This window comes from Delphinapterus leucas, chromosome 3 (assembly GCF_059928025.1).
Source record: "Delphinapterus leucas isolate spDelLeu-1000000601 "Yukka" chromosome 3, BTC_Dleu_Yukka2, whole genome shotgun sequence".
In the NCBI taxonomy this organism is placed as follows: Eukaryota; Metazoa; Chordata; class Mammalia; order Artiodactyla; family Monodontidae; genus Delphinapterus; species Delphinapterus leucas.
The window spans coordinates 162,942,533-162,999,460 of NC_143131.1; the positions used below are offsets into that span (position 1 = coordinate 162,942,533).

Genomic DNA, 56,928 nt, shown 5'->3' on the forward strand with positions numbered 1-56,928 from the left:
TATTACATAAGCCCTAGTGCAGCCATTACTCAAACAATGTGGTTAAAAATCATTAAAGGAATTACATGTTACAGTAGAAAATATCTACTTACTATAAAAGGAAAATGGAGGAACAATAACAAAAAAGCAAAAACATGAGACATGTAGAAAACCAAAGGTAAAATGATAGACATAAATAAATCCTACCATATCAATAATAAAAACTAAATGTAAATGAATTAAACAATACAATCAAAAGGCAGATATTGTCGAACTGGGTATTAAAAGATGTTTTCTATAGCAGGCACTGCTTGGATTCAAAAGTCTAATGTGTACCAAGTAAAAGGATGAAAAAATATACATCATGCAAATGGCAACCGTAAGCATTGCTGAAGTGGCTATACTAATACCAGAAAAAATAGACTTTAAAACAAACAAAAAAGTTACTAGATATGAAAAGGGACATTTTATGATAAAGAAAGGGAAGATACAAAAATCTTTAACATATTTGCCCTGAATAAGGTAAAACCAAAGTACATGAAGAAGAAAATACCAAAATCCATGAAGAATTGAAGGAAGAAATAGATAATTGCACAACATTAGGTAGAGGCTTCAGTACTCCACAGTCAATAATGGATAGAACAGTTAGGCAGAAGGTCAACAAAGATATAGAAGACTTGGACGAGACTATGAATTAACAAGACCTAATAAATGTTTACAGAACACTCAACCAAACAGTAAAATACTCATCCTGCTCAACTACATGTGAAACGTTTTCCAGCATAGATGACATGCTAGGCTGTAAGAGAAGAGATTGAAACCCACATACATTGCTGGTGGGAATGTAAAATGGTGCGGCCATTTTACAAAACAGCTTGAGAGTTCCTGCAAGTGTTAAACATAGAGTTACCCTGTGACCCAGCAGTTCCACTACTAAATATATACCTAAGAGAAATAAAAACTTATGTCTGCACAAAAGCTTCTACGTGAATGTTCATAGAAGCATATTTCTAAAAACAAAAGGTGGAAATAATTCGAATGACAACCGGATAAATGAATAAACAAAATGTGGAATATCCATACAATAGAATAGCATTCAGCTATAGAAAGGAATGATCTATTGATCCATGTTACAACATGGATGAACCATGAAAGCATTATGTAAAGTAAAAGCAGCCACTCACAAAAGATCACATATTGTACGGTCCCATTTATATGAAATGCCCAGAATAGCAAATCTGTAGAGACAGGAAGTAGATGAGTGGTTGCCTAGGGCTGAGAGGGTTGAGGAGATTGAAGAAAGCTTGTTAATGTGTAATGGTTTTTTTGTGGGGGGACAGAAATCTAAAATTGGATTCTGGTGATGCTTACACAAGTCTTTTAGTGGTTACACTGAGAACCACTGAATTGTATACATTAATGTGTTGAAATTATGGTATGTAAATTACATCCCAATAAAGCTGTTAAAATTATGATAATTTTATATTTATAAATTTGAAAATTCATCGAAAATGACAAATTCATTAAAAATGCAAGCTAACAAGACTAACCCAAGAAAGAAAAAATATCTAAAAACCCTATATCTACTGCAAAAGTTGTTTGTATAATTAAGTACCTTTACAGAAGATGATTTCCAGGGATAAATGGCTTTCCAAGTAAATTCTTCCAAATATTTAGGGAAGAAATATTGGTAATCTTACATAAAAATCTTCCAGGAAACAGAAAAGTATATATTGCTCAAAATGTTTATAAGGCCAACATAAGCTTCAGATCAAAACTAAAAGGAATATTACAAGAATAGAATCACAGGCCAATTTCTCTTTTGAACATGCATGCAAAATGTGTAAACAGAAGCACAAACTGTATCCATGGTATGTAAAACAATCATATATCACAATCAAAGTAGCTTTATTCTAGTAATGCAAGGTTGGTTTAATGTTCAAACATGAAACTGATCCCAGGAATGAATTAGAGTGGGAAAAAAAGTCATTTAAAACAGAAGTCTTGGGACTTCCCTGGTGGTCCAGTGGTTAGAACTTGGCGTTTTCACTGCTGGGGCCCTGGGGTCCAATTCCCGGTCAGGGAACTAAGATCCTGCAAGCCATGAGGCAGGGCCCCCCCCCAAAAAAAAAAGGAAAAAAAGAAGACTTAACCAGGAGAAGCACAAGATCGAATAAACATAACAGATAACACCTTATGAAAAGTAGGTGAAGATTATGGAATATTCTAAAATTTTAAAACAAAAAGAAACGTTTAAAGATTCAAGAGGATGTGACAAATATTGTACATAGGCAAAAAATAAAATAAAATATACGGATGATGGGAGCCCAAAAATCCAGATGCCCATGTCCTGTCTCTGAAGATTCTCATTCAATGGGTTATGGATTTCCTCTATGTTTAAAAACCTACAGGTGTTATAAAGCAGAAACTAACACACCATTGTAAAGCAATTATACTCCAATAAATATGTTAAAACACAACAAAACAAACCTACAGGTGATTCTGATATGATTCACAGACAATGTAAAGCTTCTGCTTTACAGGAAATAATACCAGATTATTTTGTTATTTTATAGTTATAGTAACAGGTTGTACTATTGACCGGTAAGTCTGATGTCAAAATGCACTCCCCACTAGGGATATAAAAGGAACTAATAGTCTGTACGGCTACTTGGTGGCAGCATGCATGTATTGCAAGGGCAATTATTGTAGGAATCCAAATGAGTGGAACATTTTAGAATTGGAAGACTACATACAGATCATCTAGTCAAGCTTCCAACTATTATAGTTGTGAAAACTAAGGCCCATATAAAAGAAATGATTTCTCTCCAAAGAGCGTTAGTGAAAGAGTATGAAATTAAAAATATCTCTGAACTTTTAATTTAGTGCTGTTTTTATTAATCTCATGTATTAGCTTAAACTTCAGTGTGACAGATTTGGGATTGAATTCTTGCTCAAGTTTACTGATTGCGTGCCTTTCAGGAAGTTACTAAAACACTTTTTTTTTTAAAAAATAGATTTATTTTTGGCTGCGTTGGCTCTTCCTTGCTATGCGCGGGCTTTCTCTAGTTGCGGTGAGCGGGGGCTACTCTTTGTTACGGTGTGCGGGCTTCTCAATGTGGTGGCTTCTCTTTGTTGCTGAGCGCGGGGTCTAGGTGTGTGGGCTTCAGTAGTTGTGGTTCACGGGCTCTAGAGTGCAGGCTCAGTAGTTGTGGCACATGCTCTTAGTTGCTCCGTGGCATGTGGGAGCTTCCCGGACCAGGGCTCAAACCCGCGTCCCCTGCACTGGCAGGCAGATTCTTAACCACTGCGCCACCAGGGAAGCCCTACTAAAACACTTTTAACTTCGCTTTTCACATATGTAAAATGGTGAGCCTTGGCTGATCTAGAATATGAGATAACCTAGCACTGTTCTTAACACATACACGTAGTTAACATTTTTTGGCTCTCATCCCTCTTAAACAGCCTCTATCCTCTTAACAATGAAAGTGTGTTTCAGCTAGCAAAGCACCCCAGAGCTGACCACATTCTGGCAAGAGATATAGGATTCTTTTTCTTGCTGGTGGTTCTTTATACCTGATATTTGAACTGCACTGAAACATGAACATCTCTTGTTTATACTGTATTAATGGATTGATGAATTTGATAATTTGATAGATGAATTTTAAAAAGTAATATGCAGGAAAAAGAAAAGTAATATGCAGGAATTGAGCTGCCTTACTCTCAAGAAATATAATTCGATAGTGGTGGCTAAAACGATAAACAGTGTTTGGACAGGGAGTCCATATTGGATGTGAACTACCTGTACTCCCATTCGTCTATTAAGAATAAATAGAATCCTTTCAAAATCTGTTTTAAAGGGCAGTTATTTCCTTCTGACTCATTTAAGTTACCTGCAAGAAAAAGACAATCTCCTGAATCCTTGCTTAAAAGGCTTTTAATATAAAGCAGATAATTTTTTGCAACATTTCCCAAACTTTTCATTATCAAATTGGCTGAGGCTTCTCAACGATTATCATTTCACAACAATATCTCCATTTTCACCTTTTTTAAAAGAATTGGCCTCGTAGATGTGCCCTTAAAACAGAGCTTCACTCTCAACTTATTTTAAATTTTGTATTCAAACAGTATGAAGAAAACAGGATCAGGGAATTCAGCCATAAAAGTGAATGGATTACTGATACATGCTACATCATGGATGCAACTAAGTGAAAGAAGTCAGGCACGAAAGGCTCTATATTGTATGGTTCCATATTTATGAAATATCCAGCAGTGGCAAATCCATACACACGGAAAATATTATACATTAGTGGTTTCCAGGGGTTTGGAAGAGAGGGAAATAGGGAATGACTCCTCAAAATGGGTGTGTGTTTCCTCTTGGGGTGGTGAAAATGTTTTGTAGTTGGACAGTGGTGATAGTTGCACAACACTGTGACAGTAGTAAATTCCACGGAATGGTACAGTGAATTGTAAAATGATCAAAATGGTGGATTTTGTGTTATGTTCATTTTACTACAATAAAAAGGAGAAGGAATTAGGGAAAGACTTAGAGTTTGGGGAACTAAGGTGAACTGGTCAAGAAAAAGACAGCTGTACCGTTCAGTGTTCTCTCAGCTCTCCCAGTGCATTAATCCTCAGCAAAAAGTAGCCTGAACTTGTCGATGACAGTCATTCGACACAGTCCAGGGAAAAGTAAATAAGATAAAACCCAACTCTTCTTCTTTAGCACATCTGTGAAAGGTTAGCTTGCTGCTCAGCCACGTGGACATTCATGAAGACGTTTCACTTTAGGTGTCCTCTACTTCAGTACTTTACTCACAGCTCATTCACACATGTAGGCAACAGCATTCCTTAATTGGATGGAATCTGCAGTGCTGGTTGTGATCGGTCTCATGAAAAGAAAAGGGAAGGAGGAAAAAGCCTCCACATTGACTTGGTGGTCTTGACGAAATGGATGCAGAAGACAGCTTGAGTGTCAAACTGGAAACTGTTATTTTCCTTTTCCTTTTCTTTTTATCTTTGCTATCAGGTCTTCTGCCCACTTCCCACCCCCTTCTTTCAAACAGGAAAGACACTAATTAGCTGCTTTTTTGTGTTTTTGGTAAAACACCTATTGTTTTGTGTTTCTTGTTGTTCGGTGAACATTATTGTTTTTACTGCGAAATGAGCTTCAGTGGTTGATGTAGGGGGTCTCTTGGGAACTTAACTTCTTCCAGTTTAAGTGGAAAAGCTTTTTTGTTTGAATTGGCTTTTACTGGGTGCTTCAAGGTTTGCTCTTGGCTCTTTGAAGGGGGACTGAATAGCACTGTGTTTCCTTTGAGGTTCCAATGAATAAAGGATCCTATGTCCTGGGCACTTTTTGTTGATTTTGCTGTGTGTCCTCTCTAGTAGCCAGATGCAGATTCCAGGAAAATGACATTTAAATGAATATAAGTAATCTAATATTTTTACAATTTGCTTTGGCCATACTCCTGGTCTTATTCTACTTGTAGCAGATGGCTTTAAAGAGCATTAGCTCTGTATATATTAAAAATAATATAAATATACCAATATTAAATATTATATTGATGTATAATTGTAATATACTAATATTTAGTGTATAACAATTATGTATTATATTAATATATATTTTTGCCTAGCATATATTATATACAAAATATATGAGTAATGAAATGTATTTCTATGGTTAATATGTTCATAATATTAATATGATATATCCTGTAATATTGATTATAAAACAATTATATCATAATATATAAATATATATTATTATCTGATATAATACACTATAGTTAATATATTCTATATAACACAATATATAATGTATTAGTATAATTGTATTATATAATATAAATATAATACATATATAAAACTATATATCTTTTAGTTATACATTACACATACGAGTATGTATAGCTATTTATAATTTTATTTACATAGGAATCTGGTCATCATAACAATTGATGTAAAAATATGCAATATTTTCAATCAAATGGGCCTTAACCTCACTACCTACACATAACTACTTTTAAAATCTTGAACCCTGTCTAACTCATGCTTCCACATCTCTCAACCGGCTTTTCTACACATGCACGTAGACACACATTTATACACGATATACATGTATAGTACCAGTTTTCAGTTCAATGTATATAAATATGTAATATATTCCTGTGTATGTATACAAATATAAATCAAAGGTATGTGTATAGGTATGTATTTCATATGTTTATATAAATATATCATACAAACAATGTATGTGTATATCAATACATGACTGTATACATACATACACAGAAATATACTTATTTAAACAAAAGGGACCTAAATAAACATAGTTCTCTAAGAATAAAAAGTTATGTCTCACTGTTTCAATAACAGTTTATAGTTTTCTACTGTATGTGCTTCTATAATTGTTATGAACATTTCCCATTTTTGTTGAATGTTAAGTTGTTTTAATTTTTTGCCTTTTTTTGTTTTATGTTTGTTTTTTTTTTGGTACGTAGGCCTCTCACTGTTGCGGCCTCTCCCGTTGCGGAGCACAGGCTCCGGACGCACAGGCTCAGCGGCCATGGCTCACGGGCCCAGCCGCTCCGCGGCATGTGAGATCTTCCCAGACCGGGGCACGAACCCGTGTCCCCTGCATCGGCAGGCGGACTCTCAACCACTGCGCCACCAGGTAAGCCCAGCCTTTTGCCATTATTAATGAAGTTCTGAAGAATACGGTGGGCAAGATTACTTGAAAAACTCTCCTAAAAGAAATGGGTTAGGTATGCTAGATTAAATGTACACAACTTATTTTTAAGTGCGTGGTTGATTTTGGAAGTGTGCAGTCGAAATTTCCAGGACCCATGAAGGAAGGGTGGTACATGTGTAAGAGTTATAGCTCTGTTAAGAGTGGATTGAAGATCTTGATAGCTTAGAACAGAAGCTGGAAATCCTGTTTTTATGGAGCCAAATGGCAAATATTTTAGGCTTTGTAGACCAAAGAGGCAAAATTGAGGATATTATTTAGGTACTTAGGTAACCATTTAAAATGTTACCAGTTAAAACGTGAAAATTATTCCTAGCTCATAGGCCATAAAAAATAGGCAGCTGTCTGGATTTGGAATACAGGCCGTAGTTGAATGACACACCTGGTATAGAGACTTGTTTTTAAATGGCCATGACCACATGGGAGGCAGGAGGTAAGACTCCATCCCTACTAGATGGGAAGTTAGAACTAAACCTATCTATCCCTAGCTTCACCTTTAATGAAAGGGTGTGCCAGGAGAAAAAAATATCTGCTGGCAAAGGGAGACTAAGAGCAAATTCTCTTGGCCTCTGCTCTGGGTAGGAAACAGGTAGGAAATCTTGAGAATTCTGAACCGCCGATCTGTGTTCACAGTGTTTGGGTTGCAAATTTATTTGCGGTCTTGCAAACAGAAGCCAAGAAATTAACTTAAAATGCTCCCAAATCGGTGGTATTCCAAACACAAAACTAAACCCTTTCTGGAGAGGTAGACCCTCAACACAGGCCTATAGCGTTCCCACAGATAAAGTTTAGCTAAACGTGAGCTCATGATCTAAATTTACACAATAATGAAGAAATCAGCTCCAAGTGGAGAGAATCAGCAAAAACAATCAATACCAGAATGAAATTCCCAAGGCCATCCATCAGATGTTGGAATAATCAGGTGCCAGGCAGAACATATACATAAAACTAGAACTGAAACAAGGAGCAAGGATGTTTTAAAAGACTGGGTAGGATCTTTCAAACATTTTTAAAATACATGTCATTGATAAAGCTAAAAACTCGAAGGTCGTGTAATACAGCAGATTAATCGTGGAGAAGAGTGAAATGATGCTGCTTTTTAAAATATGGCAGATCAGATTTCCTGCCTAATTATATAAGTTGATTTATCTTAAAAAATACACAGTATTTTAAAGACTTATTGGCTGTAAAATAAGTTGAGGGTATTTCAAAGGGCTTCTCTGCAAAGAAAAGTGAGAAGTAGCAAAACACAGAAAGTCGAGGGGAAAAAATGTCAATATATACATTGCTATAGGGTGAACTAAGCCTTAGGCCAGCAACTATGAGGAGGAGCTGACCCTTAGATACGTACAACTAAGCTGGAACCTTCAAAAAGTTCAACTATTTATAAGTAAAAAGATTTATTAAAATGAATAACCAAGTGTTTTAATTGACATCAGAAGAGTAAAACAATAAACCCTGAGAACATAGAAAAATAGACAATAAAGATATGAGCAGAACTTAATAAAACAGAAAAAAGTATAAAATTGAGGTGATTTAGTAAGTCAAAAGAATATTCTTTGAAAAGATTTAAAAAAACAAAACTTTGATTAAGCAAAACAAAAACGTAAGTAAATAATATACAGAAAGAATCAGGACAATGTTATAGCAGAGAGTACAAACAGAGAATATATGAAATGCCAGTAAATTTGAACATTTCTGTAAAGTGGACAATTTCCTAGCTCCTAAAGTTTACCAAAAGTGACACAAGAGGAAATTTGTAGCTGGAGTTCTTGCACCAGTAAAGGAATTAAGTCAATAGTTTACAGTCTTTCACCAAGAAAATACCAGACCCGGCCAGATCATTTGGGAGGTGAATTCTATCAAACTTCTGTTAAACAGATAACATCAGTATTAACAAAGAAAAACTTCTAGAGAGTAGCAAAGGAAGAATGCGCCTTTATTCATCTTATGAAGTCTATATAATCCTAATACTGAAAACAGATTAGGACTGTAAGGGAAAAGAAATTTACAGGTCAAATTTACTTGTAACTATAAAAGGAAAAATTTAAAACTATGATATTAGCTACCCAAGTTCACTAGAGTAAGAAAAAGCATGAGCAAGTTAGGTCATCCAATGAATGAAAAGGTAGTTTAATGTCAAGAATATATATCAATAGATTGAAATCACCACATTTTATTTCTTTCATCTGTCTCTTTAAAAAATTGGTAAGTACTTATATTGATCTCTCTTGTAGTAGGCACTGTGCCAAGTCACTTACATATTTACTCCTTTAAACCTTCTATCATCCCTGGGGGAAAGTTCTATTTTGCTTCCATTTCTTAGCTAAGACTCTAACCCCCAGGAAAGTAAAGCAACATTTGTAAGTTTTTGTGGATGGTCAGTGACGGGACCAGTACAGGAACATCCAAAGTCTGTGCTTGGAAACAGTGCCCCATGTTGACACTCACATTACAGATGAAAGGAAAGGAACCATGCACTTACCATATAGATTAAATCTCACATTACAGGTTAAAGGAAAGGAACCATGCACTTACATTATAGATTAATACCCACATAACAGGTTAAAGGAAAAAGAAACATGTGCTTCTCTCAAAAGTTGTAAAGAAGGCATATCCATTTCTAAATATATTTCCCAATTTCTTTGGCTTGTTTTCTGACCTTTGTAGTGCATTTTGCCATGAGGAGAATTTTAATTCTTATATAATTAAATGTATCCTTTTTTCTTTGTATCTTAGAAAGGTATTCCTCATGAATAATTTATTTCAAGTCTCCCAGGTTTCTGATACTTTTACACTTTCATTATTTTTTAACTTTTAACTCGTTGCTCTATCTAGAATTTACTAATTCTATGATAGCTATATTTTCCCACTTTTGTTGAATAATTTTTGCTGATCCAAAACGTGAATTTTATTTTCATCTCAATTCCCTTATGCTCTTGCATCTAATTTTAAGATGCTTCCTATTCCACTGGTTGTTTTGTCTATCTAAAACAAAATGCTACCTTAAAAATAATGTAATTATAATATAATAAATGTCATTAGTAAACAGAATACAGTATATGATAAATAACATAATATAAAATAACAAAATATAATTTACCATATAACAAGGTCAAAGGAGAGCAAAACTATACAATCACTTGAAATATCCCCCAAAAGATATTTTATAAAATTCAATATTCATTTGTAATTTAAAAGAAAGAGTAAAATAGGGATTGATGAATGCTTCCAAAATAAGAAGAAATTATATGTCTAAAAGAGAAAGAGGTAAGTGGTAGACTTTAGTGACACTGGCAATAAATGCAGGACAAGAGGAGGATGCCTGATATAATGTTAAAGAAAAAGTATTATGTAACATTGTTTTTGCAGCACTGATGAGTTCAGTGAAAAGAGAATCTCATAGAAAAGAGTATCTCGTTCTTCTTAATGTATGTGCACTTGTCCATTGCATGAACATAACAGCTTATTTAACCAATATGTTACTGATCTGCATCTGGAGTTCTAGGTTTTCATGGAATTTTATTATGCACAGTTGTTTCAAACACTAGGACTTCCTCTTATGTTTATATCTTTTGAAAGAAACAATATCTCCACAGATGATTTATCCGTGCTGGCTGCTAGCTGACTTTGGGTACTTCTCAGTTCTTCCCTTTACCTTCCTAGTCAATATGAAAAGGGAAGGCAAGAAGGTCTCCTGTTTAGAGACTGTAAAGATAGGTCTTGGTGATAAAGTCTTGGTGGTAAAGGCTAAAAGTATTAACCCAGAACAAATGTTTTTCCAGCTGTAACTGTGTGTGATTCCCTTGGCTTGATTCCGTAGAGGATGTAAGACAAGACTGTAGAATCTGCCCTCAAAGTGCTTCCAGTGGGACGAGCTAAGTCAAGTATGGTGGCATATCTAATTCAAGACAAAATATAACGTCTCCTTTTCTCCCCTGGCAAAACTTGGTGGAGTGAATGTAGAAGTCACTGTATGCTTTAAATTAAAGCAACACAATAAATCTTGTATTGGAAGGTGCTTATTCTGGTCTCTTTGTGGAGACGAATTGGAAATTGTCTAGAAGAAGGAAAATTAGGTTAACCAAAGTTAAACTCATAAATAATTGAGCATTAATTAAATATCTGTGGTCTATGTTTCTCTTTGATCATAATTTCTGCCAATTTATAGACCTCTTTGATACCTGATTAATCCTTGTCAAAGATGCAGTTAACAATGATTATTACTGTGTATTAGGTTTTGCCTGGGCCCTGAAGAAACTATCCTAAATCACCAGCTATGATTGTCACTTGATTTCCTCACAGAGAACAATCAGAACTCCTTGTCTTAAGTGGCTTGGGATGAGAAACTAGTTAGTCTCTTAGATACTGTTAGAGGACCCTACAGAGCCCATTGGTGAAAGTTTGGAAAACACTGGGCTTCTTAAAATTGATTCTTGTAGTGCTTCAGGAAAGATCACTGAACCAAAAGGATAACGGTGTTTCTGGTTCTGTTGTTAGTGCTCTCCATGGAAACATTGCTGAAGCTTCTGGACTCAATTTCCTTCCCCATGTGTGAATGTCACTGAAAATATCCAAGTCCATTCTATCCCCATATAACTTCAGAAACTAAGCAAAATGAAGACTCAAAATTCATTTCAAATAATGAAATGAATATATAATGTAGAATGGAACTGGGAAAATACCTGGTTTAAATTCTGGAAAGTACCAACTCTACAATTCTGGATAAGTTGCTTAATCTTGCTTAGTCTAATTTAATGCCCATCTCACAGGATGTTATGATGATTAATTTAATATCTTTGTATAACATACAGTGTTACATAATTTCTTCTTGTTTTTCTTGAGTAAATTCATATCCTTAAGCAACTCACTGTAAACAACAGTTACTTACTTGCTTAAATTACTCTTATCTTCTATTATCAGCTGAATTGTGTCCTGCTCAAGTTAATATGTGGAAGTCTTAACCCCCAATACCTCGTAATATGACTGTATTTGGAGATAAGGCCCTTACATAGGTAATTGAGGTCAAATGAGGTCAAATGGGTGGGCTCTAATCCAATATGACTGGTGTCCTTATAAAAAGAAAATATTAGGACACAGACATGCACAGAGAGAAGACCATGTGAAGACAAAAGGAAAACATGGCATGTACAAACCAAGAAGAGATACTTGAGAAGAAATCAATCCTGCTGACACCTTATCTCAGATTTCTAGCCTCTAGACCTGTGAGTGAGTAAATTTCTGTTGTTTAACCTCCTCAGTCCCTGGTACTTTGTCATGGCAGCTCTAGGAAACTAATACAACTTTTTGTGGCCTCCTTGTCTCAAGTTGAAAGTTCAATATTTGGCATCATAGCTAGGAAACAAAAATATCATCTACATTCCTTGTTGTAGTCTTTCTTCCCCATTCTCATTGCTAGTAATTTCCATATTTGGGTCTGTTTTCTGTGCCTTGTAAACAGAGCGTTACGCTCATTTCTGGTCTTACTGCTAATATACAGTAAATGTACAGATACTGAATAGATTTTGGAGAAGTGCAACATATAGTTGGCACATGTGTGTATGTGTGTGTATTCATATAATTTATACTTTTTCTCTCTTTTTTTCCTTTGGTGTGAGCTAAGATTCTCTGCTTTTGTGACGAGTACTCCTGAATACTAATCCCTGAATTTAATTCACCAAAAATTGCCAAAAATAATAATAATATGGGGAAAGAGAGAGTGATAGAGGGAGAAGAACAAACAATCAGGCAAGGGCAGTACTGTGAATTATTAGGGTCTTATTAATAAGATTATGTTAGTCTAGAGGAAATGACCGTAAATATCATCAGTGAGCCCAGTTGGTCTTTACTGACTGCTAGACACATCCCTGAGTTCTGTTCTTAGTCTCCAACTGTATGATTACTGCTGTCTGGAAGTATTATTTGAACAACTAAAGTCACTTAATGGAAAAGGAATATATCTTTAGAGAATCAACAGTAATTTTTCTATCTGATTAAAAAGGACTGTTGACTGTCTGGAAACCTCAGTCATATTTGTAAGCAGGAAAGCATTGGCTATTAAAAGTGGATGATGTAAAGAGATGAGCAGAAACTTTGGCGATAGGTATACCTGGATTTAATTCTCACTTCTACCACTTGGCAGCTGGATAGCCTTAGGCAAGTTTCATACCTCCCTGAAATTCACTTAATTCAGTCTGTAAAATGGCATAATAACTTATTATAGCATCCTTTTAGGAATTTTAAATCAGTTCTTGAAATAAAAGTACACAATATATAGACAAGTATGGATTCCTCAATAGGTGTTTGACCTTTCATTTCTCCAGTATCCCACCCGCATCAAATAAAGAAAAATACTTTTTAAAATTGACGAATATTTCATTGTTCTAAAGGTAAAGCCATAAAAATAGAAATAATCAAATGGCCTACTATCATACCATTAGAAGAAAAAAAAAAATGGTGTTCATGAGAGTTCCATATTAGAATACAAGTTTTCCTTAGGTACCTGTTTATGTATGCTATTCTGCTCTTTACAATAAATAATTATATTTAAAAGACTTAATTCCTCACTTTTAAGACCTTATTAGTTTACAAATTACATATTGACCTATGCTAAATTTTATACCAACCCATGCTAATGAATTCAGTACAGAAAACAAAAAACACTGCACTCAAGCAAACTATATATATATATATATATATATAACTTAAATGCATTTATATCCTACCGTGTCTCATAAAGCATTGTGGTATCTCAGCGGAATACAGACAATCAAATATAATGGCAAAAGCACTTAATATAAACAGGGCCAAGGAAACATAGACAGAAGATGAAGAAAAGATGAGGGAAATGTGAACAGGAGGACGTGTAGTTAATCGAGTTGTATGTTTTGACCTTAAGATTCTCTGTGTGGGGACTTCCCTGGTGGCACAGTGGTTGGGAATCCGCCTGCCAGTTCAGGGGACATGGGTTCGAGCCCTGGTCTGGGAGGATCCCACATGCCGCGGAGCAACTAAGCCCGTGCGCCACAACTACTGAGCCTGTGCTCTAGGGCCAATGAGCCACAACTACTGAAGCCCGCGTGCCACAACTACTGAAACCCCAGCGCCTAGAGCCCGTGCTCTGCAACGAGAGAAGCCACAGCAATGAGGAGCCCGCATACCACAATGTAGAGTAGCCCCCACTCGCCCCAACTGGAGAAAGCCCATGTGCAGCAACAAAGACCTAACACAGCCAAAAATAAATAATAAATAAATTTATTTTTAAAAAAAAGATTGTGAATAAAACAACATGTAAATAATTGGTTACAAAGCCACGTTATTTGAAGGTGCCAGACTGCACATTAACAGTCTGACACAAAGGGACAGCACAGGAAAACTATTCAAACATAAAGAGTTTTAAATCTTTGCAGTTTGAAACCTTTTAGAGCAAGTATAATGAGCTCGACACACATTTCAACACTCAACATGTTAATCACATGTTCAAAGTATGTCTCAAAGTCATTGGAAATAGTTGCTGTCTCTGTCTCTGATATGTAAAACAGATCTGTGATGTGTAAAACTCAGGAGGTATTGATACCCACTTTTTGGCATCTGAACAGGAAACAAAGTTGTTTCGCAGTGATAATAAAGAATGAAGTAAGTGCAACAGTCAAATAAAAGACAAAGTACTGAAGGAATGTATTAACAAAACGAATCCAACTAAATTCTGGTGACCTGGGGCCTACGATTGTACACACTGCATGGAAATACCCCAGCCTAAATACTGGCATAGGAGGAAGGGTACTGCTAAGCCCATCACAGTATAATCCTTTTAAATGTCCCTTTCAAGGTTGTCTGCACTCAACACTGAGTATAGGAAATCTTCCCATCAGGCAGAAACACTGGCTGCCCAATGATTGACCAAGAAATTAACACACTAATGAATAATTGATGCTAATTTATTTCTCTCCCTGACAACGGGAAACAGCACACACTCTGTGTCAATGATATGTCCTCTTTCCCACTTTTCTAAATGGTCAATTATGTTTTTCCCTTCATTGCTTTATATCATGTGTGGCAGGCATGATGGGAAATGGCTACCAATGGTTCTGTTATTGATTTCTACCTTCCTTTCACTGTGGTTAAAGAAGATACTTTGTATGATTTCAGTTTCTTAAAAATGTATTGGTACTTGTATTGTGGCGTAACATATGGTCTTTCCTGGAGAATGTTCCATGTGTACTTGAGAAAAATGTGTATTCTGCTGTTGTTGAGTGGAGTGATCTATATATGGCTGTTAGGTTTAGTTGGTTAAATGTGTTATTCAGTCCCCCTACCTCTCTACTGATCTTCTGTCTAGATGTGTTATCCATTATTGAAAGCAAGGTATTGATCTCCAACTATTATTTTAGAACTATGTATTTCTTCCTTCAATTCTGTCAATGTCTGCTTCACATATTTGGGGGATGTTTGGTACATATATGTTTATAGTTGTTATATCTTCTTGATAGATTGAACTTGTTATCAACATATAGTGGCCTCCTTTTCCTCTTGTGATAGTTTTTGATTTAAAGTTTATTTTGTGTGATATTAACGTAGCCATCCCAGATCTATCTTCCTTCCTTCCTTCCTTCCTTCCTTCCTTCCTTCCTTCCTTCCTTCCTTCCTTCCTTCCTTTCTTTTTCTCTCTCTCTCTTTCTTTCTTTTTGTTACTATTTGCATGGGATATTTTATTCTATGCTTTAACTTTCAACCAACTTGTGTCTCTTGTAATCAAGTGAGTTTTTTGCGGACAGCATATACTTGGATTATGGTTGTTTTTAAAGTCCATTGGCCAATATGTGTATGTTTATTGGAGAGCTTAATCCACTTACTTTTTCAAAAATTACTGATGAGGAAGAACTTAATTCTGTCTGTTTCCTGGTTGTTTTCTGTATGTCTTATGCATTTTTTGCCGCTTATTTACTCCATTACTGACTTCTTCTGTGGTTTGCCGATTTTCTTGTAGTGAACTCTTGATCCCTTTTTCATTTCTTTTTGCATATAGTCTATTGATATTTTCTTTGTGGTTATCAAGAAGATTACATTTACCCTTCTAAAGTTCAACCAATATCATTTGAATTGAAACCAACTTCAATAGCACACAGAAACTCTGTTCCTCTACAGTTCCATTCCTCCTCTTTACATTATTGTTGTCACAAATTACACCTTTATACTTTGTGAGCCCAATAACATGGACTTATAATTATTTTATGCATTTGTTTTTTCAATCATGTAAGAAATAAAAAGTAGGGTTACAAGCCAGTAGCGCAATACTGGCTTTAGTATCTGCCCATGTATTTATCTTTACTGGAGACTTCTATTTCTTTATACAGCTTCGAGTTGCTGTCTAGTGTCCTTTCATTTCAACCTGAAGGTTCAATTTAGCATTTGTCATAGGGCAGTGTTAGGAAGTTGTAAAACAAACGCCCTCAGCCTTTGTTCATCTGGGAATGTGTTAATTTCTCCCTAAGTTTTGAAACCATTTTGGCCAAATATAGAATTCTTGGTGGACAGTTTCTTTCTTTCAGCCCTTTAAATATGTCTGGCCTCTTGCTTCCGTGGTTTCAGATAGAAAATTAGCTATGAATCTTTTTGAGGATCCCTGCTTTGTAACAAATTTGTTTTTTCTTTCTCCTTTGGGAGAAAAGATTCTTTCTCTGTCTTTTGGCATCTGAGAGTTTGATTATACTGTTTCTTGTTGTGGGGTTCCTTGAGTTTCTCTTAGTCCTGAAATCAGCCAAAGATTTACAGCAACCACACACATACTGAACCAGGGAAGAGGCAATTGGAAAATGGCAGGAAAGCTTTGTGGCATTTTTACTTGCCCTTGCCCCATCCACTGTTAGTGTAGAGATGGTCTTAAAGTGGTGGAGTCTTAATGCAGTGATAGTCTTAAAGTAGCGGCAGACCATTCGTAGTATGGGACCCTCAATCCTGCTTCAGGAGGGAGCAGAAGAGACCGTACTCTCAGATTATTATGTGTATCTGTTGTAACCTGTCTGGGAGCTACCTGAAGGACTGACACAAGATGCTTATCTCTGTCTTAGCTAACCTGGAACACAGTCTGGAAAAGCAGCGGTCATTGCTGAAAAAAAGTGCAAGGTGAACTAACAAAGCACAGATGGCTGGGGCAGAAGACTGTGCATTGAAATACAATAGACCACATAAGATGCAGGAGCAAAAGTTGGGGGAGATTCTTTGGGAACTTAGAACATACAAAAAGTACACATGTGTCCAGAGAAATTAGGAAAGCCGCATGCATACTCAAGATAAGATGCGTGTTCTGAAAACACCAGAGGAGTCTGTAAGCTTTCACCATGGGCTGAGCCCTGAACTCAGTGCAGGTCAGCTAAATGTTGAAGGAGTGATCCAGCAATCTGCACAATGGGGAGAGGTGTGTGGTTTTGAGTGTGCATGTGGATGTGCTTGTGTATATTTGTTTTTGTTTGTCTTAGGTGCAGGAATTCAAGGACATCTCTGTCAAAACATTAGCTAAACATGAACTAAAGGGACAGAGACTTCAGTGCCTACATACGATAAGGAGTCATTGCAAAGCTATTTTGGAAAGTCAAAGTCATTACAGTCATTGCAAAGCTAGTTTGGAAAGGTCCCTAAACAAACAGACTACTACAGCCTTCAACAATCAAAAGCCCAGAAAACCCTGGGAAAGTGGGAGAATCTGATTTCCATAGACACCACATTATAATATTTGAAAGCCAAATGTTCAACCAAAAAACTCACAAGGTATACAAAGACATGGAAAAGTATGGTCCATTTAAGAAAACAAATTAATTGATGAAACCATCCCTAAGGAAGCCCAGACTTTTCTCCATTGCATATTCTTGCCTCCTTTGTCATAGATTCATTGACCATAAAAGTGCATGGGTTTCTTTCTGGGCTCTCTATTCTGTTCCAGTGATGGATGTTTTTGTGCCGGTGCCATACTGTTTTGATTACTGTAGGTTTGTAGCACAGTCTGAAGCCAGGGAGCATGATTCCTCCAGTTGTGTTCTTCTTTCTCAAGACTGTTTTAGCTATTCAGCATCTTTTGTGTTTCCATACAAACTTTAAAATTATTTGTTCTAGGTCTGTGGAAAATGCCCTTGATATGTTGATACAGACTGCATTGAATCCGTAGATTTCCTTGGGTATGATGGTCATTTTAACAATATTAATTCTTCCAATCCGTGACCATGGTATATCTTTCCAGCTGTTTGTGTCATCTTTCATTTCTTTTATGAGTGTCATATAGTTTCCTGGGTACAGGTCTTTTACCTCCTTAGGCAGGTTTATTCTTATGTATTTTATTCATTTTTGTGCGCTTGTAAATGGGATTGTTTCCTTAATTTCTCTTTCTGATAGTTCACTGTGAGTGTATAGAAATACAAAATTTATATATAGAAATCTATTGTATCCTGCAAATTTACCAAGTTCATGTTTGAGCTCGAATAGGTTTTTGATGGTGTCTTTCAGATTTTCTATGTATCATGCCATCTGCAAACAGTGACAGTTTTACTTTTTCCTTTCCATTTTGGAGTCCTTTTATTTATTTGTTCTTGTCTGATTGCTGTGGCTAGGACTTCCAAAACTCTGTTCAATAAAAGTGGTGAGAGTGGGCATCCTTGTCTTGTTCCTGATCTTAGGGGAAATGCTTTCAGCTTTTCACCATTGAGTATGTTAGCTATGGGCTTGTCATATATGGCCTTTATTATGTTGAGGTATGTTCCCTCTATGCCCACTTTCTGGAGAGTTTTTACCATGAATGGATATTGAATTTTTTCAAAAGCTTTTTCTGCATCTATTGAGGTGATCGTATGGTTTTTAGTCTTCAGTTTGTTACTGTGATGATAAGAGACCTAAGACAGCTACAGAGGCTAAGTGACCTTTCCTTCCCTGAATGGGTAGGTATCCTTGTTCTGCCTTCTAATTGAGTTAGTATCTGAGGAAAGAACTGCCAGGTGTCATTTAGTTCACAATACACTGCTGTGGCAATATAGAAATGAATTTGCCTAAGTCATTTGGCTTTTCTCAATTATAGTAAATGAATATACTGAATGAATACTTCAACTTAAGGAAATGCTCTTAAAAATATATTAATGTAGGCAACTTCAGTGGAGAACTGAAAACAAAACAAAACATTCAGGTAAAGGGTTGAAATAAAAGTACACTCAGTTGTATCCAGTTTCCTCTTGTAAATCTCTCTTTTTAATTTGAGTGGACAGTCACTTGAGAATATCTGACTTGGGGCTAAGGAAATCTAAGCCTTCTTGGCCACACTGTATTCTCTTATGTAATTTACTAAAGACACCAGTTGGGTTGCTGAAAAAAGCGTGGGAAAAATCAATCCCTCACATCCAAAGGGCAGCTCTTGAAAATATGTGGGTTGTTGTAGTTATTTTGCTCTTCTGGCCTCAGAAGTCCTAATCTTAACCTTAGCCCCTCATGGAGAGAGACTTTGTAAACCAATTGCCACATTACTCATTATGTGACTGTTGAAAAAAGAGAAACCCAGCTCTTTTCCTGTGCTTTCAACCAGTTATCTTCTTCAAAAATCTGTTTGGATTGTTATACCTTAATCTTGCCTGGCAAGGGACTTACGGGAAGGTTCTTATTGTTTGAAAGTTTGGTGCCAGTATCTGCAAAGAAAGAAGAAAGATGTGTTTATCAAACATCCCAATAGTGAAGGTGTGTGAAAGCAACTTTTGAAAAGGTTAAACTGTCAGAGTTTAGCCGTATTATTACATTTTATTTTATTCATTGAAAATAAATAATTATCAATGAATCCTTTCTAGATGTTCTAGTTTCCCAAAGTTCCCTGCATTCACATTCTAAGAGGAAAAAATGGTATTTTAAGTCACTGCTCTCCACCTTATATTATTTATAATCACTCCTCGTGACCTCTTCCTTCCAAGAAACGTGATCCTGAGAAGTGTCCTTTGTTTGTCTTTGTGGAATAAGTGATGAGGATGCATCCTGGAGACCTGTGAGATGTTCAACTTGTGGCATAATGAAACTAGGATGGAGAGTTGTGGAAAGATCTGGAAAGGTGGCTGGTAGAGTGTGGCCAGATGTGGGAGAAGAGAGACGTACAGAGAGAGGGAGAGGAAATTTTCAGAGGGAGAAAATGAAACAAATAATTAAATAAGTTTTGTTGTGTGGTGTGGGATGCAAGCCTTTCTCTCCCCCTTTCCTTCACAATGTCTTTGTTAAAGACTGTGTTTTTCATTAGTTTTACTAAGATAGGATTTGCCGTTTTGTTTGGATACTGAGAATGGACCCATGGAAACAGTTACATTTGGGTTATCTCTGACTGTCTTTAATGAAGAACGTAAATATTGGCCACACTATCTATGCACATGCTATCACCATGCCTTTTTTGTTCTCTGTTCATATATCTAAGTCCTCTTCTTTCTTTAAGGTCAATCTCAAATCTCATCTGAAATGTACATTTATTGATAGATTCAACCCATAATGAACTGTCCCTTCTTTGTCCTCCTTAGGCTCTGATTATTTATAAAAACTCATTTTTGAACTTAGAAGCTGTCCAATATGATATATTAGTTATTTCACCAGCATGTGTTATATCCTCAACACAATTATACGCTTTTGTGGGGCTGGGATCGTACATTCTGTAATTTTTCTCAGTACTTACACTTACTTTGATAAAAAGCGCATTCATTCATCTAAACATCATTTATTGGGTGTTAATTAAATATCTCAACTCAGTAAATATTGTTTGAATGAATGCATGCATGAATGAGGGAGTGTGCAATAGGTAGCCTAATGTACCGCCCAATGTGAGAAAACCAAAAACATAAACACAAAAGCAAGCCAAAAAGTGGACCAGGACTTCCTGTAAGATATCCTGCTTTTTGTTGGATGATGCCATGAAAATCAAGATGCTCCTGAAAGGTCTTAATAGCTGACCAAGAATAGTAAACAATTGAAATTCTCTCAGGCTTCTTCAACCCTATCACTGGACACATTTATACCTCTCAGGAATGATATTAAAAGAAGAGATTAATAAAGCTTTTATAGATGAGTTGATAAATCTCTAAAGATTTAAGTCTTCCTTGCCTCCTAGGTTTTCTCTATTTTGGGTTTCCAAAAGATTTCAATAAACCACAGGATAATTAAAAATTAGACATTCTCTTTCTTACCTTGATGTTTTTTGATGGTAAACACCTTTTTATTGTCTCCATAGTGCTGCCCAATTTCCACCAGTACAGTACTTAAGTGAATTTTGCTCTGGATGGTCGGATATATAAGATGTAAACGAATTGTTCGTATATGTTTTAGAATTCTTCAAAAGGGCCTGGCCATGGAAATGCATTGAATATTACTTAAATAACTAAAGTAACTTCCTCAGAATTATTATTCTGTTCTGGTTAGGATACTCTCTGCTCTGGTTTGTTAAAATTTCCCTTTAGAGTGGTTTTAATTTTGTTTCTGATAGGGTCCTAGGATTTATTGCCACACCCATCCTGCATCTGTTTTTCTTTGAATTACTCTCCTTGCAGTTTCTGATTCATACAGGGCCTTACAGGTTAGTGACAACCTGGCCATCACAACGCTGGGAAGGACAGGCCTACTTTTCAGAGGTGTTGATGTTTTCTGTAGCTGAAGGTTTTCAAGAGATATCAATCTTCCTCACCACCGCCCTTGGCCCTCTTAATGGACTAAGCGGTTCCTCATGAAATTTCTGTAGGCTATCTGTACCAACTTCTCAGTATTGTTCCATCCTGAGTCTAAATTCCTGGCCTCAAGGTAATGTTAGATTTCTAGCTCCAGCCCCTATTTACATAAGGCCTATACTAAGGAACGGAACCCACAGACATCAGTCCGCTCTTCTTTCTCTGGATTTAATTTCTCTGTTACTTTCTGAAACATGCAGGTGTTCCTTTCTTTCTTTTAATCTCAGCTAGGTGCTTTTAACTTGTTCAAAATTGACCCAGAATTTACATGTGTCTCCAGTAAGAGTACATTAAATTGAGCTTAGTCGGCTATTCTACTGGCATGTTTGAGATCCAGATAATTTGCTACTTAACTGGATTCAATGACCTGTATATTTCAGGCATCTAAAACTCACCATGTTCCAAATTTCCCTCCTTATAGTTAGTAATTTTCTTGGGAATCTGGATGACATTAAATGGAATAAAGTTAGTGAGTGGCCCAGGAATGCCTGAAAGTTTGTTTGTCAGAGTGGCCAGGGAAAGTGAAGCAAGGAAGGAAAGCAAATGAAAAACAGAATCACATTATTATGGCTGAGTTTACTCCCAGGATTCCATGCAGAGCTCTCTGTAGACCTGGGTTGGGTTATAACTTATGCCAGAGCTCTACGTGGGGCTGACACCATCTCATGCCAAGCTCTCAGTTCTGGGCTAACGTCATCTCTGGTCCACTCTGTGGAGTGGAAACTTTGGAGGAATGGCCAATGTGTTCCGCGGCATAGGAAGAGGGAAATTGTGAATGTGACTTTCTAAATTGTGGAGGAACTAACCACTGTAAATGTGCCTTGAACTATGTTGTTTAATTTGACCAGTCAGATCAATGACTTTCCCCTTGAATGAAATGCTGCTACGTATATGAGCAGAAAAACAAAACTGGTATAAGGAAGAGATAGCTAGTGGGAAGCAGCCGCATAGCACAGGGAGATGCGCTCGGTGCTTTGTGACCACCTAGAGGGGTGGGATAGGGAGGGTGGGAGGGAGGGAGATGCAAGAGGGAGGAGATATGGGGACATATGTATAACTGATTTACTTTGTTATAAAGCAGAAACTAACACACCATTGCAAAGCAATTATACTCCAATGAAGATGTTTTAAAAAAAAACTGGTATAAGGAGATGGAGAGACTGGGAGTCTTATTTTCCCACCAATTAACTTTGCCTCTGACCATGACCTTCCCTTTGAGTCTCCTAGACTTTGGGGATGATCGCAGCCCCTTGGGTTGGGTGACGGCAACCCCATCTTCACTAGAACCTCTATAGTTAACTTTGATTTTTCCCACTCCGTCTATCCATCCCATGTATGCAGTCAGACATTTGATCTTGGACTTTTCCTGACAAAATATGCTTGAATATAACCATTTCTTTTCACTCCCACTGCTACTGCTATTGTCACTGCCTTAACTAGGGCTTTATCTTTAAGTTCTTTATATAAATATATAAATATCTATGTGTAAATATAACATACAAATAAATAAAATATAATATTAATTCTGATGATTTTGAAGTCTTTTCTTGATAAAGACTTTTCCTGATAAAGATACACAATATGTTATATAAATATTTTTGTATTATCTGTTCTTTTCTTAGAATTTTAGCCATATGATTCTATCTCTTGGTTTGTCTAGAACTTTTTGATTGAATGCTGGCTATTTTATTTGGCTTTTTTTGTTTTTCTCAGTGGAAACGTTGTTTTGCTTCAAAATATTTTATTCTACCTGGAAGTAGCAACTCTTCAAATTACAATTTTTTAAATGCTTTCAAATATCAATACTATAGGTGTCACAAAATCTAGAAAAATGACATTTAAAAATCAACTACTGCCAGATGTGTCTCTATAAAACTTTTCCCCCACTCTTTTAGCTATATATTCTTTAACTGCCTCCTCATACGACAGTTTATGTATTTTCGAAATAAAATTTTAAGAAATAAACTTTGCAGTTTTTAGACATAGATTTCTTGTAACATGGTTGATTAGAATTTGCTTCTAGTTATTAATAGTTTAGAAAAGTTTATTTCAGCTTCACAATTTATTATTGATAATGTCACATTAATTTTCATTGTTAACTTTGAGAAAACCTCTATGGATTACTTCCTCATAAGTATTTACTATTATAAATGCATTACTGATTTCAGTACTGCTATAGGTCTGTGCATTACAGGGATTCTGATAAAATACACCATTCCATTACACACATTGTTGATGGAGTATATTCATTTATTTATTTATTTTTGGCTGTGTTGGGTCTTCGTTGCTGTGCGCAGGCTTTCTCTACTTGCAGGGACTGGGGGCCACTCTTCGTTGCGGTGCACAGGCTTCTCACTGCGGTGGCTTCTCTTGTTGCAGAGCACGGGCGCTAGGCACGGAGGCTTCAGTAGTTGTGGCTCGCAGGCTCAATAGTCGTGGCTCACGGGCTCTAGAGTGCAGGTTCCGTAGTTGTGGCACACCGGCTTAGTTGCTCCGTGGCATGTGGGATCTTCCCGGACCAGGGCTCGAACCCTTGTCCCCTGCATTGGCAGGTGGCTTCTTAACCACTGCGCCATCGGGGAAGCCCCTGGAGTATATTCCTGACAGAAGAAAATTTCCGTTTTGACTAAGCATTGATGAGAACTGAATCTTTGACTTATCTTTCACATGCCTGATGATTGAAATAATTTTCCACAGAATAGCTTCTGGTTTTGTACTTTTCAGTTGTTTTTTTCTTCTTCAAACGCACATGCTTTGAGAGCTGTGAAGTGCAAGACATGGCTATATTGTAAGGTGGTTTTTGTCCTTATGCTTCTGTGTCTTGTGCTAGGTTAAGTCAGTAGAGTAGTCAGTATGAGTACTGGAAGTTATTCCTGTAATGGGATAGTATATAGTCAATTACATACGGCGGTGTCTGAAAATCACACAATAGCCTCACTTAAAACATCTCCTTAGGGCTTCCCTGGTGGCGCAGCGGTTGAGAGTCCACCTGCCGACGCAGGGGACACGGGTTCGTGTCCCGGTCCGGGAAGATCCCACATGCCGCGGAGCGGCTAGGCCCGTGAGCCATGGCCGCTGAGCCTGTGCGTCCAGAGCCTGTGCTCCACAACGGGAGAGGCCACAACAGTGAGAGGCCCGCGTACCACAGAAAAAAGAAAATCTCCTTAGCCAGATTTCAAAAAAGCCTGTGGCCATTCCAATATGATCCAACATAGCGGAATATGATAGAAGGAAAATTGGCAAAGAAAGAGACGCTGGTCTTACCTGATGGAAGTTAAAATATCTCACTTTTGACAATTTTGCAAAAACTTATAATTCCATGAACTAATTCCTAGGGTTCTTCATAGGACCTAAAAAGGAACCCATAGAGTTGTGGAACAACAATAGAAGCTGCTGTGATGAGAAGCCCGGGCACCGCAACAAAGAGTAGCCCCCGCTCGCCGCAACTAGAGAAAGTCTGCACGCAGCATTGAAGACCCAACGCAGCCAAAATAAAAATAAATAAAGATAAATAGATTTATTTTTAAAAAAGTAATACTCGGGTTTGAGGCATGAGAAATATGATGAGGAGAAATTAGCTAATCCTTTCAGAACTTTTAAAATATCAAACTCAGTCTCTAAGATTTGAGCATTATATACAACGTTGGTTACTTATTAGTGGTTTGGGAAGGCCAATTTAAAATTTTCTGATCTTACTGTATTGAAATACACGGCCCTAATGTTTTCCACATTGACTACATGAATGATGAAGTAAAGTCAATCATGTATTTCCTTTCCAACTGGACAGAAAACAAAAATTTAAAAAGTGTTTGGACTACTGACTTTTGATTTCTTCTAAGGCAAGTGTATAGGTAATTTTTATTCCCTGATTAGGAGAAAAATGGTGGAAGAGGGCAGGGTTAAGAATTAAGATTTCAAGAGCGTGAGAGGTAGATGGCCAACCAGAGTTCCTAAGGTTCGGTGCCTGTAACTGTTGCCGCCGCTTAAGCCTGCCAAAGCAGTGGTACGGCTGCTGCCCTCGTATTTGCTACCTCTGGAAACATTCTTGCCAGTAGTGGCGGCAGCGGGACTCAATTACCCCCTTTTCTCACTCTCTCCAGAAGCTCCAGATGGCGTCTTCTGTGGGCAACGTGGCCGACAGCACAGAACCAACGAAACGTATGCTTTCCTTCCAAGGGTTAGCTGAGTTGGCACATCGAGAATATCAGGCAGGAGATTTTGAGGCAGCTGAGAGACGCTGCATGCAGCTGTGGAGACAAGAGCCTGACAATACTGGAGTACTTTTATTACTTTCATCTCTACACTTCCAGTGTCGAAGGCTGGACAGATCTGCCCACTTTAGTACTCTGGCAATTAAACAGAACCCTCTTCTGGCAGAAGCCTATTCGAATTTGGGGAATGTGTACAAGGAAAGAGGGCAGTTGCAGGAAGCAATGGAGCATTACCGGCATGCATTGCATCTCAAGCCAGATTTCATCGACGGTTATGTTAACCTGGCAGCCGCTTTGGTAGCAGCAGGCGACATGCAAGGGGCAGTACAAGCTTACGTCTCTGCTCTTCAGTGCAATCCTGATTTGTACTGTGTTCGCAGTGACCTGGGGAACCTGCTCAAAGCCCTGGGTCGCTTGGAAGGAGCCAAGGCATGTTATTTGAAAGCAGTGGAGACGCAACCGAACTTTGCAGTAGCTTGGAGTAATCTTGGCTGTGTTTTCAATGCACAAGGGGAGATTTGGCTTGCAATTCATCACTTTGAAAAGGCTGTCACCCTTGACCCCAATTTTCTGGATGCTTATATCAATTTAGGAAATGTCTTGAAAGAGGCACGGATTTTTGACAGAGCTGTGGCAGCTTACCTTTGTGCCCTAAGCTTGAGCCCAAATCATGCAGTGGTACGTGCCAACCTGGCTTGTGTATACTATGAGCAAGGCCTGATGGATCTGGCAATAGACACCTACAGGCGAGCTATTGAATTGCAACCACATTTCCCTGATGCTTACTGCAACCTAGCCAACGCTCTGGAAGAGAAGGGCCGTGTTGCCGAAGCAGAAGATTGTTATAATACAGCTCTGCGGCTGTGCCCCACCCATGCAGACTCTCTGAATAACCTGGCCAATATCAAAGGAGACCAGGGAAACATTGAAGAGGCAGTTCGCTTGTATCGTAAAGCATTAGAAGTCTTCCCAGAGTTTGCTGTTGCCCATTCAAATTTAGCAAGTGTATTGCAGCAGCAGGGAAAACTGCAGGAAGCTCTGATGCATCATAAGGAGGCTGTTCGAATCAGTCCTACCTTTGCTGACGCCTACTGTAACATGGGAAACACTCTAAAGGAGATGCAGGATGTTCAGGGAGCCTTGCAGTGTTATACTCGTGCCATTCAGATTAACCCTGCACTTGCGGATGCCCACAGCAATCTGGCTTCCATTCACAAGTATTCAGGGAATATTCCAGAAGCAATTGCTTCTTATCGCACTGCTCTGAAGCTTGAACCTGACTTTCCTGACGCTTATTGTGATTTGGCTCATTGCCTGCAGATTGTCTGTGATTGGACAGACTATGATGAGCGAATGAAGAAGTTGGTCAGCATTGTGGCTGACCAGCTGGAGAAGAATAGGTTGCCTTCTGTGCAGCCTCATCATAGTATGCTCTATCCTCTTTCTCATGGCTTCAGGAAGGCTATTGCTGAGAGCCATGGGAACCTCTGCTTGGACGAGATCAGTGTCCTTCATAAACCACCGTACGAACATCCAAAAGACTTGAAGCTCAGTGATGGTCGACTGCGTGTAGGATACGTGAGTTCTGACTTTGGGAATCATCCTACTTCTCATCTTATGCAGTCTATTCCAGGCACGCACAATCCTGATAAATTTGAGGTCTTCTGTTATGCCCTGAGCCCAGATGATGGCACAAACTTCCGAGCGAAGGTGATGGCAGAAGCCCATCATTTCATTGATCTTTCTCAGATTCCATGCAATGGGAAAGCAGCTGATCGCATCCATCAAGATGGTATACACATCCTTGTAAATATGAATGGTTATACCAGGGGTGCTCGAAATGAACTCTTTGCTCTCAGGCCAGCTCCTATTCAGGCAATGTGGCTGGGCTACCCTGGGACCAGTGGCGTGCTTTTCATGGATTATATCATCACTGATCAGGAAACTTCACCTGCTGAAGTTGCTGAGCAGTATTCTGAGAAACTGGCTTATATGCCCCATACTTTCTTTATTGGTGATCATGCCAATATGTTCCCCCACCTGAAGAAGAAAGCAGTCATCGATTTTAAGTCCAATGGGCACATTTATGACAATCGGATTGTGCTGAATGGCATCGACCTCAAAGCATTTCTTGATAGTCTCCCAGATGTGCAAATTGTCAAGATGAAATGTCCTGATGGAGAAGACACCGCAGACAGCAGTAATACAGCTCTTAATATGCCTGTCATCCCTATGAATACTATTGCAGAGGCAGTTATTGAAATGATTAACAGAGGACAAATTCAGATAACAATTAATGGATTCAGTCTTAGCAATGGACTGGCAACTACCCAGATCAACATTAAGGCTGCCACTGGAGAGGAGGTTCCCCGTACCATTATTGTAACCACACGTTCTCAGTACGGGTTACCGGAAGATGCCATTGTGTACTGTAACTTCAATCAGTTATATAAAATTGACCCATCTACTTTGCAGATGTGGGCAAATATTCTGAAGCGTGTTCCCAATAGTGTACTGTGGCTGTTGCGTTTTCCAGCAGTAGGAGAACCTAATATTCAACAGTACGCACAAAATATGGGCCTTCCCCAGAACCGTATCATTTTTTCACCTGTTGCTCCTAAAGAGGAACATGTTCGGCGAGGCCAGCTGGCTGATGTCTGCTTGGACACTCCACTCTGTAATGGACACACCACAGGGATGGATGTCCTTTGGTCAGGGACACCCATGGTGACTATGCCAGGAGAGACTCTTGCTTCCCGAGTTGCAGCTTCCCAGCTCACTTGTTTAGGCTGTCTTGAGCTTATTGCTAAAAATAGTCAAGAATATGAAGACATAGCTGTGAAACTGGGAACTGATCTAGAATACCTGAAGAAAATTCGTGGCAAAGTCTGGAAGCAGAGAACATCTAGCCCTCTGTTCAACACCAAACGATACACAATGGACCTAGAGCGGCTCTATCTACAGATGTGGGAGCATTACGCAGCTGGCAACAAACCTGATCACATGATTAAGCCTGTTGAAGTCACTGAATCGGCCTAAATAATGACTGTGTGCACAGGAGAATTACCCTGTACCTGAGTCTCAACCTTCTGGGGGAAAGGGAACTACTTTTTCCTTATCCGTACAATACCATGTTGCAGATGGGTGACAGACAATGATAAGAAATAGCACAGCCAGACTTGCTTCCTGCATGATCATGATCGTGCTAGGGAGAGACACAAGAGATGGGAAACTGCTGTTCCACAAGGAGTCTCCATAGAATTTTGCAGCATCCAGGTGTCTGGAAGGTCTGGAAGGTAAGTCTGGAAGGTCTGATCTCCCTTGGTCTTCCATGGGATGGATGGTTAGTGTGGAAGGGAGATAGAGATTGCCCAGCCGTTTTGTGATTATCATGGATTGATTGAGTCTTCTGGATTAATATTTTTCTTTGTATTTTGGGTATTGGAGCTTTTAAAAATGTTTGGTTTCAGGTATTTTTATTCATGTGAAGTGTATATGATTCTCTTGAGATAAGGTTTTAAGCTAAAATATTCCTTGTTTTAGTTTCTGAACTCTACAGATAAATGGGGACTTTGCTGCTGTAGTCTTTTTATAGGTTTTATAAACCACTTGAGCCTACATCAGTCATTTTAGTTTGTGACATAATGTTTGGAACTATCAGTGCTTTGTTGGTTTATAGATGATGGCTTAAATTCTTTTCCTGGTCCGTTTCCTTCTTCCCTTCCCCCCACTTTAAAAATTCTCCTGTAACTTGGCGAACAAAAAACCAAGTCTGATTCAAAACCTCCCAGAGTGTTTCTCTTAAACACATCTTCTGATGCCAAATGAAGTTTCTTAGGAGCGATTATTAATTCTGAAGGGCACAGTTGTGGTACTGTCACTGATGATAATAATAATGGATTTTTGGCCTAGAGTTTTGACCTATTTCACCAGTGTTTTACCGTTGACTGCCCCTCTATGCTGCTTCCAAAAGTGATAGTGTGTGTTAAGATTTTTACTTTCATTGCTAAAGTTTGTTTTTTTTTTAGTGGGTCCTGTCCTTCCTTTTTCTTTCAGCAGAAATGAAATCCCAGGTAAGTATAAGTATTCAAATATTTGATCAGTAAGTCACAGTTATCTCCAGTACATTAAATAACTTTCATCAAAAAACATGTTATAGGTAAAAAGCTCTGAAGGACCAGCTATGTATATGATAATTATGTTTCAGACCTTCTAGGGTATTATATATAATAACTTGTCTTCTGGACGTGGTCTTGAAGTCTTTATGGATTCAGCCTCAGTAGTAGCGAACTGCACTGCTACTTGGTTTGGAGTACAAATTAGACTTTAGCCCTCCTGGAGGCTGAGTTTTTGGTACTGAAAACCATAGGAATGAAATTATTGTATTTCAACAAAGGATCGAGGGCTTGAGGCTTAAACAAGGCAACATATGTTTGGGAAGCAGTCAGCCTTGAGAGCAGGTAAGGACATGCCAGGCATGCGGCCGCTGCTCGAAGGGACTGTCCCTACTTGTTCCCCTCCTTGTTCCATTCCATGGGAGATAAATCACCAGGGCCCAGAGATCAGAAAGAATGTAAAATGAGACAAACAAAGCTGTCTCCCCCCTGCACATGCAGGTTAGTTTTGATGCTTCTGGTTTTATGGGTTTTCTCCCAGGGAATTTAACCTTGAGCCGAGACAGTCTGTAGATAATGTAAACCACCATCTGGCCACCTTCCGATTTCTAGTCTATATAATCTGCAACTGTAGCATAATAAAATTTGCCTTGCAACCATCAGTTGTCTTGGTCCTTCTGACCCCATCCGTCGGTGCTACTTCAGTTCCTTACCCCTTCCCTTCTGACCCTGGGCGGTGAGATCCTCTTTCTCCGGTTGGTCCGCGGCAAGTGGCACTCGAACAGGGACCTGAAGCGTGAAGGCAATTAAAAGAAAAAGAAAGTGCAGGTAAGAGAACCCTTATGCAAAATATGTGTGGCCACCAGTAAAAGTGAAACTAATAGAGGCATAAGGCAATAGTCAGAAGTAAAATAAGATGGGGCAGAAGGGCTCAAAGGAGTGTGAATTATTTGCTCAGGTTTTACTTTCGATGCTTAAAGCTCGGGGTAATAAAGTTTCTACCTCACAGTTGACTGAATTTTTACAGCATATCCATGGTGTATCTCCCTGGTTTCCTGATGGCAGCTCTGTTGACATAGAAATCTGGCAGAAAGTTGGAGAAGATTTAAAAAATTATTATGAGTCTCGAGGGCCTACTCATACTCCTGTTGTTACATATAGTTTGTGGACTCTGATAAAAATATGTTTAGATTCTTCTCATGATAGTGTTGATTTGAATGTAAAGTCAGAAAAACATAAGCCTCTGACAGAAGGAGAGACTGTATTATCAGCTACTGTGTCGCCACTTCCTAAACCGAAAGAGCTAATTAATTTAAATATTTTAGATGAAAAGGAACATTTGGACTTAACAGATGAGGCTTTTAAACATAAAAGAGAGAAATATCCTGAGGATGATTTTCTAATGGCTATGATAGATAAGTCAGTGAAAAAGCTGCAGGTTAATAAGGACTGTCTTCCTCAAAAATCTACATCTGTAAAAATGCTCAGTCCCTTGCAGCGCGCTGTACAAGGAGCAATAAAACGAGGAGAAGATCCTATTTTCCGTTGTCCCGTCATAGAAAGACCTGATTCTAATAATCCTCAACAAGCTACTAAGGAGCATCAGTCTCTCCCTTTTAAAGTTTTGAAAGATTGAAAATCTGCCTGTGCTCAATATGGGCCCACTGCTCCTTTTACTACTGCTATGGTTGACAGGAGAAGCTCTTCCCCCCCGCCGATTGGAAGTCTATTGCACGAGCTTGTTTAAATGGTGGAGATTATTTAATATGGAAGTTTGATTTTTATGAACGGGCTGCTGAACAAGCAGAAAAGAATGCTGCCCATAATATTCCAGTTGATTCTCATATGCTGATTGGGGAAGGACAATATCTTTCTTTACAAGATCAATTAACTTATCCCTTTGTTGCTTATCCTCAAATAAATCATTTGGCATTACAAGCCTGGAGGAAATGACCTTCTACACACAAAACTGAGGATCTTTCAACAATTAGACAGGGACCTGATGAACCATATGCTGATTTTGTAGATAGATTGTCACAGGCGGTGGGGAGACTCATTGTGGACGGACTCACTGGTACAATTGTAGTTAAGCAGCTTGCTTTTGAGAATGCTAATAATGCATGTCAGGCTGCGATTCGACCTTGGAGAAAACGGGGAACATTGGAGGATTATATTCGCCTTTGTGCAGACATTGGGCCTACTTACATACAGGGTGCTGCTGTGGCTGCAGCATTAACTAAAGTGGGGTTTAAAAACAGTCAAAAGAAAACAAAGACTTGTTTTAAATGCGGAAAGGCAGGTCATTTTGCTAGAGAATGTAGATCTTTTAATTCTAACCCTAGTCCTTCCTTCCCTACTCAAAAACCTCCAGATGGTCAGAAAATCCCTGGTTTATGCCCTAAATGCAACAGGGGAAAACATTGGGCACAAGATGGTTGCTCAGTGGCCCACAAGGATGGGCCACCACTGTCGGGGAACTCCTCCCGGGGCCTTCCCCGGCCCCAACAAATAATAAGGGCAATGTCTGTGTATCCTCCTCAAATTATCAATCAGACATTAACCAAAAACAAAAACATACAATATCCTCGCTCTCCAGAGCAACACCAGGAAGCGCAGGACTGGAGCTCAGTACCTCCGCCCGATATGTATTAACTCCTGAAATGGGTCCTCAGGCCCTCTCTACGGGCATCTGTGGACCTTTACCCAAGGGTTTGATGGGACTATTATTGGGAAGAAGTAGTGTCACCATGAAAGGTTTAACTATTATGCCAGGAGTCACAGATTCTGACTACGAAGGAGAAATAAAAGTCATGGCACAAACTATTAAAAATATAATAACTATTTCTCCTGGTGATAAAATTGCACAATTGCTACTTTTGCCCTTTGTACCTCATGGACAAATTTGACAACATCAAAAGAGAGAAACAAAGGCTTTTGGATCGTCTAATGCTGCCTACTGGATTCAGAAGATAGGGAAAGAACGTCCAGAAATGAAATGAACCATTAATGGAAAGGTTTTTTCAGGTTTGTTAGACACTGGAGCTGATGTCTCTGTTATGACGCAGATACACTGGCCTAAACATTGGCCCATTAGTCCTACTATTACAGAACTTCACGTAATAGGACAAAGCTCTTCTCCTATGCAAAGTAGTCAGTTTTTATTATGGCAAGATAGTGAGGGCCATTCAGGATACTTCCAGCCTTATGTTTTGCCTGGGCTGCCTTTAAACCTCTGGGGCCGAGATATATTAAAAGAAATGGGAGTATTACTTTATAGTCCAAACTTTCAAGTCTCTAATATGATGTTGGATCAAGGATTTCTTCCCACAAAAGGGCTGGGAACAAATCAACAAGGAACTGTCTATCCTATTGATGTGATAATAAAAAATGATAGACTAGGTCTGGGTTTTTCTTAGGAGCCTTGGATTCTCCTCCACTCACTGCTGATCCAATTACTTGGCTGACTGATGACCCTGTATGGGTGGACCAGTGGCCCCTCACAAAGGAGAAATTAGAAGCTGCAGAACAATTAGTACTGGAACAATTAGGGCATTTAGAAATTTCCAGTAGTCCTTGGAATACTCCTATTTTTATTATCAAGAAAAAATCTGGAAAATATAGGTTATTACAGGATCTAAGAGCTGTTAATAAAACTATGCTAATAATGGGAGCTCTTCAACCAGGCCTACCCTCTCCAACAGCCATACCACACAATTATCATCTTTTAGTTATAGATTTAAAAGATTGTTTTTTCACTATTCCTTTGTTTCCTGAAGATAGAAAACATTTTGCTTTTAGCTTGCCTTCCTTAAATTTTAAGGAAGCCATGAGGAGATTTCAATGGGAAGTATTGCCTCAGGGCATGGCAAATAGTCCTACATTATGCCAAAAATATGTGGCTCAGGCCTTGACTCCTGTGAGAAAAAGGTTTCCATCGTTATATCTCATACATTATATGGATGATATACTTTTAGCCACTGATAATATTTCTTTGTTAGAGACTGCTTTTCAGTTTTTACAACAGTCCTTGCAATCATTTGGCTTGGTCATTGCCTCAAAAAAAATTCAAAGACAATCTCCATTTTTATATTTGGGAAAATACATTGATAAGACTACTATTAGGCCTCAAAAACTGCAAATTCGAGTTGATAATTTAAAAACATTAAATGATTTTCAAAAATTACTTGGAGATATTAATTGGCTAAGGCCTTCCTTAAAACTTACTACTGCTCAATTACAGCCTTTCTTTGATGTTCTTAAAGGTGACTCAGATCCTTCTTCTTCACGCTCTATGACTCCAGAAGGATTTCAAGCTTTACAAATAGTCAATAGATCTATCAGTTCTACACAATTAACTAGAATTCATACTCACCTTCCAATTTTCTTCATAATTTGTCCAACTCCTCATGTGCCTACTGCCGTCTTATGGCAAACTGTTGGAATTATTGAATAGATTCATATGAAAACTACACCCTCTAAAGTTATTAACCCTTATTATGAACTTATTAGTAATTTAATAATGCAAGGTAGAACTAGATGCTTACAACCTATAAGTATAGAACCTTCTCAAATTATTATCCCTTATTCAGTTAGTCAACAAAATTGGCTTTTTCAACATAGTAATGAATGGGGTCTTGCTCTTGCAGGATTTTCAGGTACCTTGGAATGCCATGACCCTGCTGATAAATTGAAACAATTCAGCAAACTTAACTCATATCTTTCCTTCTATAATTAGGCAACAGCCTGTTCCTCATGTACCTTTGGTTTTTACGGACGGTTCTTCTTCAGGAGTGGCTACTGTAATCATTGACGACGGAGCAAACCTCATTAAAGAAACTTCCTTGACTTCAGCTCAACGTGTTGAACTGTATGCTGTCATTATGGCTTTTAAACATTTGCCTTCTATATCTTTTAATTTGTTTTCTGATAGTAAATATCTTATTAGCTTATGATTTCTTCTGGAGACTGCGACCATAGGACATACTAATAACCCTGAATTATCATCCTCTTTTCGTTTGCTTCAACAGCTTATTCGTTCCCACGATGGTCCTGTTGCAGGTCTGTATATCCGTGCTCATTCTAACTTGCCTGGTCCATTGACTAAACTTAATGCGACTGCAGATGTTTTAACTCGATGTAAACGTGATCTTTATCCTGTACATTTTCCTCCCAAGAATAGAGTTGAAGTTACTCCTCCTCCTCAATCTCTTTTCCCTAAAGCAGGACATGTCCCAATTTACTGTACTCCTCCTTTCCGTTCGTCATGCTGTCAAGAATGGCTAATGTACTGCATTCATTATCTTCATGCTGTTGATGCTCATGGTCCATGTCCTGGACACCCTCATATTACGGTAAGTTATGATCAGACTGCTTCACAAGCAGCACAGCCGTTGCACGCTCTACACCGTCAGTCGACGGCTACATTACACACACAATCTTCCCTTACTCGTGAAGCCGCCTGACAAATTGTTAAGCAATGCCCACAATGCTTACCTCACCTTCCTGTTCCACATTATGTTGTTAATCCTCGTGGATTATTACCTAGACATTTATGGCAAATGGATGTTACTCATATCCCGTCTTTTGGGAAATTACAGTTTGTTCATGTCACTATCGATACTTACTCTGATTTCCTCTGTGCTACAGCACAGACCGGAGGAGCTACTAAACATGTTATCATTCATTTATTACACTGTTTTGCTTTCATGAACCTTCCCAAAATTATTCAAACAGATAATGGGCCCGCTGCTTTTGCAACATTTTGTAATTCATTACAAAATTACCCATATTACAGGCATTCCATATAACCCTCAAGGACAAGGTATTATAGAACGTGCAAATAGATCTTTAAAGCTAACTATTGAAAAAATAAAAAGGGGGGAATTGTCTAGAACAACACCACGTAACCTTATAAATCATGCTCTGTTTATTTTAAATGTTCTCACTGTTGACAAATTTGGCTGCTCTGCAGGGGGAAGGTTTGTGGCTGAGCCAAGATTGGCCTCTTAATCTCCGGAGGTCCTCTGGAAAGATCCGTTAACCAGCACTTGGCGTGGTCCTGATCCTGTGTTGATTTGGGGACGTGGTCACGTGTGTATCTTATCCCAGATCAGCGCCTGGACCTTGCTGGCTTCCTGAGCGCTTAGTCAAGCAAATAGATGGCTCGCCACAGCTCACCTAGTTCAGAAGATGAAGAAGCTCTGCACCTCTCCGGAAAATTTGACAGTGTTGATTCAGAAAAAGAAGAAGAAGAGGAGACCACTTGCCAGGACGACTCAAAGGAGTGATGTTCCAACTTGGGGACAAATTAAACAACTGGTTTCACGAGCTCAAGAGTCAGTGAAACAACAGAATAATCCTGTTACACCTGTAACTTTATTTTTGGTTCTGTTGGCAACCATTTCATGTGTTCCCTCTGTTAATGCAGCAACTTACTGGGCCTGTGTACCTGATCCTCCACTATTACAACCCATATCTTGGTCTGAAGCACAGTTTCCTGTATTTTACAATGATAACTGTTTATGGGCCTCTTATTGGGAATATAAAACAAATCAATATGTAAATTATACTAACTGGTTTAGTACCTATCCTGTCTGTCTTAGCCCATTGCATCTGGAAACTGGATGTGTAAAGGCTATTAGTTATGAGCATACAGATGTTTATGAGGGAACGGATCAATCAATGAGTTTGTCAGGCTCTCCAGGCATCCTTCGTTTTACAGGAACCAACATTACTCTTACATGCCCGGCTACCAGCCGACGAGAGGATCGTAATGATACCATCATTTGGTATAAAATGGGCAAGCTATTAATATTAGAGGTCAAATCTCATACGCCTCACCACTTAGGGATTCCGCTATTACTATAGCCAAGGTTACAGGTGAAGATTCAGGAAATTATTTCTGTATGAAGCGTTTACTTGGAGGACAAGGGATACTTATAGCTGGACATAAGGTTACTATGCTTAACAGAAAATCAAAAAACCAATTGCCTCCTTTTATGACTGTTAACTTTCCTGGATCCAGTTTTGAACGTTGCAATGCATCTTGGAATAATAACCAAATATGGTGTACTATAGATTATACCAAGGTGTCAATTCTTATCTCTTCTTTTCCCATCATACATAGGTTTATCACATTTCAAAAGAACAGGGATATATGGAAACTAGCTCTAACTTATTCCAGTACACCTGTTAAAACTTGTGTTGCTCCTCCATATACACGTTTGTGTGGTTCTATTAACATTGGTAATTCTTCCAAAGGAGGATATAATATTAGCTGTGTTAATTGTACTTTTAGCAGTTGTATGTTCCCTTCTGCAGGAATGCAATCTGTGCTTATACTAAAGCAACCCATGTATGTTATGGTGCCTGTACATCTGAGAGAACCTTGGTATGAAGATACTGGAGTACAGGCATGGGTGGAACTCTCTAAAGCCTTGCAGAGAAGGAGACGCTTTCTTGGGTGGCTAATAGTAAGTTTACTTGCCTCGGCTGCTCTGTCTGCTACCGTGGCTACTGCCGGTCTTGCTCTTTCACAGAGTATTCATCATGCTCACTTTGCTAATCCGTTATCTCAACATACCAGTCTTGCTTTATCTTTACAAAGTCACATAGATTTACAGATTAATAACAAGTTAGGTGAATTTAAAAAGGCAATTTTGGGGATTGGAGATCAGATGGCAGCATTAAAATTGAGGATGCGTGTAGCTTGTCATGCAAAGTATACATGGATGTGTGTTACTCCTTAAAAGTACAGTGACTGTATTTGGGAATGGGAAAAAGTAAAAATGCATCTGCTGAGTGTTTGGTCAGGTAATAATATTAGTCTTGATCTTAAGAAATTAAATGCTGAAATTCAGGATATACAAAATACACATCTTGTTGATGTTTCGCCAGAAGATGTAATTCAAACTTTACTGGATCATTTAAAGTGGTTAAACCCTCAGTCTTGGATTACTGGAAGGTTGTCAGGATTTATTACCCTGGCCATAATTTGCCTATTATTGATAATAATCTTCTCATGTCTGTTTCGTATCCTCATGCAACAGTATACTACTCTCGGCACTAAACTTCATGGAATTATTTTGCAGCAAAAGTTAAAACATAAAAAAGGGGGACCTGTGGGAAGCAGTCAGCCTTGAGAGCAGGTAAGGACATGCCAGGCATGCGGCCGCCGCTCGAAGGGACTGTCCCTACTTGTTCCCCTCCTTGTTCCATTCCATGGGAGATAAATCACCAGAGCCCAGAGATCAGAAAGAATGTAAAATGAGACAAACAAAGCTGTCTCCCCCCTGCACATGCAGGTTATTTTTGATGATTCTGGGTTTATGGGTTTTCTCCCAGGGAAGTTAACCTTGAGCCGAGACAGTCTGTAGATAATGTAAACCACCATCTGGCAACCTTCCTTTTTCTAGTCTATATTATCTGCAACTGTAGCATAATAAAATTTGCCTTGCAACCGTCAGTTGTCTTGGTCCTTCTGACCCCATTCGTCAGTGCTACTTCAGTTCCTTACCCCTTCCCTCCTGACCCTGGGCGGTGAAATCCTCTTTCTCCGGCTGGTCCGCGGCACACATGAATATATGGTTTTGTCTTGCTGTACTGCACCTGTGCTGTCTAGTAACAGATGTTTTGTCTGCTAGTAGCGTTCTGGATTATGTCTCTCCACAGCGCTGAGGCAGTGCACCTATTCTGTAGTTGCAGCTGATGCCTGAATGTACCCTAGCTGACAAATTATTGATTAATAAGAACTTGAATTTCTGAAAGATTTGTACTGTTAACCAAAATCTGAGCAAGGAGTCTCAAATGTAATTCTTAGCCAGAATTACATGTTAATGAACCATTTAACAGTGTGAATCAAGGAACATCAGTGTAAGGATTTCTTTTAATTTATTTTTTACCTGCTTGAAATATCAGTTAAAGTTTGCCAGCTTGGTTGCAGATGAACGGACGTTTGAAGTTCACCAAACTACTTAATGTGGGATAGGATAATAGACTTCCAGCGCCCTCAAGGCTGTGACCTTGCAGCCATTTTACATAGCACATCCTCCTCCTATAGGGATGAACCTTTCCCTGGCCCGAAAAGTAGCAGCTCTGTTGAAGCTTTGCTTATTGTAACAGGCTTTTGTTTCCAGGTTACATGTCTGTGGAAGACTTAATTCTGCATAGAGATATAGATATTACTGGAAACTAATTGTTTTCTCTATTATACTCTGATTTATCAAAAAAGTAAAACATTTAAATTGTGCTACATAAATTCAGAAGTTGTCTTGCAATCTTTAAACAATAAATGAATGAGTTGCCCTTAAAAAAAAAAAAGAATTAAGCAGTTAGGCTTTGTGGGCCTTATACAGTTTCTGTAACTTCTACGCTTTTTTCTTCAGCAACCTTTCTAAACGTGAGAACCATTATTAGCTCACAGTCCCACAGATCCAGGCTGAGAGCCTGATTTGATTTGTGGCCATTTTTTGCCGATTTCTGCTCTGCGTCCTTACTGATGCAGAGGAGGGGGACCATGTTTGAGTAATCACTTCTTTGAATCAACTATTGGTCTTCTGGGGCTTGTCCTTACTCTCCTACAGTCTCTAATCAACATGGCGTCCAGAGAAATCTTGTTAAAACATAAGTGAGATCATGTCACTTAAGTCTCTTCAATGGCTCCTTCACAGGAAAAGCAAAGTCCTCAAAGTGCGTCCACAGCCCTAGAAATGTGGGCCTCTGTTTCCTGTCTGACTATTTCCTTCTCCTCTCCACTTTGCTCCCTCTGTTTTCCACACACTGACATCCTTTCTGCTCCTTGGATACTCCAAACCCACTCTTGCCTCATTGCCTTTCCATCTGACTGTTCCCTCTGCTTGTACTATTCACTTCCCAGATATGCACCTTGCTCCCTCTCACAAACTTAAGTTCCCTCTTATATTTTATCTTCCCCAGAAAGCCCTCATCGACCACTTAGTTTCAGATTGCAGCCTCCTCCTACCAGGTAATAATCTCCATCTCCCTTCCCTGCTTGCTGTTTTTCTCCAACACTTACCTGATATACTATTCTATCCATTTATTTAATTTTTATTTACATATTTATACTTATGATTTTTTTTTTTTTTTTTTTTTTTTTTTTGCGGTACGCAGGCCTCTCACTGTTGTGGCCTCTCCCATTGTGGAGCACAGGCTCCGGACACACAGGCTCAGCGGCCATGGCTCACGGGGCTAGCCGCTCCGCGGCATGTGGGATCTACCAGGACCGGGGCACGAACCCGTGTCCCCTGCATCGGCAGGGGGAATTTCAACCACTGTGCCACCAGGGAAGCCCTATACTTACGATTTTATATTTGCTTATTTACTTTTCTCTCCCCTCTCAGCTCAAGAGAGACTATATTCATCTGTGTTAATCACTGCTGTGTTTCCTGAACATGCCTATAAATCATACTGAAGAATGGTGCCTGAAATTTGGTAAGGGATCAATCAATTTTCTTGGCTGGATGAAGAAATGTGTTCATAAATTAATGAACAGATCTTCGGGGCTTCTGACTTGAGGACTAATGGGAAGAGGATGGCAAATGGTTGGGACAGGGTACTGCAAGAAGTAATATTTGGAGTACTCTGATAGCTATCCTAACAGATAAGATTGTGTTCATTTAAGTAGTTTTAATGAGAGAGCTGGGAACTAGGGACACACAGCATTAAGGTTTTTATAATGCATTCTGTAGAGTTCTTTTTAAGTCTGTACAAATATCATTGAAAATATATGCATACATATACACCGCTGTTACTTAGTGCTTTACGAGAGCCCCTCAAGGAAGGGGTAGTAGCAACTCTCAGCATCCTTCCTTTATGATGAGCTTAATTTATTCAAAGTTACATCATAATTTATTTGTAACTGTGAAACTAGACTTAGTTATTTAATAGACCCTCCCTTGAAACGTATGACATTAATAAAACCAACAAAACTTTGTTCAGTTTCCAATGATAGACACACTACAGACTCAATTATGGGCCATCCAGTTTAATGAAGGGAAGAAGTGATTTAACAAATATAGAGCAAACAGAATATGAAGTTTTATCCTCCATTAATATTAGTAATGGATAGTGTGGGCTCCAATGCCTTCAAGATAGCGTGAGACCATCATCTCTGTGTCATGGGCAGGGGGATGTTCAGCCAGGATGTCTTTCACTGTCACTGAGAAAAATTTCCATAGTATATAATGATACCTACTGAAACTGATATGGGGCATTTGGGTAATAAGGAATCTATTAGCATATTTTTCCAGAAGCGTTGACTACAAAATGAAGACAGTAGATTTGGACACTTTCAGCCATGAAGAAGTTGTTTGGATATTCATCTTTATGCCTAGTGAAATAAGCTTATTTCATCTCTGCAGCTTCCCGTATACCATTTTCCCACCTCTGTTTTATGTTTGGAAAGACTTTTAGAAATTCAAAGTCAAGTTAAAAAGTGAGTGACAACTTAAATGATATATGGAATATTTTGCTGACTTACAAGAGCATGCAGAATTAAATATGACCCAGTTCAAATGTTTATTTTAACGTGTATGTTGAGGTGGAGTTTTCAAGGTGCCAGAAAACGAGAATTCACCTTCTAGTGTGTGTTACCAGTTCTGTTCATTGCACAGAATCATCTTCATAAAACATACTGTTTTCTATGTACCTGGTATATATCTCAATTAGTTTGAAGAATTTCTCAGATACCTCTTAATATGTAGTGCTCCAATTCCAATCTTGCCATGCCCTGTACCAGTGACACAGCACACAGGAGTTTTGTTTCTCTTTATTTCTCTGGGTTGTTCAGAACCCAATGAAAGAACAATGGAATGGGATCCAAGAGATCAGGGTTCGTGTCCCAGATTTACCATAAAATAATTGTGTCCTCTTGGGAAAATTATAGTCATTCTAGGTCCCTTTTCTTTACTTTGACAGAGCTGCACTAGATGACCCCAAATAATATAGCACTCTTTCAGTAGTAGCTTAGATGTCATTGGTATTCTGAAACAAAGGAAGACAATGACACATGGAGCTGTGCAACATCTCTGTAACTCTGTTGTCTTAGAGTTGCCTCCATTTTACAGATGATAAGATGACTGTGCATAGAAGTAGATGTTTGGAACCAGCGGTTCCAAAGTAAGTGGAGGTAAACCACAAATTTCCTTCCTTCCTGAAGCTCACTTAGCCAAAACATAGGCTTCTGAATATTAAGCTGTAAAGCATATTATCAGTACATTTTAAAAGAAGCTATTCTTCTAGAATTTCCAATTAATAGCAGGAGGTTTTGAAATTATTAAAAGATCATTTAATTTTGTGAGATTTACAGTTCTATTTTCCTGTCAGGCAAGTTGTATTAGTGCCAGACAATCATCTGAGCTTCTGGATGCTTCTCTGAACCTCTTGAAGTTTTCTTCTTGCTATCTGAAATTCATGCCAGATAAGCCTTTTTCTAGAGCGTATGTACAGACTTGTGTATTTTTATATAGGAAAGCGATGCAGTGAGTCAAGTCGGGGGTTCAGCCCTCATTCTCAGAGTGGTATTGAGCTCCTGGTGAAATATAATCATCATTTCGTCAGAATCGAAAAGCAGTTATCTCAGGTGTATAATCCCATTAACTAGTTATACATTTACGTATGACACATGTATTCATTGTACCTACGAGGTGTGTTCTCTCTGGGAAGTACAAAGCTCTTAGAGACATAGGTTGTTCATTTTTTGGTTTCCCACAAATATTGTGACCCTTTGAGCAGGAAGGTCTATATTTTACTAACATCTAGAACCAGCAGTTAACACGGTGTCTAAGATGTAGTCAATAAATATGAAATAGATAAATGAACACATTTTTATGTAAGGGCCAGGACATGGACAAATAGAAATTTTTCATTTTCAGTCACAAAGCAACAACAGACATAAAAATGATACAGACAACAAGTGCTACGGTCGTTCAAAGAAGGCATAGAACAGATAGAAGGATCTCCTCTATGGCACAGGGAACTATACTCAATATTTTGTAATAACATCTGTATGGGGCACCTGCTCCCCACCAGGCCCTATGACAGGTGCTTACATACTTTCCCTCTCCCCCATCCTATGGGGAAAGTACCTCTGCTATAGATTTAACATTTGCCTCCCCCATTAATAACTTTTTTAAACCTTATTCACATTGCATCAAAGGGATGCTTTGATGCAATGCTGAGGTCCTCTCAGCAAAGCTCATGGGAATGTGGTATATGAGGATCCACAATAGCGATCCATTTCATCGGTGTCAATCTTTCTGGACAGTTTGGGTGGAAAGGACAATTCCTGCAAGTGCGATACCTTCACCGCATGTACTAGCATTGGGTCTTGCTTGTGTGTGTGTCACCGACTTCAGCCTTGCTGTAGCAATAATAGCTAAGATACTGTAGAGCTGAGAGGCTATTTAAGTATTTATAGATATATACATAAGATAAAATCACCTAACTTGTTTCTACCTATTGCTTACTTTCCACAGCGGTGTACACACCACACTTCAGGAAACAGTGATGTTGTCCAATTTGTCTTCTCATTTGAAGATGAGAAATGAAGGTCTGGGGACCTTTCATTACTCAAGGTCATTCGAGTGTTTAAGGGCAGGGTGCTGGGCTTCCTGACTTCCAGGGAACCTAACTTTTCTCTGAAATTATACTGCCTCTTAATCTCTTAGCAGTACATGAAACAAATATTGGTGACCTCGTGACATGCCAGCCCTTGGGTGAAGTGGAGATCTGTGACTGGTTCTCAAACTTTTAAGAAATGGGAGTCTAAAAAAAAACCCCAAAACAGCCATGCAAAGACTCACTGGGCTGGAAGGGGAGCCCGTGGTCGTCTAGCTCAGTGCTGGGCTGAACCCTGGATCGTCCAAGGAGGCTCTTGGAGGCCTCTCTGCAGGCCAAGTAGTCAAGGCATAAGGGGGAGTCAGGCAGGTTTGCTTCTGTTTCTTCATGTTATTTTCATGTAAGATAGCACTGAAAACTTCAAAAGTAACACTGGAAATGTGCTGTGCTTGTCCATTTTCATCTTATAGGTAATGACATGAAGGCTCAAAGGGGGATCATGTTTTTCTAGTTGATAACAGACAACATTCCTCATCCAGCATTCCTATAGCTTAAAAAAGCAATAGAGGCAAGTGGGTCCATGAACGTGGGTTTTGTGGTCACGCAGATTTGAACGTGCATCCCAGCAGGGCTTGAATGGAGTTTTTCTCTCCAAATTAGGCAAATTGCTTCTCCAAGGCTCATGGGGTGGTCAGTGTTGTTATAGGGGAGTGAGGTAAAAGCATTTTCTTCACCATATCCTGCCCCAGACATGTTATCTGAAAGGAAGGCAGGAAAAATGTGAGGGATATATGGAGAAAGAGGGAGGAAACTAAGGTGGCAGAGAACATTCCTAAAAGTCCTCCATGTTACTTCTGCTGTGCTTTCACACGCTCCTTAGGACCTCGCTTGCCAACAGAAATGTTGATTAAGCACTCTGGTTCTTATGTACTTTCTGCATTGGGAACACTTATAGTTAGGTTTCAGGGCTCTGAACTCCCCAAACTGGGGAACTTGTCATTAAAAGGTCCTTTTAAAAAGCACAAGTGCCCCAAAGTTTAATGGCATTAGATTTTGGCAATGATTTCTTGAATATGACACCGAAGGCACAAACAACAAAAGGAAAATAGAGAAATTGGACTTCATGAAAAATTTTAAAACTCTGTGCATCAAGACCCTAACAACAGAGGAAAAGGGCAATCACAGAATGAGAGGAGATGTTTGGAAATCATATATCTGATAAGGGATTAATATCTAGAGTGTACAGAGAACTCCTAAAACTCAACCACAAAGCAAACAACCTGGCTAAAAAACGGGCAAAGGACTTGATTAGACATTTCTGCTAAGAAGATACATAAATGGCCCATAAACACATCAAAAGATGCTCATCGTCAGCGATCATTAGGAAAATACAAGTCAAGACTACAGTGAGATACCACCTTACACACATTAGGGTGGCTACTGTGAAAACGAAAAATAATGGGTTGATGAGGATGTAGGAAATTGGAACCCTGTGCAGTACTGGTGAGAACATAAAATGGTACGGCCATTGTGCAAAATATCATGGTGGTTCCTCAAAATTAAAAGTAGGATTACCATATGGTCCAATTCCACTTCTGGGTATATACCCAACATAACTGAAAGCAGGTTTTGCAAGATACTTTGTATACCTCTGTTCATAGCAGCATTGTTCACAATAACTAAAATGTGGAAGGAACCCAACTGCCCACTGACAGATGAATAGATAAGCAAAACGGGGTGTATACACAACAGAATATTATTCAGCCCTAAAGAGGAAGTTCTGACACAGGCTACAACATGGATGAATCTTGAGGACATGATGCTAACCTACCAGTCACAGAAAGACAAATGCTGTCAATTCCACTTGTATGAGGCACCTAGAGTGGTCAAGTTCATACAGACAGAAAGTCGAATGGTGGGTGCCAGGGGCTGGGGGTAGCGGTTGCTGGAGGGCAGAGAGTTGCAGTTTTTCCAGAAGAAAAGCGTTCTGGAGATTGGCTGCCGCACAACGTGAATCTCCTGAACTCTACACTCATAAGTGATACGATGATACAATTTTATGTGCATTTCACTACAAATAAAAACCAAACATGGACTTCCCTGGTGGCGCAGTGGTTAAGAATCCGCCTGCCATTGCAGGGGACATGGGTTCGAGCCCTGGTCTGGGAAGATCCCACATGCCGCGGAACAACTAAGCCCGTGCACCACAACTACTGAGCCTGCACTCTAGAGCCTGCAAGCCACAGCTACTGAAGCCCGTGTGCCACAACTACTGAAGTGCATGCACCTAGAGCCCGTGCTCCGCAACAAGAGAAGCCACCACAGTGAGAATCCCACACACCGCAACGAGGAGTAGCCCCCGCTCGCCGCAACTAGAGAAAGCCCGCGCACAGCAACGAAGACCCAACGCAGCCAAAAATAAATTATTAATTAATTTTAAAAACTATTAAAAAAAAATAAAACACCAAAGAGAAGTGACCCTCACAGACACAGTAAATATTTTTGTCATTCACAGTTTAGAGCTGCCTCATTGTCAGGGTGCTAGTCTTCAGTCAACTAACTGAGAACTGATACGGAGGGGATGGGAACTTCCATGAAAGAGCTTCTGAAGCTAAGTAGCCTGGTCCATTTCCTAATTTCTTCAACGAATATCTGAGTGCTTGCTGGAGCCAGTCACTGTACTTGGTCCTCGAGATAGACAGCTGTGAAAACATTATACAGAGAGCCTTGCAATCTGGGAGTGAGAGGTGGGGTAGGGAAGGACCCGCAAATGAAAGCATGGAAGTTTTTAGCATGTTACCAGATGATGCAGGTTACGGGAACAATAAAGCATCAAAGGGAAAGAGGGCTACCCTAATTAGAAGGGGACATGTGGACAGACCGGAGAGAGCAGCCCCTGTAGTTATGGAGAGAAAGAACATTCTAGGCAGAGAGAATAGTAAGTGCAGGAGGCTATGGGGAGGGAGCTGCTAGGAACAGCCAGGGACAGCATGCCAGTGTGTCTGGAAGGGCTTGAGGGAAGGGGAGGGACGGTGTGTGTGTGTGTGTGTGTGTGTGTGTGTGTGTGGGAGAGAGAGAGACAGAGACAGAGACAGAGACAGAGGGCGGGGATGGGGAGGGGGAGAGAGGGAGAAGACTGCTTTTATTCGAATCCAGATGGGAGCCTCTGAAGGGTTTTGATCTCCAAGCAACAGGATCTGACTTGGGACTTACCAGGATCACCGTGACCACTGTACCTAGAACGGATTGAATGGGAGGGGGCAAAGCAGAAAAACGCATTTGAAAGGGGTGCACAGAAGGGGAGAGCAGGGCTGGTGGGACCTGAGGGGAGAGGTTTTCTGTCTCTTGCAGGGTGCCAGCTAGGGTTTAGTCTGGGTGTGGCCGCCCCGCTCCCCGTCTGCAGCACTCTGCCCTCCTCACCTCCTGTAAAGGGAGGCTAAGTACATCCTTGTGGCTCTCCCAGAGAGCTGATGGCCTGCCTGGGACAGTCCTGAGTCACAGCCCCTTGGCTGTCACCAGCTCCAGGGATGCTCCTGTCCTGAGCATTAACCTCCCTCAGGGGGAGTCCTCATTCTCCAGGGAGGAAATGGGTATGTCACTGCTGCGGGCTCTTAACTCCTGTAAAGCTGCAGGACAAATGACTTCGCTGAACATGCTTCATGCAGGGAAGAATGGGTAATCTCAGAGAAGGGAATAAAACTTCTCAAAACTCCGAACCAGGGGATTGCAGAGAAGCTCGCTGTCTTCTCTCTTGGGTGCCTGTGTGTGAATCGGGGACGGAGAGGGCGGGCACCGACTTGGGTCTCGGTTCGCCCCCGCGGACCATCCTTCCAGGGCAAGTTTTTCTTAGCGTCACTCGATTTCCTGAAGTGGGAGAATGAATACCCAGTGTAGAAAAGGGGGAAGAAAAGCGTGTTAGTTAGCATGAAATATGGTCATCTGATGACTTGTCCATTATGTATATGAGGAAGTGGAGATTCTGAAGACCTTCACCTACTCAAGGAGAGGAAATTGCCTCTGTCTACACCAGGACCTCTTACTTTTGCCACTGGTGACATTTTGTGTCCGATAATTCTTTGCTGTGGGCTGTCCTGGGCATTGTGGGATGCTCCTACAGTATCCCTGGCCTCTGCCCAGCGGACGCCAGCAGTCCTTCCCCAGCTGTGACAGCAGAAATGCCTCCTGAACTTGTCAATTGTCCGGGGGGCGGGGAGCTGGGGGGAGGGCGGCAGAGTTGCTCTGGGTTGAGAGCCCCTGACCCAGGCTCAGCAGGCACATGGGTGAAGTCAGGACTGTGTATGTCATGTCCTCTCTGGCTAACAATAATCGGTGGAGTTAAAACTAATAGTGGCTTCTGCTTGGTCACTGGGACAGCAGAGCATTCACTGTTCTGCCTTGAGAGAACAATTTTCCTGTGTTTTAACTAATAAGGCCCTTGTGATGGCTGGATTCTGGGCACCCCAACTAATAAGCGTGCCTATAAGGCAAAGAAACCAAAACCAACATCCTCCCTGATTGCCAGGGAGGGGGCATGTTTTCTTTCCCCTCCCTCTCCTGGATCCATGCAGTAATTAGCCAAAGTAAAATGAATTTTAGCTCATGCTTAATTGCCTTTACCGCGTACTCGCCAGCACTGATGCAGTAGTGCTAAAGCAATGTTTTTTAATAAATTTTTTAAAATTATATTTGGCTACCTTAGGTCTTTGTTGCTGCGCGTGGGCTTTCTCTAGTTGCGGTGAGCAGGGGCTACTCTTCGTTGCGGTTCACGGGCTTCTCACTGGGTGACTTCTCTTGTTGCAGAGCATGGGCTTTAGGCGCGTGGGCTTCAGTAGTTGTGGCACGCAGGCTCCATAATTGTGGCACACGGGCTTAGTTGCTCCGTGGCATGTGGGATCTTCCCGGACCAGGGCTTGAACCCGTGTTCCCTGCACTGGCAGGAGGATTCTTAACCACTGCACCACCAGGGGAGTCCCTAAACCAATTATTTTTTTAACTTTATGGCTTTAAATAATCCTTGGCTCTGAAATTCCCTGTACCCCTCAGCTACGTAACCACAGGCCCCTCTGCCCTAAATCCTTTTCTTACACTTTGTAGCTTTTTAAGCAACGCCCCTCTTTAGGAAGACATAATCCCTTCTCTGTAGAAAACATGAAAGACCTGAACAAATCAAGATTTCTCCATGGAGAATTCAGCTAGTCCTGTGCTTAGCTCCCAACAAGGAAATCCATCTCTACACCAAGCACGCCATTACCTGGACTAATGCCTGACTTGAATAACAAGCAAGTTATTGTGCTTTTAATTGTACCCTGCTGGGTCACAAAGCACCTGTGAGAGAGGAATGTGCCCAGCTTCTCCAGGAGAAACAGGTCAGGCCTCTAATCCTCCTTTTCTGTCACCTTCCCCTCCCCCTTTCCAATCCTTTCTCTTCTCAGCAGAGCAGAGGCAAAAAAAAGAGACAGCTAAATTACGTTTAAAATGGAAGAGTCTAAAAGAAGAAAAACGGTGGTCAGTACTGACTTGGGAGAGGATGCATTATCTATCCACAGCCTCTGCAGTGTGGGCCATTTGAGGACAATCAGTGTTCTCACTGACTTGCTGGAGGGCGATATCTGAGAGCCTAAACCAGGCTTTCTCAGCCTCAGCACGACTGCTGGGTGGGGTTGGATGCTTCTTTGCTGTGGGCCTGTCTTGTGACGGAAGGACTTTTAACCTCCCCTAAGCTGTGACCATCCAAAGTGTCCCAAGACACTTTCAAATGTCTCCTGGGTGCAAAATTGCCCCTGGTTGAGAACCACGGCCCCAAGCCCTTCCATATTGGGATGTACTTGCTCTCTCTCCCATTCTCTCCCCGCCCCTCATACACAAAACCCAAGAAAATCATGGTTCCTGTGTTGAAACTGGGGAGATCAACGTGCTCTTCATGTAGGTAGAATGAGCGGAAAGGAAAAAGACACTGACTTGTGTGTAGTCAGGGGACAGAGTGGGAACCCCTCAACGTCAAGACTGAAAAGAGTCTTAGGATGTGGGTGTGTTTCTGGCTCCTTCTGGGAACTGCCAATGCCCCTGGTTGAACAAGCCAACTTTCGAACGCCTCTACCCTGTGCACTTTGGAATCGGGCTTGCTGTGGGCGAGATGAGGAGTGATGGCGAGGCTGCAGAGATGAAGGCGTCTGTGAAGGTGCTGACTGTCTCCTCCCACACTACTTGGGACAGGGGAGAACTACCCAGCTTCGGAGAGTTACCCATTGCTCAGACAATGACGATCCTGTCTTGGACCTAAACATCGGGATGAAAGAGGGCTACTGACAAGACAGACGTTGTGCAAGCATGGGGTTGCACTTTCATTACAGACATTGAGGCAAACATTTCACTCCTGGTGATATAAGACCTCCCCTATTTTTAGGAACTTACAAGAAGCATTATTGCTTGTTCTTACCGGCCAGAAGGAAAGGCGGGAGAACGAGCACACTGCAGTGAGCCCCCATGTCCACTAGATGGCGGTGTACATCTTCCTCAGAAGCCAGGCGGGCAGCGCTCTGGGCAGCTCGCTGGCCTAAGCAAGACAAGGGCCACTCTTCTATCCGGAGACAGGCATCTCCTGTCATTGTCGGCGCAAACAGCCCCAAACACTTGCACTGACCACACAGCTCTAAGCCACGTTCCAGGGCACTGCCGTCTGTTCAGGAGTGAATGCTGGGAAAATGAACCACGCTGCTAATTTGCTTGATTGGGGGGAAAATAAGATCTCAAGTGACAGTGGGTGTAATTTATTTTTCCAACAAGAATAGGGGCAAAGCCATTTCATCCCCCCCCCCCCCGCCCCAACTGCAACCATAATGAAAGCAATCACCTAATTAGTCCTGAATTACTAACTGGCAGGGTAAAGATCTGCTGGAAGTCAAGCTGAAGTGGGGAGTCTGGAGAAAGGGATGTGATTTCTGCAGGGGAGGAGGGGAGGGGTAGGGCGGGGTGGGAGGGGCGGGAGGGGAGGGGAAGGCCTGAAGCCCATTGTGAGGTCCTGTGCCCCTGTGGTCTGGGGGCCGTGCTGGCCCTGACCCTGGGAGAAAAAGAGGCTCAGTGATGTCTTCAGGCCGTTCATTTTGTGCAGGAGAATGACTTTATAAAGTGAAGGAAAAAGAACCTGTTGGAGAAAACCTATCCGAGAGTTTCTCTGAAAATGCTACAGATGGAGATGAACTGGCTTGGGAAGGAGAGCACAGCCATGTGGCGCCTGGCCACCCCGCTGCTGGTGGACCCCCCCAGGGAGGTTCTGTCACGGAAACGACAGGCAGATCTGAAACCAAGTTGGGCTTTACATCATTAAGAAATCCCCCAAAGGAATGGAATAAAGGCCTCCTTTCACACTTTGGGTTTTGCATGTGTCCTGAGGAAGCGCCTCTTCCCCAGCTGAGACAGCGCGCTGTCCCCGCGACCCAGTGAGCGGCCCTCGTCCTGCGGGGAAAGCAAAACAGCAGCGGGGTGGGTGCGCGCCCAGAGCTGCCCCTCTCGCAATTGATTTGTTCAGGGGTGACTTCTTGCGTTCTAGTTAGATGTGACTTTAATCGAAGTGCTTTCCTAAGGAGATTTATCACAACTGTGAACCGTCAGTTTGCACAGCTGCTGCTCTTTTAGGGAAACGCACAGGCTCGGGAGGCGGAGGGGCCGGCGCGGGCTCCCCTCTTTCCCACGGACCGGCCCGCGTGCCCCTCGCCCTCCAGAAATATGTGCGCCGCGTCCTCAGAGGCCGCCGCTTCTGTGCTCGGGCTCCTCTGCTGTTTCTGGCTGCTGAACAGCCATCTCCTCTCTCCTGGGAGGGGCAGCTGGTTTCCTTTTGGGGCGCTCCCCTTCTCCCCGTCTCAGCTCCTGCAGCGGAGACGAGGCTTCCCCTCTCTCCCTGCGCGCTGTGGGCTGGGTGTGCAACCCGGCTCGGGCCACATTCCCCCACCGTCGCCGCCGACCCCGCTCGGCGCCCACCACAGCCGGCAAAGCCCACACGGGGCGCCCAGTTAAAGCTGAACCGCAGATGGAAACCACGACTTTTTAGGGTGTCTTCAACATTGCATGCAACATACTTCTACTAAAAAAAATTACTGTTTATCTGAAATTCAGCTTTAACGAGGCGGGCATCCTGTATTTTGTCTGGCAACCCTCTTGGTTCTAAAGAAAATGTTTGTCCAGAGCAGGTCAAATTGGAATCAGCCTAGGACTTTTAACTGGAGCTTTGGGGAAAAAATACTTAAAAGGTATCTGTTGGGACTGCTAGGCTGGTAGGATTCATGCTTGCAACCGCTGGGAGCCAGCTTTGCTATCATGTGGGGAGAGCTGCTTGAACTAGAAGCCAACACCACAGAGAGCAGACCTGTTTCATTTGAACAGGTGGATCCAACTGTTCTTGAAGCTGGCCCGGTGGGTGGTAGAGGTCAGGGTGCTGATGGCCAGGAGGGATAATAATTTCCTACCCCTCAAATCTGGGAAGTGAAAACAGCAGGGCTGAATGTGCCCACGGGGCATGGCTTCTGTTCAACTGGAAGAGTGGTGAATGGCTATTGGGTGACCAAAACAGTCGGTCTACTATATTCTTACTTTGTTTGCTAATTGTTTTGCTGCATGTAAACTCTTTGTTGCATTAGCTCTTGTTCATGACATCATGTCTGGAGACAGGGTCTGATAGACTTACATGTGGAATTGGAGACTTAAATTTCAAATCTGCCTCTGCCTGGTTGAGTGGCTTTAGAGTCCTCCTAACCTCTACAGTGTTGAGTTTCTGGGTCTGAAACCGAAGGACAGAGGTTATCGTAATCCATTTGGGCTGCTATAACAAAATACCAGAGCCTGGGTAGCTTATGAACAACAGAAATTTATTTCTCATAGTTCTGGAGGTTGGAAGTCTAAGATCAGGGTGCGAGCAAATTCACAGTCCGGTGAGTATCCTCTTCCTGGGTCACAGTTGGCGTGTTTTCTCTGTAACCTCCCATGGCAGAAAGGTCGAGGGACCTCTGCGGGGTCTCTTTTATGAGGGCACTAAGTTTGTTCATGAGGGCTCTACCCTCATGACCTTATCACCTCCCAAATGCCACACCTCCTGATACCATCACTTTGGGGGTTAGGATTTCAACATATGGATTTTGGGGGAGGCAAATGTTAAATCTATAGCAGAGGTACTTTCCCCATACGATGGAGGAGAGGGAAAGTATGTAAGCACCTGTCATAGGGCCTGGTGTGGAGCAGGTGCCCCATACAGATGTTATTACAAAATATTGAGTATAGTTCCCTGTGCCATAGAGGAGATCCTTCTATCTGTTCTATGCCTTCTTTGAACGACCGTAGCACTTGTTGTCTGTATCATTTTTATGTCTGTTGTTGCTTTGTGACTGAAAATGAAAAATTTCTATTTGTCCATGTCCTGGCCCTTACATAAAAATGTGTTCATTTATCTATTTCATATTTATTGACTACATCTTAGACACCGTGTTAACTGCTGGTTCTAGATGTTAGTAAAATATAGACCTTCCTGCTCAAAGGGTCACAGTATTTGTGGGAAAACCAAAAAATGAACAACCTATGTCTCTAAGAGCTTTGTACTTCCCAGGGAGAACACGCCTCGTAGGTACAATGAATACATGTATCATACGTAAATGTATAACTAGTTAATGGGATTATACACCTGAGATAACTGCTTTTCGATTCTGATCAAATGATGATTATATTTCACCAGGAGTTCAATACCACTCTGAGAATGAGGGCTGAACCCCCGACTTGACTCACTGCATCGCTTTCCTATATAAAAATACACAAGTCTGTACATACGCTCTAGAAAAAGGCTTATCTGGCATGAATTTCAGATAGCAAGAAGAAAACTTCAAGAGGTTCAGAGAAGCATCCAGAAGCTCAGATGATTGTCTGGCACTAATACAACTTGCCTGACAGGAAAATAGAGCTGTAAATCTCATAAAATTAGATGATCTTTTAAAAATTTCAAAACCTCCTGCTATTAATTGGAAATCCTAGAAGAATAGGTTCTTTTAAAATGTACTGATAATATGCTTTACAGCTTAATATTCAGAAGCCTATGTTTTGGCTAAGTGAGCTTCAGAAAGGAAGGAAATTTGTGGTTTACCTCCACTTACTTTGGAACCGCTGGTTCCAAACATCTACTTCTATGCACAGTCATCTTATCATCTGTAAAATGGAGGCAACTCTAAGACAACAGAGTTACAGAGATGTTGCACAGCTCCATGTGTCATTGTCTTCATTTGTTTCAGAATACCAATAACATCTAAGCTACTACTGAAAGAGTGCTATATTAGTTGGGGTCATCTAGTGCAGCTCTGTCAAAGTAAAGAAAAGGGACCTAGAATGACTATAATTTTCCCAAGAGGACACAATTATTTTATGGTAAATCTGGGACAAGAACCCTGATCTCTTGGATCCCATTCCATTGTTCTTTCATTGGGTTCTGAACAACCCAGAGAAATAAAGAAAAACAAAACTCCTGTGTGCTGTGTCACTGGTACAGGACACAGCAAGATTGGAATTGGAGCACTACATATTAAGAGGTATCTGAGAAATTCTTCAAACTAATTGAGATATATACCAGGTACATAGAAAACAGTATGTTTTATGAAGATGATTCTGTGCAATGAACAGAACTGGTAACACACACTGGAAGGTGAATTCTCGTTTTCTGGCACCTTGAAAACTCCACCTCAACATACACGTTAAAATAAACATTTGAACTGGGTCATATTTAATTCTGCATGCTCTTGTAAGTCAGCAAAATATTCCATATATCATTTAAGTTGTCACTCACTTTTTAACTTGACTTTCAATTTCTAAAAGTCTTGCCAAACATAAAACAGAGGTGGGAAAATGGTATACGGGAAGCTGCAGAGATGAAATAAGCTTATTTCACTAGGCATAAAGATGAATATCCAAACAACTTCTTCATGGCTGAAAGTGTCCAAATCTACTGTCTTCATTTTGTAGTCAAGGCTTCCGGAAAAATATGCTAATGGATTCCTTATTACCCAAATGCCCCATATCGGTTTCAGTAGGTATTATTATATAGTATGGAAATTTTTCTCAGTGACAGTGAAAGACATCCTGGCTGAACATCCCCCTGCCCATGACACAGAGATGATGGTCTCAAGCTATCTTGAAGGCATTGGAGCCCACACTATCCATTACTAATATTAATGGAGGATAAAACTTCATATTCTGTTTGCTCTATATTTGTTAAATCACTTCTTCCCTTCATTAAACTGGATGGCCCATAATTGAGTCTGTAGTGTGTCTATCATTGGAAACTGAACAAAGTTTTGTTGGTTTTATTAATGTCATACGTTTCAAGGGAGGGTCTATTAAATAACTAAGTCTAGTTTCACAGTTACAAATAAATTATGATGTAACTTTGAATAAATTAAGCTCATCATAAAGGAAGGATACTGAGAGTTGCTACTACCCCTTCCTTGAGGGGCTCTCGTAAAGCACTAAGTAAAGTAACAGAGGTGTATATGTATGCATATATTTTCAATGATATTTGTACAGACTTAAAAAGAACTCTACAGAATGCATTATAAAAACCTTAATGCTGTGTGTCCCTAGTTCCCAGCTCTCTCATTAAAACTACTTAAATGAACACAATCTTATCTGTTAGGATAGCTATCAGCGTACTCCAAATATTACTTCTTGCAGTACCCTGTCCCAACCATTTGCCGTCCTCTTCCCATTAGTCCTCAACTCAGAAACCCCGAAGATCTGTTCATTAATTTATGAACACATTTCTTCATCCAGCCAAGAAAATTGATTGATCCCTTACCAAATTTCAGGCACCATTCTTCAGTATGATTTATAGGCATGTTCAGGAAATACAGCAGTGATTAACACAGATGAATATAGTCTCTCTTGAGCTGAGGGGGGAGAGAAAAGTAAATAAGCAAATATAAAATCGTAAGTATAGTGCTTCCCTGGTGGCGCAGTGGTTGAAATTCCCCCTGCCGATGCAGGGGACAAGGGTTCGTGCCTCAGTCCGGGAAGATGCCACATGCCGCGGAGCGGCTGGGCCCGTGAGCCTTGGCCGCTGAGCCTGCGCGTCCGGAGCCTGTGTCCGCATCGGGAGAGGCCTCAACAGTGAGAGGCCCGCGTACCGCAAAAAAAAAAAAAAGCTATGAAAACAAAACCTATGGATGGAGACCTACATGAAAGATGGAAGAGTATAATAATGGCCAGAGTACATTCCTGTGGCAGAAGCAGCAGCCCTTAAGGAGGACAACTTTATAAATTACAAATGGGATTTAAGTAGACAGGGAATTGGAAGTGGAGACATTATTTTCTGCAGAAGATGATGGACAGGGGAGAACAAAGAAAATAAACCTGAGATTGTTAACAAGATACAATGCTAAGTATATATGTTAGGACTGAGTCCTTAACTTTCATTTTTATTAATGAGTGGGTGAGTATAGATTACTGACTACACAGAACCAAGCCTGGGAACACATTTTATATTTATGATCTTTGTGCCTAAAACTAGATTCTCCTGCAATTTAATATGACACTAGGACAATGACTGGCCAAGTTTTAGATTAATCACTCTTACACAAAGATTTTTCATTCACATAATCTCAAACAAATACTGCGTCACCAATTAAGTTCCAGATCCTATGCACTCTGGCTGAAGATATAAATATCTTGCAAGCTCAGCGTCACTTTCCTCTTTCTCTGGTAACAAATCACACTTTCTATTATGACAATGGCCCCAGTTATCGGCCCAGGAATAAATACTTGACTCAGGAAGAGCCAATTAAAGCCCTCCTTTAGAGTTGATCGAGAGCCTTAAGGTTAGAGTATTTCAATCTTATGAAATTTTTGTAAAACAAAATTATTTCAAAATCTACTAATTATTCTTTAAGTTCTAGAAACTGCATTCTGTGACTAAGAGGACAATTTATTTGCTGTCGTTTCTGCTCTGCCCACTTTATGTTTCTGTTATTGTGAGATAAAGGCAGTGGGGAATGGCAAACCAATTCTGATTCATTCAACACATGAGTGCTTCTTAGGTACGAAACACCATTCTGAACATTGTCCGAGGTAAAAAGATAAATAATACCTAGCCCCTTATAATACCTAGCCCCTTACCCTCAAGGATCTTCCAGCTTAGCAAGGGAAATAAAACATGCACACAGATGACTGCAACAAAAAGAAGATAACGATTGCTGCCAGATGTTTGGGGAGAATGAGTAGAGCAAAGAGAGAACACAGAATAAGGCAACATTCAACAGCCAGCCAAGAACTATTTGTTGGAGCAATTGCAAGCTGTGACCTGGAAATGGAAGAGGAGAACATAGATCTTCACATGGGCAGGTGAAAAATCAAGTGTTATTACTTGTAACACAGCTCTTCAAATATATTTTTTGGCACCAAGTGCCTACTAGATAGCCTTAAATTAAAAACTAAATAAGGATACAGTCTCTATCAAATATAACCTGAGGTACTGATGCCTAAATACTAGGATCACAGTATTTGTGTTCCCAAGGATGCCTTTCTATTGCTTTGCTTCTTTCCCCCTTTCCAAATTAGCTAAT

General features: G+C 40.2%; 1 pseudogene; it reads left to right on the plus strand.

Annotated features, from left to right (window-relative positions):
- Positions 1 to 5,980: 5,980 nt before the first annotated feature.
- On the plus strand, positions 5,981 to 38,237 carry LOC149749918 (UDP-N-acetylglucosamine--peptide N-acetylglucosaminyltransferase 110 kDa subunit pseudogene; annotated as a pseudogene).
- Positions 38,238 to 56,928: the final 18,691 nt, after the last annotated feature.